A 72089-nucleotide genomic window follows, 5' to 3' on the forward strand; every position below is an offset into this window, starting at 1 on the left:
GATGTTAAAAATTTTGTTTCAGATATCTTTCCCAGGCGTAAAAATGTATGCGTTTCACATACTCCTTTGCTACATTTATTCCGACAAGATACCAACCGTCGAACCTACGAGATGTCTCGAGTTGTTGGAGCTGGCGAACAGACTATGTATGAATAGATTAGTCAACCTCGTCGAGGCTAGGGTTATAGATCAACTACAGCACCAGGATAGGTGAGAACTCCATTTGATTATTTAATTATAGTGGAAATTTGTATTGAATGACTTAATTTTTGTGTCCATCGCTTTTTCCAACCATTATTTAAAAGTAAACACTTTCTTACTGTTCGTTATTACAAAAGTTCACGCATCTTAGAGATATGCTTTAACATATGAATCTTGGCAAGCACCAGAGTTTTTAAGTGTTTTGGTTTATAATTAATCTCGCTCTTGAAGGTGAAGGAAACCTGCTGAGGGCGAAATTATAGCACATTAGTATTTACTAATTGAAAATTGTGTTGGAATGAGTTTGAATATAAATATTCTCCTCAAAATGTAATGAGGACTTTCCTCAGCATTAGGACATTTAGCGGCTGATACACTTGCCGTTTGGCGGTATATTAATTGGTACTGTTGAAAGTTATCTAATATTCTTAATCTATTTTAATCGGCTAACGGAATTTTTAGTACCTTGTTTATTTTTCATTTTGTTTTTTTTTTTAAATATGATTTTTGATTGTTTTTAGACTCGGAGAAGACGACCAGGTTGTGGAAATCGCACTTTCATTGCTTGAGTCTGTTAAGGTTAGTCTTTTTTTAAAGAGTCTACTCGTCAAATCTTTTGCGCAAAAGTAATCCGCAAGATTTCGCTTCGTATAAGTAAAATTATCCTTATACATACTGATGTAGTTGGTATGACAAAGAGTTATAGAGACTTATCCTTCATGGTCGCTCACAGTTGCACAACGCACACAACCTGTCGGAGTGGTGCACGTGGCGCCTGTGCGGCGCGTACGACCGCGTGTGCCGCGCCAGGCACCTCAGCGTGTCGTCCAGGGAGTACTTGGCCGACAATCGCTGGCCGCCTGTCTGGTGAGTCACTATTAATAACTTTATAGTCACATAAAATTAATGACAGCTTTGACCTTGAATTGACAAGATCTAATTGGTCGAGATTTAAAATAATCTATGGTATACTTTATGGATGCGTAAATGTTTTTTCGGAACTTTGGAAGTAAGATTAAAGGGGATCTAAGTAGTTAAGTATTATATATTTTATGTAAAAATATATTCTTGAAGAACTATTGTGTAGTCATTAATATAGCAGAGCAAATGGCATGAAATATAGTGTATCTATCATCTTTGCTTATGTATTAGTTAAGAAAAATCGTCCTTGAACATTTTATCTTTCTGATTTTAATGAACATAATTTTTAAATGTATAATTCAATACTTATAGGTATGTTAAAGAATTCGACTACTACCAGAAATGCGTTACGGAACAGTCAAAGGAACAAAAAGAAATCCGACCGACGACATCATTACAGGCCAATCAGCAGACTGGCTGTTTATGTTTTTCCAGTAAGTATTTGTTTTATACAAGTCATTTTCACCTTTACATACATAAACATAAGCTTTACTATAACTCTCTGGTGTCACAATGCCTTATGTTTTTGATGAGAAATAACGCCTTGAAGGCAACTGGTACCTATGACCATTATACCGTCATGCCCCTCTCGTGTGTGTGAAGCGTGTAGAATACTTCGTTGCTTTATATTATTAGATTAACGAAACTCTGTTTTAATAAAAAAATATATATTTATTGGTTTACTGTAATTATAAATTATTTCAATAATAATATCGATGTTTCGCATCCGCGTCCGTGACGGCTCCAAGTATTTTACGTAGACGCAAATGTTATATATACTCAGTATCTACTCAGTGATATAAAGAAATTGAAAAATAGATAGACATATTTGTTTTTAGGTAAAGTGCGTCGCGAGAGCGGTCCGGCGGACGCCACGACCGCACTGTGCCGTACCGACCCGCAGCAGCCGCCGCTCTGACACCTGCCTTACTGGAGGTGAGCTCACACACACTCTCATGAATATCGTGTCGTCCTGGTTTCAAATAAAAAGTTATTAAGTTTTGCCGTCAAGACAATCGATAGTCTGGAGTTTGTATGATTCTACCTTTACAATTTTAATGAAACTATAAGTACTTTGTTTCGCAGATCGCTCCGTGTCGCGGTTCTCCTACCAGTGTCCGTCTGCTTCATGAGCACGATATTGACGATTCTAATACTTTTCCACGTTTACACTTAAACATGTAACTTTACATATTATACGAACACAAACTTGGAATAACTAGTGCGAAAGGGTCACTAAATCACAACGCAAACTGTCAGATAAAAAAAATCGTCTATGCCCATTATATTACATAATCTGAAATCCCCCTTACTATGCTTCTATGACTATACCAACTACGATATTCTTATACTACGAGTACAATACTTCAATACATAATAAACATTCACAATACGAAATCGATTTATGAATTATGTGGAATTAATTTATGGTGTGACAAAAATTTTCTAAGGTTTGGAACACGACCCATAAATTTGTATTACAAAAAATTTTAACGAATAGATTCGTTTTGAAAATTATTTTTACTTTTTTCGTGTTTTTCTTTTATCTGTGGACCAGTGTTACCAGTGTACCGTATAATAAAGTTATTAATTTTTCATATTATTCAATATTAATTATTATTATCTACTTCGAAATTATTTTTCATAGTTTAATTTCATAACGTTTAAATAATAAATACATAAATGTATTTATTACTTGATAAGTAGTGTAAGTTAAGCTTAAAAAGATGTCAATCTTAGACTTATTGTATCGACGGCACATTTGCGATTAATATTTGTGTTATGCAACACATTCCTATAGATCTATTCACTCGCTCTCTTCTACATTAAACTACACGTAAAACTTAAAACCAAAAATTATCATATAATCTTATTTGTTTTTTTTTTTTGCTGTCTTTACTCATAAGATAAAGACTAGACTAGACTAGACTCACGCACTCGAATACATCTTGTAAGTGTAACATCGAGCGTCACTCAATACTAATAATTTAACGTGTACGGGCGCATCAGCGTTAGTGAATAGATCTATATTCATTCAAAAATCCAAAATTCGCTTTTGATATTTAAAAATACAATTTTAAATTTCGAATACATTCATGAAACCGTTTGAATTCGAGCCATTAGCTATGTCTAAGAAGAGATACGGTTAAAGAACTTTAAAATATTTCTCCCAACTCACAATGGTTATACAAAAACTCATTTAAAAATGTGATAACGATTATCAAGAAAGCATTCAAGACAGGTAAAGAATATTTTGTCGTAATGACACTGACTTTTTTAAATGTAAGTATTTGTTATTACAATTAATAATCTATTTTACAACCTTTAGTTGATAATATAACATTAAATAATATAGGTAAATGTAACGCTTGATAATTCTTATAATATAACTTCAAATCTTGAAAATTTCGTACAAGTAATGTGACCGAATTTTAAAATACAATAGAAACGCACTTTTCCGCAATAATTAAGACTTCGCATATATAAAAAGTATTTCTAAGAAAAAAAAAATTTAACTGTCACTTTTTTACCCCCCCTTTGTCTCTAGTAAGTAATACAATTATAAATATTACTGAAAAGGCTAAATAGTGTTACCATAATTGTCTCTTTAATAAATAAAAAATATTCTTAAAAACAACTTTAAGCCTACATTTTAAATATATATACATATATATTTAATTTATCATTAATAATAGTATTCATAGACAAGATATGTTTGATTTATAATTAAATAGTATTAATCTTAGCAATATTTACACGGCTCATATTTTTGTACATCATTTATTCATCATGTAGTTTAAGATTTTAATCGTATAAGTAAAATACATTAAAAGTAAAGCATGACTTCGTTTTATATATAAAGATCCGGCGGGCATAGACAAATCTACAAGTTGATTGGTTTAATTATAGTTAAGACCAAATGTATAAGCACATAACAATAATTTGTACGAAACCTAATCAATTGAAAATTGGGTGACTTATTGCCAAGTTGGCGGCTAATTTGTTCCAGGAATCGGGTAAAATAAAAACGAAAAAGTTCTTGGTTGTTAAACTAAATTTACATCGCACCTAACATTTTGTCTATGATCAATCTGTTCAATATTGTTCGTGAACTTTTGACAAGTTTCCAAAACAAATGACGACTTAAATATGCGTTTATATATTCTTATTTTCATTGTTAACAAAATAACGAATATTTCGTCGATTGTGGATGAGTCGCTTCTAAAATGATCTTTGAATGCTTTTTATCTAAGCCCGCAGGTCTTACTAGATACTGTTAGTTTAATTTTTAAAACACCTTAAAGTACGCGTTTTTAATAAGATTATTCAATTTTTTATGATAAGATTGTCTACTTTTGTATCGGCTTGTACGGTTGATTAGGCGTATATTTTGTAAATAAATTTATTATTTCCATTAAGTTGCTATAGGCCATAGGGTGATGTAGGTAGTCTGTGATAGGTATCAGAACTGTGATTAGAATGGTCAAACCATCGTTACCAATGAGTTCTATCTGTTGTCTATTGTAACTGACTTGGTTAACATTTGATTTGTTTACATGTGTTAAGATTAATTATAGGACTAGGTTTTCTGATTCGATTTCTATTAGTCATTAAAATATTATTTTTTATATTTATTTATGTTTAAATTTTCGCAAATAAATTAAAAGTTTAGTTACAAATGATTACAGATAGGTATAATGTTGCTTGAGAATTGATTGTTTATAATATTGCTTAGTGTATCGAATAGTTTTAAATTTATAATATTACATAAATTAATTATAATTATAAAATAATCCTTTGTACGACATTTATTATTTTCCCTATTAAAATATTTAGTGTATTTTAAACTATAAATGGTACATCAATTTAAATATGTATATTTTGTGTAAAGAAAAATGTCTGTACTGATTCTTAACACGATTTTATCTTTTTGTTCACGCACAACATGACTTCCTTAATTTCGTAATGAAATAAAATTTAAATTTCTTCAGTCACGGCTATTTACTCATCGAACATTATAGGATAAAAAAATTGAATAAAGAATAAAAAATTCACTTTAATATCATAATATAAAAAATATATAACTTTGGAAATTACGACATTATGGACTTCCCACACAGAGATAGCAAACTATTGATATTATTATGTATTTTAAAGTTATATAATTTTAAGGTTATTTTTGTATTTTTTTAGCACATAAAGAAAACGCTGTAAAAAATCCAATTCCGCTACATTTCTATAACTTAGACACTATTTTATAGATATTTATCACTTGGTAAGAATTCGGAGTACAAAAAGTCACAATTAATATTTTCGTTATAGTTTTTATAGCGTTGCACATTATTACTAAAAAAGAAGAGCTAATAGTTAAATACAAATTTTGGATGTAAACAACTTAAAATCTCAAAAAAGGTTAACTGTTTTTTTTATCTGTTAACCTATTTTGACTTTTGAGACAAGTCTATTATGGTAATTGGTAATATACTATAAAAATGTGCAATTGCTTCTTAAGGTAAATTAAATTTCATTAAAATTTGCGAATAATATAATAGCTGCGTATAAATAAAAGTCAGTTCTATTTTCCTACACTTTATTGAAAAAAAAAGTATGATCTCATTGACAGTGCACTAAAATCAGGGTTATTCTTTAGGTTCTCTCAGAGGAAACCATGTATTTCTATATGCTGGTGCTTTAAAATATATTCACTTATAATCAGGTATAAATTACAGTTGATCAACGTTTTATCACATTTATTTTACTTAGTGGACTGTAGCGTAATTAATTTTTTAACTTTTTTTGGCAGTTGAAGAGTACTGCGGAAATAAAAGTAATTTTTTAAAAAAAAATGACTATTAAATGGTATATGCTAAAGTAACTCGGTCTGTCTGTCTGTTAATCTTTTTAGTCGAAACTGCTGAACCAAGCTTTAATCCCAAGAAACGATTCAAACTACTTTATATACCTGATGACCAACCTCTACGAAGCAAACAAAGCATCTACCTGCCACATAACGAGTATTTAAATTATTATTAATTTTAAATTTAAAGCTTTTTTCCATCATGTTGTATAATGTCCGTAATCCAAGAAAACCATACTTTTGTAGAAGTTACTAGGAACTTCCTAATAGCAATATATGGTTTCATCCAGGAGATATCAAAAAATTGCTTCAATTACTAGCGTAGATTATTAACAGGTAGATTTCAGTAGAGACTAATTAGATCAAAATTGATCTGAAAATACATTAAGAATATACAGAGACAAGAACACTAGAATTTAGTCTAGTCATATACATATTATCTACTGAAATCTATTCTGAAGCTAATTTAGTATTCTAGCTTAGACGCCCTAGTATTCTAGTGCATAATTAAAGTACCTAAAGTATTTTGCCAATCTTCACTGTCGGTAAGACAATCTGCCATTTTTTACGTACCCTTAGATTTTAATAAGTGTAATAAATGTATGTGTAATGGGTATTTTTTTTTATTTTAATCCTTGTATACCTTTTACCTGCTACATTAAATTAATTCAATGAGAAACTACTTGAACTATAAAAAAAATGTATAATTTTGAAATATATGAACTTATGAAGTGACAGTGAAAATAAAAGTTAAAATAGTTGAAAAAGAATAATTACTGGAATTCTGGTCAAAGGAATGTTAATAAAAAAACAACTATGAAGTATATCATTATACCAAATTATATTTAAACTTACAAAAATACTCAATAACTAAAAGCTATTTCACATCATCTGTATAAAACTGGGCTGTTTACTTTTAACCATTTATATGCATAATAGATAATGTTTTTATATTTTTAAACAATAGTGTTGTTATTATTAACAGTATTATTTGCCTTACTCTTTACATGGAAAAATCACATCTTAAAACTAATAAAGAGTGTGTTCTTGTCTTATATTATTATTATTAACCCATCTGGTTGCACTTATTATATTTAATGTTATATTTCTGGAAGACTGGAGTAGAAGCTCCAGAAATATCACTGACGAGTAAGTTGGTCATAACGTTATGATCATGCAATTCTTACAATAGTAAAATCTGTCTTATATCTAAGCTATATTTATAATGGATGTCCAAGTAGTTTTATTTCACCTCGAACTTCATCAAACAAGTCTTTGTATTCATCGTGTTCCTTTACGAGTACCATGATACATCCTCTCATTGTTCCCATGGCTGAGCCAATGTCTTTACGGCTCGGTGTGTAGCAGTATGGGACATCTTTCTCCTCACACACTGCCGGTAAATGACACATGATCTCAATTGGAGATATGTCACCTGCGAACACTACTATCCTGAAAAAGATTTCATATATTTAATACAAAGTGTTCTATTAAGTTACATATAGCATGGACGAGTTTTAGTCTATTGGTTTATAGTCTAGAGGTTATTGTTTTGTACCAATCTGTATATCATATGAGTATATAATACATGAAAAAAAAGAAGTTTTTATTTAGATATAGAATCTTTTCCATTCTCCAACTGGGACACATACAGCATAAATTTAACAGTAAGAATAAACATTATAACCTAAAAACTTACCCCTTTTCTCCTAAGCGAAGCTGTTTTTGTACAATTTTCAAACCGTTTCTGATATAATTTTTATGTCCGCTCGATTTCTTGATTAGTTTGTAAATTTTCTTACTGAGTTTTTTTGACGCCATCGGTTTTGCAATAATACTACAGTGTTCTACTTTATCGTCATAACTTTGGGGCTCACTTTTAATACTAACATCACCTTGCTCTTCTTGGTCTACTGGCTCTTGTTTAACTTTACCCATTTTTAATTTATTTAATTGTTTTTGTTTAATAGGCTATAATAAGTATACTTTACTGTAACCACGTGCAGTTGCGGTATGCTATTTGACAATTGTCATTGATGACAGAATAAACAGATATAGAGTTGACAACTGACATAATCGTTTTACAATTTAAATAAGCTGGTGCACAACTAATAGCCATTAAATTAAGAATTGAATAAAATAGCAAGATTAAAATCAAAATATGTGCTAAATTAACAGAACTTAATAAAATTAATTATTATGGAATTAGGGTAGGTAGGAAATATGTAATACTCAATTTTTAGACTGATTTAGAATTGTTACACTGTTCTCAATCTATAAAACTTATTTCTTTCTATATATAATAATGTATATCTAAAATTAAATTGGATGTTTATAAAGTCCTCGTGTTTCTGTTTGTATTTCCTGATTCATTTTATTACTTGGCAAGGCTGTAACGTCTCGCCAAAACCAAAATGTCACATTCCGATTTCCGTTGCCATGGTAACGTTCATAGGACAACAAACTTATATTACGCAAATAAAATATAATAGTCTTTAATAAAACTTTAATTACAATGTTGGATTCGGTTTATTGAAGCGATTATAAGTCGATTAATTTTAAGATTTTCAATGATGGTAAGCATATATTATAATGTTGTTAATAATTTATAACCGATTTTTTTTAATTAATTTAATTTTTAAGGGACTTTTGAGTATATTAAAAAAGTTACGTTCTAACCCTGAGAAGGAGCTGCGTTTGTTGTTACTTGGCTTGGATAATGCTGGTAAAACTACGATTTTGAGACAGCTAGCGTCTGAGGATGTCTCGCATGTTACACCGACCGCTGGGTTTAATATAAAATCGGTTTTATCCAATGGTTTCAAATTAAATGTCTGGGATATAGGCGGACAAAGAAAGATAAGACCTTATTGGAGGAATTATTTCGAAAATACTGATATATTGGTGAGTATCGACATAAATTGTTATTCTCTATTTAAAATTATATCTAAATTTATATTTTTTTTATTTTTATTTATCTGTGTGGCAATAATGCAAATACTGAACGTATCGGTTCGTGATTATAGGCTATTAAATTTTGAAATAATGTTGATCCTTCCTCTTATTTTTATTTAATGCCTGCCAAAGAGGTCTTCTAACAGACATTATAATAATATAATAATAATTACCATACCATCAAATATTGTGATAAAATCTGGACTCAATGTAATAAATATTAAAAAAAGCAATTACTATTTACAAATTAAAAACTATATGATAAGATTAACTTTATGATAATGATTGTTTAAGAATAATGTCATTTTTTAAATTATTGCAGATATACGTTGTAGACTGTTCTGATCACCAGCGTCTTGAGGAGACTAGTCTAGAGCTGACTGAACTTTTGCAAGATGATAAATTAAGAGGTGTACCGTTGCTTGTGTATGCTAACAAGCAAGATTTAGCTTCAGGTAGGTTGAACTTAGTCCAAAGCTACAAATAAAAAATTAGTTTTATAATAAAAAGAATTTTTTTTAAGTGGTGGTGGTTTTTGGTGGAAAGTGGTCAGTCACCACAATAGACACTGGCACTGAAGAAATGTTCCCAATCCCATGGGGGAGAACCTCTCCCTTTTTTTAAGTCAATAATCGAAATGGCGCGATATCATCGGGCGAGAACTTGATTATTCAGTATGAATTTGTGAAAAACAAAGGAATAACTACATTAATTTTTACCAACTTGTTTTCCTACTTATGCCCGGGTATAATACCCACCTGGATATAATTATGTTTTTTCACATTTATCAGAGATTTTCACAGACCCTTTACAATATAATTTACGCTTCAATTATTTGACACAGCATTACTCTTTATTATTATTAACTAGTGGTTCACCCGCGACACTTCGCGTTCTTTCAAAAGATTTTTTAGTTATGTCGAAACCTACGACAGGTTTTGTTTTATTTTTAATTTCATTTCAATTCAATGATGAAACCTTATTTAAATGATATTTATAATGACAAATAGTATACATTATTTTAGTTAGAATAAGAGTTTGTCGATATTAATTTACTTTCATTTTTTTTTTCATATACAGCGGTGCTACCGCATACAGTAACTTTTTTCCGCTATATTTTTTGTTAAATTGTAACAATTTAGTAAATTGCAATCGAGAAACTTCTTTAATTTTCTGCACATCTACGGCTGAAGATCTTCAAAATGAGACCTTAATCGACTTTTTATGTGCAGCTATCGTCCTATTATCCTATAATATACATGGTGGTAGGGCTCTGTACAAGCCCGTCTGGGTAGGTACCACCATTACTCAGTATTGTTGTGTTCCGGTTTGAAGGGTGAGTGAGCCAGTGTAACTACAGGCATAAGGGACGTAACATCTTGGTTCCCAAGGTTGGTGGCGCATTGGTGATGTAAGGTATGGTTAATATTTCTTACAACACCATTGTCTATAGCAGTGGTGACCACTTACCATCAGGTGGCCCATTTGTTCGTGCCCCTACCGATATCATAAAAAATCACTGGGACGAAAATCGGCTTACGATATTAATATTTAAAATAGCATATGAATTTATTGTAATCAAATTTTCCTTTTATACTTTGCAATTTTATTTCGGTAATATGTCGCGTGGAGAAAGCTAAGATGCGTTGTTTGGATGACGCCGATTCTTTTAATATATTTGATATGGTAACATTATTGTTTTTTATCATACACATATCCGTACAATATAGGAGTTCAGACTTTTTTTGTAAATATTATAAAATTCAATTAAGTTATTCTGAACTTTCACAAAATAAACTAACTGATAAAGTATTTTCTTTTACTTACAAAGTCGGTTTACGCTTCGCAATTCGAACCGTTTTATTTAAAAACATTACGAGATAATTTAATAAAAGCGTGAAAAAACACTCAGTCGTGCTTTACTACGCATTATAACAGTACCGACGAAAAGATCGTTTGGCAAACGTATTATGGCGTAATATTTTTCCCGCGCTAAGTTCGGGCGGGTTGTAAATCAACGGACAATGAGTATCCACTAGATTATCCATGGTCTACATAATGCTATTAAAATGCCTTTGCTGCATACATTTTCTAATAAGTTTAAATTTATATACATTTATTTTATTTTATTACTGTGAAGCACTACCAGCGAGCGAAGTAGCCCAACTCCTCGGATTGCACTTAATCAGGGACCGCACTTGGCAGATTCAAGCATGTGTTGCCACTGATGGAACTGGCATTAAGGTACGTATTCTATAATATTTATTATATTTTCGTACTATATATTTCAATGTGTTAGGAAAATGACTAATTATTTAACAGAATTTGTAATTGTCTATGGGATTATTTTAATGTCTGATAAGATCTATGCTATTTGAAAGTACGCCTGAAGCGTATGTGTGAGAAGTATTAATTTTGAGTTCTTGTATCTTGTTTAGTTACTACCTATTTATACATACAGCTTTGTTACTATTACATATACCTCTGCCATAGAGTATTCTAACGTAGTCATTGTAGCCATAGTAAAATTAAATCAGAGACAATGAAATTTATACATAGACAATTTAATTACTTTTACTATTAGCCCTAAAAGAGACTTAGTACAGTAATAATATAGAACACGCTAAAAAAATAGACGCGTAATGCGTTATATAGTTCTGTACGTGAGGTTAGGTAAAATATAGTATAGAATATAATATTATTTTCTTACGTACGTCTTACTTTTTGTATTCTCTTTATGTAATATTTCTTTTTTATGTTTAATTTTAGTTATACCTTTAAAGCTAGCTAGATTAACAGGAGATTGATTTTAAATCTCCTAAAGTACAGTAAAAATGGACTATAGAGTCTCCGTTAATATTTTTTTGATATTCCGTATAGTTGTGAACTTACACAAAAATCGGTCAATATCCACAAGTATTATATATATGTATAGTTTAGGAGTGATATATTCTAATAAAATTATATTGATGTCAAGTCTGTTTAGACTTTGTACATAATATCTGAACGAATTTGAGATCACCTGGTAGGCTTAGACTCCTCCAAGCGATGCTGTGAAATTTAGAAAATTACCGTAATAAACGGAGTTACCGCGATGTTCGAGGAGATGAACAAATTTACGTTACGTTTGGTCGTTTGGTTACGACTATAAGAGCCCGTATAAAGCCACCGAATTCATACTTCACCCGCGCACCCCTCACCCGCCCCTCATAGATCGTGAATACGTGATCTAATTCGTATGCTAAATTCTACCTAAAACGACCGGTAATTGTGTATTTCAGTGTTTTTTTTTTCTATTTGAGTATAATTTAAAAAAAAATGTCTTTTCGTGATTTATCAATTTTTTGTTTTTGTTCGAAATCAACACTTGAAATTGTATTATAAGGTAGATATATATAATATAGAATATTTAATTTCTGACTTTGAGTCTGATTTACATGTAAAACCAAGTCAAAGATTAGCAGTTTGCTTTATGCGCGCTCTTAATCCATAATAAGCGAAATCCAAGGTTTTGCATAACATAGCATGTGTATTACTTACGAATATTAAAATAATATTAAATAGTATCGCAGTTCTGTGTGCTCAGTGCAATATTAATCGTATATTCACCGTAAATTTTAATTTTCGAATTGCCAAAATTGCCGCCCGCATATAACTGGAAACAACCAATCACGAGCGCTTTGGTTGTCACATTCGAAATTCGAATGCTTGTCGTTGTTCGGTGCTCGTTAACGGCGACGTAAAATACTCAAAATCACAGACTGTGTTTCAGATTTTTGTCACAAGGTTTTTGATTCCATGCAAATCGCATTGGACGTCAACGCTATCGAATAAGTAAAAAAAAACTCGCACTAAGCCAACTTAAATTGTATAACTTCTGTGTGACGTTTATACATATACAATTAATTTAATTAATATTTTGAATGTAACGGAGCCGAGATATTATGAAAATGGAAACTCGAGTCTGTGCAGAAAGAAATACATACTTACATAGAATAAGATGTAAATAATTTGAGAAATAAAAGATTCGTTCATTTCAACTGATCAAAGTGAAAGAGATTTATGTTTTATTTCTGTCATTTTTCTGTTTAGAGATTGCGTACAAACGAGCCGCCACCAATCTCTCTGACAAAAGCAAGCCAATTTGGTCAGCTTAAAACTTATTCCCACAATTTAATTATACAGTCTCGCAATCGGTGTTGCCATTTCAACTCGATTTTACGATTAATACGATTGTTTCGTAATTAACAGGTTCCCCGTACCTCATTTTTTTTTAAATTTAAGCTGGATGGATGTCTTTTAGACATAACCTTTCATTGTAACACAGTTACTTCGTATTAAATATTTCTTTTACCGAATAATTTAGAAACATAATACACGTGGAGGTAAATAAATGACCTGTCACTCACACACGTCGGTAAAGACGACGTACTCTATTCCAACCTCAGGAGGACAAAAGCAAAATAAACAATATTCGACATCGAAATGGCGCGATATCATCGGTCGAGAACTTGATTATTCAGTATGGATTTGTGAAAAAATAGCGTCTGGACGTCGACAAAGTATTTTTTTCGGAATTTTGGAAGTAAAATTAAAGTGGATATACTATAGACTAGCTGTGCCCACGACTTCGTGCGCGTGCGACTTCTAAAATAAAAGTAGCCTAAGTTACTTCTTATTACATCAGCTATCTTCCAGTGAAAGTCCCGTCAAAATCGGTCCAGCCGTTCCAGAGATTAGCCGGAACAAACAGACAGAAAGACAGACAAAAATTGTAAAAAATGTTATTTAGGTATATGTACCGTGTACACATACATATGCATTTAGTAAAACGCGGTGATTTTAATATTACACAATAGAAACTTCAATGTTACTATATGTATAAATGGTTACATTGTAATGTAGACGCGTCGACATACAAACATTTATCTAGTAAAATAAAACGAAATGTTTTCTTTTTTTTGCAGGAAGGTATGGAGTGGGTGTGTAAGAATATGCCGACTAAAAAATAACGATTTTATTTATAGCTGAATTGATCTTGATCTTCTATAATTTATTAATATAATAATTAAGATGTATATATACTGTTATTAATAAACGTGGAATAAACGAATTTTAATGACGTAATCGAAACATTCGCGGAAATATTGATATTTTCCATTTGTATATTTTTTTTATTTAATATACAACATCCACGGGTTCACAGTTGCCCGTGCCTTTTTTTACATTTTATTTTTATAAGTTGTGGCGTTAATTTATATTTTTACTAAACATCAGCAGATCTTCGTTGGACTTCGAGCTTGTTGTCTTCTTGGAAGATTTGTATATTTACACAACTATAGTTTGGATATCAAACGTAACTTTTTATTGTTATTATTGGATTGTCAGTTTTGTTATGTTTTTGGTATTAATTGATATAGTTAAAATTACTTCTAGGGTAAAATTACTAACGATTTTTTATTCGAACTCATTGGACTCATAATGCTGTGACCACTCATAACACGTTATGACACGTTTATTAATAATATGAGTATTATAAAATTATTTTAACTAGTCAATTAAATAATTACGAAGCAAAGAGCACAAAACACTGTATAGTATTTAAAATAGTCCGTCCAGGTTTTTGTATTATATAAGTAATTTTATGAAATTAATATTATTGTTTTGAAAATATTAGACATTATTAATAATAGATATTATACCTTCAAACATTTCTGTCAAAATTTTCATTTGAAATGTGAAATCTTATGAAATCATGTAAAGTGTTTTTTAAATTATAGGCTACTAAAATACTGTTTAATAAATTATTTTTCTGAGATGACTTGCAAGTCAAAGAAGCGCTACCGATAATGATTCCTTGGTAAGTGACTTGTACGCGCTCAGTATGATAGTTAATGGTATTCATTTTGAGAATTAGTTATGCAGAAATATCGCTCTGTTCAACTGTTAACAATTTCTCATTCTTGATTCAGTATTCCTTCGGCAAGTAAATTAAATAAATCACTAAATATCAAGCAAGCGTGATTATCAGCTATGTTTCAGTTTAAGAGTTATTTCATGAACGTCGATGTAAAAGTGATTTTATGTCCTGTAAAGTTTGTCACATGGCCCGCACTGTCCGAGTGAGCACGCGATATGCTCTGCTATACTCATACAAATTGTGCCTAGTAAGATAAAAATAGCAATATGTTTAGTACGCGTTCATTGTAATTGTAATCCAAAAAGTTATTTCTGCAAGAACGTCAAGCACAATTTAAAGTTTTAAATAAAATGTACTTATACAAATTTTATTGTAAGTCCTTAGCACGATATTTTAGATTTAATTTATCAAACTAGATTTTTCTTCCAATTTAAAAAATAATAAAAATAAAACATTTACAAATAGATAATTCGTCTTTTATTTAAGCTCTAATCTCTCCATCGACACTAAAAACTATTTATTTACATTATAATAGTATAAATGTCAATTACATTTATAAAAATATTTAATACTAATATTTAATGGATAATTCACATTTTTATATTTAGAATTATAAATAATTACATTATATAGAAAGCGTATAATCATATTTGTGACGGTTATGTTACGGACGCTTCATTGGTATAGCTCGAAGATGCAAATGGCGGCGTGGAACGCAATGTTACCAACCGTACGATATTTGAAAATAAACGTCAAAACAATCACAGCTTTATTCAAATTCTCATAATGATTTTCGCGCCAATAATGATACTAAGCAAACAAATCCACTTCAATTAAAAAAAAAAAACTGTATTGTAAGATAAATTCAACTGTGACATAATTTTGATTCAGATACGATAAACGTCCCTTATGAGATCGTATAGATTGGTTTGCTAACAATAAAGCGACGTTTACTTAACATTTAGGCGTCATCATATGCGATACGCTTTCTTCGTTAGGATATTGAGAAAAATAGCAAGTTAAAGTAAGCAAAAGACATTAAATGCACATATTAACACATGTCTATTAATATGACGAAGAGTCTTCTTCGTGTATATATCAATTTTAGCACCATGTCCAGCAAAATTATAATAAAATTAAGTCAAATTATCAGTCGACTTGCTTAAATTAATTTTAAATATAAATTCGAAATTAAACTATCACCAAAATAATGTATAAATAGAGAATTATTTTAATCTACACTCAATTAGGAATATGAACATCTTTTAAAATTATTTAATATTAATCTAATAAATGCCATTTCAAATAAAGTAAATATTTTAAATTAAGAATATTTTTTTTTTTAAAAATATTAAGTACTTTTTATTTATTATGATTTTTAACTTAAATTTATTAGTTTACTCAACAAGATTTCATATTCGCTACTTAATAAATAAAATTTTGATTTGAAAAATTAAATAATATTTTTCAAGTACAAGCTTTTATTAATAATTAACCTATGTAATAAAACATATAAAATTTAGTATAAGAGGCAGTATTTTCAACAGCACCAAGTGTTCCCACAATTTTAGCTAAATCAATCAAAAATTTGAATTAAGAACTGGTATACTAACAGGTTAAGTTCAATAAAAGCTTGTGAAAACGTAACTTAAATCCTAACTAATTTAATAAAATAAATTTAAATAATTTTAAAGAAAAATAAAATGTAAAAATATATATAATATTAAATTCTTCCTAATTTATTTAGTTGATGTATATTTAAGTAAATTATAATTGTGCATATTAATTAACTATTAATTTATAATTCACTATGGTATACTTCAGTAGTGACTTTCAGCTCATGTTCGTGGAACGCAGCGCAATCCGCTGGATACTTGGCCTGAAAAAAAAGTTATTCAAAATTAATATAAGAGGCAACGCACACGGGTAATACGAGTAAGGTGCCATTCATTTATTACGTAAGACTATTTTCGCTTATTTTTTACCCCCTCCCACCCATATAAGACAAAATAAGAATAGGCTGACCCCTTCCCCCCTCCTTAATATTTATTACGTAAGAATCTAAAGGAAAAACGAATACGCGTTTGGTTGATTTTAATGTTTATGTTTCAAAGAATAAATTTTTTGAAATATTTATTTGTAATTTCAAAGGTACTAATAATCTTTATTTTTTTCGTAACAAATGAATGGCCCCTAAGATTACATAATGGTTGATATATTGTATATTTAATATGATTTTATTAACGCAGTAAAACAGGTGGAGGTGTCTTTTGCCCCTGTCAAGGAAGTTTATAGCTTTTTACTCCATAGTGTATCAGCCCGAATCATGGTCACGGTGACTATCTTAAAGAACTAGCCTACAGTATATGTATGTGTTCGTTAACGTTCGTTGGTAACATTAATTGGTGAGACGCGAGCAGTGATCAGAATCTGCTTAACGCACTGAGTATGGGAAAGTAACTTTTGTTGAATTTCTTAGTACGAAAAAGTTTTTAACTATTTAGTGACGTCATAAGATACTCTAGTATAATATTTATTAAAGATTTTCATGTACAGACACACCATAAATATAACTTACATTTTTCCTAAATATGTTTAGGAAAAAAATGCCGTATTGCGTATTTCATATATATTAATAAACATGAAAAAAAAAGTGGGTTTACCTCACAGTTGACATCGCTCTGTATTGCGTTGTAAAGATCCCAAAATCCTTTGCCGTTTTGGAAGCTGAGTGCTGCTGATGCGGCCAGACTGCTCAGCTTAGTTAGCCCAGCCTTGAACCCAGGAAGCCCTGAAAGCGACAAGTATTACAATTTAAATATTTAATTTTAATTTATATCTATATTAAGATTCTGCAGTCGAACATGAATTTGTTTGGTTTTATTATATTATGAGGACAAAGATTATTTGTATTCTTACAAAGTCAGGACTGGTAGCCAGAAACCGGGTAGAATAAATCATCTTAAAAATCAACTCAATTTTTTAAGTACAACTTGTATGTTAATGTACCGTGTTACCCTCTACCATATAACAGTCTAAATGACTCGCTGCTAAGCATTGAGCTCTTTCTCCTTACGAAGGGAGGTTGTGAAGCTAATCTGTGAATAGACCGTGAATATGGATTGGTGAATACATATATGGTATTTCATCCGAAGCATGCAGGTGTCCTCACGATGTATTCCTTTGACGCCAAGCACGAGATTGATTATAAATACTAAATAAGCAAATAAAAATTCGGATATGCTTGCCCAGGATTGAAGATCGCAATTTTCAATTGAACTTAAATGGTTCAAGACTATCGAGCGGGAAATATCTTACATTTAATTTTGGTAAATAATTCACAACACGTTACGCAGACGGGTAGGTACCACCCACTCTTCATATATCCTACCACCAGGCAGCAAAAGTCACAGCAATACTAACCTTGTTTGTCTTGGTCGTGGTGACTGTTCACAACACACATGAGATGTTCCTGGCAATGTGGCGCTGCCTTGGAGTGCTTGTAAGCTCTGTATACTCTTAGGACGGGTTCTATAACTTCCAAATTCAATGTATCCGTCAATCTGTCTGCGATTGCGTGGTAATCCGCTCGATTGGCGAGGTTTTGAGATGCGGTCTGTGCTAATTTTAAGATTTGCTGAAACACAAGAAAGGTTATTACAAATAACGATACGAAGTTATTAATATTCTCATCTCTCATCTTTCAGCCGAAGGACATCCACTGCTGGACATAGGCATGCCCCAAAGATCGCCAAAACGACCGGACTTGTGCAGCCCGCAACCAGCGGCTTCACGCGACCTTTACCAGGTCGTCGGACCATCTTGTAGGGGGCCTACCCACGCCATCTGCGTCTTCTGGTCCGTGGTCGTCACTCGAGAACTCGTCGACCCCAAAGTTATTAATAATATATACCCTAACTCTTGTTCCTAGCGACAATATTTTGTCTATGAAGCTTCTTATTTAAATGACAAGGTTATCTAAATTTCAGCCTATCTCTTGTCAAATTCCATTACGATCGGTTCGATGACATTGATTCAGTCGTGATACTAGTAGTTAAAACACAGATAGAGTTACATTTTCATTTAAAATATTAATCCGATTACATATGGATGGTCAATATAAACGTCCTCCAGGCGGAATATTGACAATAGTGGCCAATCTCTAAGGCTGGCCTACAGCAAAGAAGACATTAAGACATCAAGACATACACAGGATCAGGTGTACTCGCTATATTAATGTACTATAAATAATAACTGACTATGAATACATTTTCATACAACATAAATAAGGCACCGTCCTGACGGTAAATAAATTTAGAAAAAGTTTATAAAATGTAACGAACCTAGAATAAAAAGCATAAATCTAGTCTGTTTCAAAATGGCGACGCAGCTTTAACCTTATTTATTATTATTATGACACTAATGTATTCATATCGGTCCTTTGCATTTCTTTGTGAGAAATTTTATAGTGAAAAATGTTTATACACTATGCAAATTACGTGTAAAACAGAAGACGAATTTCATGTCTTTTACGTCAAGCTTAAAGAGTGTGAAAACGAAAAGCGTAGCTACTTAAATAATTATACTATACACAAGAATTTCTCCGAAACGAGCTTCAGGTATAATTTGTTGGATTGAAGTCGTAATGTGCAATGAATGATTCCGAATTATTTGTTAAAGTTGAACCTACAGTTAGATTTTTTTACGATATTAAACTGTTAGTAAGTAACTCAGAAGCCACTTCCATATAGTTATGGCAGCTGTGTTTTTGATACCATAATAATAAATAATTAAAATAATTTCCATGACATCGTATGTCTTTTTGTAATTAAACTTACATTTTTAACAAACAGAATTATTAACATTTTATTTATTAAAAACTAGCTGTGCCTGCGACTTCGTGCGCGTTGTTTTAATTTAAGTTATTTGGATATTGTAGCGTGATTTTATTTTTATTCTATATATATTTTTCTAAAATAAAAGCCTAAGTTACTCCTTATTACATCCGCTATTAACCGGAACAAACAGAAAGACAGACAGACAAAAATTGTAAAAAATGTTATTTTGGTATATGTACCGTGTATACATACATATGCATTTAGTAAAAATGGGTTATTTTAATATTACAGACAGACAAACGAACACTCGAATTTTATTATATGTATAGATAATCTTATAACCATATGTTGTATTATTTAATACCTACATTTAAATACCTTATCTTAGAAAAAAAAATATCTAGAACATAATTCTAGTATGTATTTTATATTATTGTATTATAATGTTTTCTTGGCGAACTTACCTTCATATATTCTAGCGCGGACTTAACATATCCAGAAACATCTGTATCCATGTCCAAGTATTTCCTTAGAACGTAATTCGTCAAAGCCGTTATAGATTTCTCCGGCTTGTTCATATTGAAGTGGGTGGTCTTCGGTAAACCTTGAGTGTCTAGGAAGCTGTTTATAATGTACTGTCCAGACGATAAGTATCTGAAAAACGGAGTTGTTTTTTTTTTTTTTAAAGGCAATGGTATTTATTTTTGATGCCAAGGTGGAAGAGTTTAATATTTTATAATGCGTTTTGCTACAGTAGTTATCAATCAAAATATAACAATTGGACTATAAGCCTTTTGAATAGTGCCTTATTGAACTTACATAATATATAGTTTTAATTAAACGTTGAAGTCCCAGTTCGGAATGACTAATGTGGACTATTCCGAGAAAAACGGACAAGAACCTCTTTTATACGGACTAATGTGAACTTTATTTTATTGCTTACAATTACATTTTATGTATCCTACAAAATTAACGAATACTTCAACATTTTATTATTTGATATTATGATAATGCTTTGTTTTTCACGGTTTTAATATAATTATTTAATTTAAAATATGTGTAGGTATAATTTATTGAATTTAGAAAATTCGCAGTGGTTTTATTATATAGTATTTATATATTTTTTCTTACTTTACATTTGTTTTAAATCACATTTCATAGATTATATTTCAAGAACATTAAATTCACGCTTGTCACGTTAATAATAACATATATAAACCTTATTAGAAGCGCGTTTCGTCTTCTGGTATAACTTAATTGGCTTATAAGTATTGATAGTAAGGCAAAAATAACGTACCTTCATTTATAAGTACGGATAGAAAAAAAAAAAACATTTAAAACGAATTTAAAACACGATTGTTCATTTTGTGTCATTTTGTTTCATTTTTATGTAAGAATCATATACAGATGTAGTGTATAATCCTTTCCTATCGGCAAAACTCGGAACAACGATAACACCCGAATGGTGCCGATGTGTCTATGAATTACTGTATTATTAAATTACGTGTAGGTATCAAATAAATCGCATACTTTATTTATCAATGTCAAATGTCAAAGTGCCCGTTTGACGTATATTACAATGAGATGTTAAAACCACCACGATTCTATCATATAAAGAATTCGTTAGGTAAACAAAAATATAACTAGTTACCGAGGACGTTTTATTTCAATAAAATGCACTGATAAAAACCAAATTCCGGTTGAGATGATCTAATGATTCTATAAGGATTGGAACCCCAAAAGTCTAACTATAAGTCAAAACTACAGTAGGATTTTGCAGATCTTTTTATAACAATAAATTTTTGTAATTAATTAAAAATACTATGACATAACAAAAAAGACACCTCAACATAAAACAAAACATACCAGCAGAGAAATTAATATAAATAAATATGATTTGTTAATGTGGATCGAATAAAATCAATGTTTATTATTTACAAAAATGACAGACAAGAGTGAAATGTAAAAAGTATATCAAAATATAGGTGGCCTGCATTAATACAAGAGTCCATGAAGTTCATCACAAAATCTAACATAAATATCAACAAAATATTTCTGTGGTATTAACTACTCTATATAGATACTTCCTCTTGCAATGCGACCGTTCCCTACGTTGTCTCGATGGGTACTGAGTGCGAGTGAAGTAGTAAGACAAAAACGAACATTTCCGAGAAAATACGAAAGGAAAGGATTATTCACTACATCTATACCTAGTTTTGAATGTCAAATAATATCACCATAATATGTCTATTTCATTCTATTTGGCAACAAATTTACTAAACGTGGAATTTTCATTTGAACATCAAAGATTTGTTATTGTATTTAAATTATTCTGAATAATAAGAAAATATAAAAAAAAAGAAGAAAGAAGAAGAATAATAATGAATGAATGAATATGAATGTTCAGTTTTAAGAATTACAAAATTTAAAAATTGTTCTACTATAAATAAGAAAAATAAAAATTTTCAAGCACACTAAGTCCGTATAGGTAATTGGGTATAAATATTCTCTTACCTCTGATATACTTCTGGCTTAGCGACATGAACGACCATATCTGTTAGATACTTCGCGACAGCCTTAATCCAATGTCTCCTGAACGAATGGTTTTCGAAACTCTTGAACATCAATTCGAAACTGACATTTCCATCAGGACCAATAAAAGACTTCATCGCCCGTTTGATTCCCGACTTCTCCCAAACTGTTTTCCCCAATTCAGAATTTATGAACACGTCCCAGTATAAATGCGCCTTTTCCAAGAACGGTGGAAGAAAAGATGAATGATCTTTGTGACTATCAGCCCGTTGATTTGCCTGTTCATCCGAAAATGCACTTAAACTATTCATGACTAAGGGTAAAATTCCCGCGATGTTCTTATTGCCTAAAAATCCCGATGCCATGTTCAGAATGCTTTCCATATTGATGTCATTTGATTCTGATTCTCGTTTTTGGCGTTGATTCGGCTGATTATTTGAAGATACTTGCTGTGCGAGCATTGATACCATGGATCCTACTAGTGTTGGATCTATTTTGCCGTCTTGTCCACCCAACAAGCTTCCCAAACCTGGAGAGTAAGAATAATGTGTTTTATGTAATGATATTTTCATTTTATTACTTAAAAACTTCTAATCAAGATATAACAAGAGTATTCTAAGGTCGCCTAAATTTATCATTATTAATGATTTTAAGCATGCTTGTTTTATAGTTCTGTAATATAAATAGTTAGTAAACATAATATAGTGATTAAACATTAAGAAAATCACAGTTGTCCAAAAATATTTCATGTATTTTCAGATTTCGAACATTCGATTTTCTACTTTTATTTCTATTTTTTTATGTCACCCATACACATACATATACTTAGTTTTTATATATATATATATATATATATATATATATATATATATATATATATATATATTAAAACTTTATGATATATATATATATATATATCATAAATAAATAAATTAAAGCCTGGTATATTACGATATATTTCTGTGACGTCACCATTTTATACCGTAACATATTATTACATATTATATTTTGAAATCAGAACACTTTTATTACAAGGATCCAGCACACGCCAGGGCTATATCAATTAAATGAAGTTTCGTTGTCGTTTCTGCGTTCGTTGGCGTCATCGTCTATTGGTGGTGACCACTTACCATCAGGTGGCCCATTTGCCCGTTCGCCTACCTTTATCACAAAAAACACATCTGAAATTGTAAGGATTTGTATGCATGCCTGTGTCGTATCGACGCTTGCAGCATTATTCCGTTGATTATTTTATAATAATTTGTAAATAATTAGAGAAATTCTTAATGTATGTAATTATTATGTAAATTAATGTAATGTACTAGTACTACATTAAGACTCACGATGTACATATAATATATTAATACTTATAGTTTAACAGAGTACTTAATTACCCGCAACGTTCATAATATTACTATTGATAGTATATTATGAGTGCTCAGACTTCCTCTCACGCGTATTACGACGTTTTGATATTGACGTATCTTGTCTGCCTTATATTAATGGGAAGTAGACATCTTCTCAACGTGTCGAGTAATGGCGTAAGAGAAATAGATAACATTATATGATAATGGAACGCTGTTTTATCTTAATGTCACATATTTGAATGCTTCCTTGGTCTCGTGAGTGTCATACAGATCCCAAGGAATTGGGTTTAAATTCCGCTTTGAAAAATTAAAAAGGTATTTCTATCGAGTGTCCCGTGCCTGTAGAAGCTCGTAAAGGTTTTGCGAACTGAACTGAACTATTTCCAGTCATGTCAAATTTGCCGTCCTATAAATTATGGTAAGAGAATAGAGAGAGCACTTTTGTTTAGCACAGACTTGTCCATAACATGTCCTTCACAAATGGGCAGGGAGTCTCGCCGCAGTGAGGATGTCCACATTGATTACCTCATCATGTGTAGATAGAACAATATTTGTGATACCAATATATTCTTACCAGATAAAACATCGCCAGCGCTTCCATTGTCTTGTCCTAGCAATGATCCCAAGTTCTTAGCATTATCTCCTTGTAATAAGCTACCGACGATATTGCCGATAGCAGCCATCCCATTCAAGTTGTTCCCACCATCGCCCATATTTTGCAAGAATGATGATGCAAGATCCAAGAATGGATTGTCATCATTACTCTGCGTGAGAATAGGAAAACTTAAAATTTGGCATATCATTAAAACTATCACGACACGCGCCATTTTGTTCTGAAACAAAATAAATGGAATAAGTTCGATAACAGTTTTTATTGGTTAGTGGAAATAGTTTTATGATTAAAAGCCGTGAACATGTTTCAAACATTTATTCAGCTACAACAAATTATTTATATGTAAAACAGTTTTAAAATGAAAACGGTTTTATTGTTGTTTGTTAAATTATTTTATTTTTAAAAATTGGATACAATGGGGTTAAGCAAAATATTAGAGTGGTTAAAATTATTGTTATTTATTATGTAAATGGATATAAATAAATAAAATAAGTTTTTTTTTCAAAGGTTTATATATAGCGTCAAACATATAAAAAAAAAATATAAAATTCTTAAAAAGGGTGTATGTCAAACAATGATCATTGAAAAATCGCACCTTTTACGATATCAGGTGATTGTTTTGAATTTGATGAGAAAAAAAAAGAGCTAAAGAACGTTGCTAATCGCTTAAATTTAAAGAAATACATTACCAATGTAATAATCATTACGGATCAGGTAATTTTTATGTTTAAAATTACTTATACACTAATAAATTCCCACTCGATTTGCTAACATAAATAAATATCCAATGAATTTGTAAATGGATTATTTTATAAGCGTTGGATATTTTTTTCACTTTATTTATAAGGATGATCATGTTATTTCAATCTATCAATTACTGTCAAATAAATCGTTACGAAGTATTCCGTGGAAAGGAGAATAGGTTTCCGAAGGCGATTAGTTACGAATAAATAATGAAATAATGAACAATTAATTTTATATCCGGAGAGTAATTATATTTAGCTATTTCTTACTGTGTGACAGAGTATATTTTAGTTGAAGTTTCAGTTAATATTATTGACAAAAGAACCTCATTCCTCAAAAAAAAAACTTTATCTTTAAAAGATTCCTTTAATTTTTTAAGTCGTCATCAGAACGGTAGTTGTATTGATATTATTCTATACTACTTGTCGCACACGGCTTAACTCGCGTTTTAGATTTTTCGTCAGATGTTAGGTATATAAAAATACTTCATGACCTTCCTTGGGGTTCAAAGGTTCTTACCCAATTTCATCAAATTCGTTTCAGTGGTTTTGCCGCGAAAGCATAACAGACAGACTAAAGATACTTTCGCATCTGTAATATTAGTATAGATGAATAAAATCATTGTTGGTATGTTTGTCCTCTTTGCGTCCCTAAACCATTCAAAGTCAAAGTCAAAAATCTTTATTCAATATAGAAGTGTTTTGTTTTGTAGAAGCAGATACAGGTAACTAGGATTGTATAGTATACTATATTATACCGTTAAGAACCAATATGAATGTACTCGTAACACGAATTGGCAATAAAACGAAGGAATAAGGAAATCTTGATCTGGTCGTTTAAGCTAGTCGCTGGACACAAGAGTCACTATAGATCTGTTCACTCATAAAGACATCCCACACCCCTCACCCCTCGCCCTCTTTCACAACATGCGAGTACCTACAATTGTAAACATATCTCTATATTATGTTTATTTTTAGAACATATTCTATTTGTTTTCTACACCTACCTAATGTTATTAAAAATAAGGAATTATCTTGAAAGGACGAGCGTCATGCACGCCGGTAGTTTAAAGTGAGGGGGCGTGACTTCGTGAGTGAATAGATCTATAAAAGTACTTGCTTGGTATACCCGATTTGGCAGAAATAAATGTCCGCACATTTTGCACCACAAACAATATTTCTGCGATCTTGACGTGACTGAGCGACGCTCATTCGAATCGATTTGTTCAGAAATACCAGAAAATATCGTCGTTTAGATAGATGCGGGAAAATAATAACTCTCATAAAATGTACTATATTTTATCAGGATCTTATATTATCCCAGATGGCACAGTAGATATTTATGATGGCAAATTTAAATCCGGTCAAGTATCGTCTTAGAATGTGCTTAATTTGTGTTTACACTTCATGTTGCGCGTTTCGCATCGGCATGGAAGTAAAAATAATAGAATACTTTTTGAAAAAAAAAAACAGTGACAATTGTACACATAATTAATGTACATATTGCAGCTTTTGATTACTAGATGGCGTTATGTCAAAGTGTAGAAATTTCTACATCGCGATGGCAAGATTCACGAACTCTTTTATATAGTACTATTTTTTTTTAAATAAACATTATTATGGCACCTATTAATTTTATGATTAAACTATAGTGTCGTGCAGCATCCTTAGGATCGAGTGAGTTATGTGTTCAATAATCATAAGTTTACAACAATTATTATTGTATAGATACGAGGAGGAAAGATAAACTAAAAACACCTTTCCGACTTCGCTAAGTCAATGTCACGTCGAGGTCAAGTCAAAGTTAAAAATCTTCCACCGGTTCGGAAATTAACACCTGAGAAGAACCGGCGAAAGATACTTAGCGGGATTTATTTTTTGGGTTATTTTTTACAATTATTGCTTACATACAATAACAATAAATATGTTTTATTTTATTTTCATTAGGACAACCAACAGTAGATACAATATCACATCAAAAATAAAAAATAAAAATTTCAAAAATTTCCTACCTAATTGCTTACCTAATATATATAATCTGGTATAAAAGAAATGGCTCATATGACGGGAATTATTGTGAGGGACGTTTAAATAGAATTTTGATAAAAGTTCCGGACAGTCAATATTATTATTAAATAGATTAAATAAAAAGTATGTTTTCGTTAATTTAAACAGCCTGGAGGCGGAGGAATGAGATGACTCTCATTCCTAATCAGCTAAGAAGTCATTTTAGCCTTAAACGCTCTTTAAAGATTCTTTTAAATTTTACAATTGAATATTTTTGAACGTTTTCTGGGATCCTGCATTGCCCTACAAAAGATTTACTAACCCTGTGTACCGAGTACTTGGAGTAACAAGTTTATGCCTGTTCCTAGTATTAATATGTACGTCACAATATCTGAAAAAATCATTTATTTTTTATAGACTATCGTTATTTGGGATTCGTTTCTATAATAAGATGGCACAGATATTTTTATCTTGATCTATTAAAAAATTTAAAGCTCATGTCAAAAAACATTGAAAAATAAGGATCATTACTCAATACAAAATTATATTAATAATGAAAAGCGTGGACTTAGTATTCTTTTATTTCTAAGTATTATTAATAGTATTGACATACCCTGTAATTAGAATGGTGTAAAAGAACTATTTTCTGAAACGATGATAGCTTTACATTTCGTTTATAAGTGTAACATCACGATTCAAAAGTGCGTTTATGAACGTACTTTAATAAAGAATATTTTGATAATAATTTGTATAACATTTTGTATTGAAGAAACTGTGTGGAAGCGTAGTTCTTCTCAAGTTTTCAGACTTATTCAAGTTGAATTATTTTGCAAAAAAACCTGATCAAAATACGTATATAACACGCTTAAAGCTATTCAAAGTCGACAATTTAATTAAGAAACAAAATTGGACATGATAAAGTGGCCCCTTAAATGAAATGTCACATTCGTTGACACATGGATCCGTCATCTGTCAGGGGAAAGGCGTTATGGGGAGCCGCGGAGGAAAATGCTGAATCGGGCAAAGGCGCAAATTCCAACTCTTTTTTATTCCCCACTCTAAGAAAACTATATACTATATTTTTTCATTTAATCTCTGGTATTGCTGTAGACTTTGTATTTAAGAATAAATTTTGAATAAATAATAGTATGATAGATTTTACAGGTATGTTTTTTTAATTGATTATTATATAATAAATATCATGGAGACCACCCGTGCGGTGTCTGGACGCTTCGTTTCACTAGAATTATTTAATTTTTAAAAGTAAAAAAATAAGAGTTGCTTCTGGAATATTCTAAAAATTTAATATCCTGTCTATGAATTTCTTACAGCGATGAATAAAAGATAGGTAAGATCGCTTCACGCTTCACTTCTGGCGTCAGATTTCGCTACTACATTAAGTGGGAAATCGCATTTTAATGCATGTTTCGAAATAAGAAAATTAAACTTAAGCCGTTCTTCCTTCGATATCAATCTTGATTGCATTACTTAAATAAAAAAAAATTGACAGATTATTTTGTACCAGCTGTTACTTAATTCCAGCAATTCCTTAATTAAACAATATTTTCTTTTAACATATTACATCGATATTAATCTATACTAATATTTTAAATAAGTAATGAGTCAGTATGTTTGCCATGCTATTTCACGGGCAAAACCACTAAACCGAATTTGATGTAATTTCGTATGAAATAAGCTGAAAAGAAGAACATAAGTTTCAAGCCACATTTGAAGACCAACTACTAAAACAAGGACGTTTGGTGCAAATAAAACTACATATTACATGGCCTAGGTATTAAAGATACTTTTTTTTTTAATAAAAGTTAACTCATCAGATTGGCACGCGGTGTATTGCACTTTGGTAGTCTTCTTTAAATTCTAATAACTACAAATAAACTTTGTCATTTGACATAATTGATCGGACATTAACATAATCTATGCCATAGTTTATTTTACAGATTAGATAGAGATAGATTATATTTTACTGTATTATATAGACATAAAAATAGTAAGGATGATTGTTTGCCGGAAAAATATTTGATAAGTGGGTGGTATATACCGAGACGAGCTTGCCCACAGCCCTACCATCAAATAAAATTCCTATTAGGCAACATTTTGTTCCGTTTAGTGATGATGGGATAATCTTGAAGATGACAAATCTAATGATAATACATAAATGTACAGGTTATTTTTTTTATTCCTACTTAGATTGGAACAGGCTAGGCATATACCAGAAACATTCGCAGGTTTCGCAAAACAATACTCCAAAATTTATTCACCATCGGTTGAATGGTACACGCTATACTGAACATTGTTATTTGATTTATCAAAGTTCGAGTATCAGAGTTGATTTGAGAAGAATCGATTCATAAAACTCAATGTATTTATTTGTATTTAAAATAAACTGAAGGCGATCGTTTCATCTCTAAGTTGTCCTCATAAAAAGGGAAAAACTATTCCAGCATATGAACCCACATAAATATACAGCAGCGAAATTCTGATAAGAAATTTCTTGTACGTAATATAACCCCGCTTGTATGGCTTCAAGCCACATTTATCTTCAACGTATCAGATTTTCTATCGTAGTTTAACCGACCTCAAAAGAGGATCTCGATTGAAATGTCTTTATATTATATTTGTTTTGTGTATGGGCATAACTCCGTCAAAAGTAGAAGGCTCTCTTGCAAGTTCTTTTAGTACGAAAGAGGGTTAATCCGAAAAGTTCCTATTTAAATTTCGTAAAGATCTGATGTTGAGTTTCGCAAACAGATTACGGAAGTCTTCCATAAATTCCAGCATATCAACGCGATGGCTATTTTATTGCTGTATGCTATTGAAGTCAGTTTTTTTTTGGTAAAAAAAAACTTTTGCCTATATATACAATTCCATTGATTTGGTATTTATATATAATAAAAGAACTAACAGTGATAGTTCAATGTTTGTTCAGAGTGTTTACACTAGAATTGTGTGATTTTTGTATTTAAAATATTGCAAAGGATATATTTTCCTTTTTTCATTCGTTTGATCGTATATCTGCGTTAGGTAGTAAAATATTCTGCCAACGTCACGTATGATTGAGAAGACACGTAGGAGACCGATCACTTACATGCAGGTTTCTTTGCGATGTTTTCATTTATTCAGCACGAGGTAAAGTATAAATAAAAAAAAACTGTATCGTTTATCTGGAGCAAAATATATTACATTTAAAAAGTAATTGAGTTTATCTGTCCAAAAATTCTGAGTAGCATCCTGATGTCTGGAAGTTGGATGAGTGTGCACGTCCATGCTTTGGACGTGTAAACGTGTGAAGCCGTTCAGTTCCGTTCAATCGGGGATACGCACGTACTTGTGTACTAAAATATGTTCTGCGTAGTTGGCTACTCTCCCTTATTATTGGCCGCCGTATCCGAAATAAGATATAACAATAAGATAACTTAGTGGCGCTTGTCCTGATTTAAACCTCCTACTTTCAATTACGATTTATCACTATCACGAGCTGAGTTGGCCCAGTGGTTAGAACGCGTGCATCTTAACCGATGATTACGGGTTCAAACCCAGGCAAGCACCACTGAATTTTCATGTTCGTAATTTTTGTTTATAATTCATCTCGTGCTCGGCGGTGAAGTAAAATATCGTGAGGAAACCTGCATGTGTCTAATTTCAACGAAATTCTGCCACATGTGCTATGTCATTAAATCTCATAAATATTTATAATACTGGTACACATATATAACACTGGTATACTTTCATCGGAACAATGGAAATTTAGCAAATGCTTGATATCTATCACGAAAAAATAATAATTATAAAACGCGTCTTCATAGTTTGAGTACGTCATACTTTCTAGAAAACTCTTGTTAAAAATAAAAAAGCGCTAAGGTTACTTTCGAGTAAACATGTATAAGGTCTGATTACTACTGTAACGACTAGCAATAGAAATTTCTCCTGTGTTTATTTTGTTTTTGGATACTAAAACTAATATGTTTATATATTGAGTACTTTATTGAACAACACCAAAGATTGAATGTAAATTGAAATTAATGTTTGTTTTCAAGAACGGATCTGAATGAAATGGTCTTGAGATAGATTATAGTTTGGAATAGCACATAGGTTACTTTTTATGTAAAAATGTACCCTAAACCTTGTAATACAGGGTTCAATTCTAAAAAAACAATCAGATAACCCAGGAAGTGCAAGAACGATAGTAGTAAGCAAAATAAAAATAGGTAAATTATAGATGTTTGTTAAATGTTTTTTAATATTTATCTTAATTGATAAAAATTAATGTGTCGAATGTTTATCCTTTCCTATCTGCGTTCCTAAGCCACACGTCCGATTGTATGTAACTTTGTTGGGTTTGATGATTTATGACCTTAGTTATAAACGTTTTACGTCTACCTTAATTCTACGCATGTGAAACCGGGACGCGCAGCTAGCATTTATTAAAAATAAATGCATGATATCCCTAATGATTATTTGAACTACTTTTGATTTACGCCTTGTAGACGAGTTCTGTTAAATACAAATTGTCTAAACTATTTTGACAGTACACATATTGTAATCCTTTTAACTCAACGCGTTAGAAAGAGATAGCAATATATTTCATTCAGTCTGTCATACAGTAACATCGTTTTATATACTCGATGTAATGAAACAGCAATAAATTGTAAGTAATTTAATAAAAGATTTCGTTTCCCGCTAACGGTGTCGTTAAAATCAAAACTTATTGCATATATTCGTTTCTTCATAATAAGAGAATGATGTTTTATTCGAAGCACGACTTTCATAAAATCGTTTAGTGTCATTAATTATTGAGTATCTGTAATAGCCGTTTGGGGAGGGCCGAAACTATCTAAGTACATGTAGGAAAATATTCTAAAACGTAAGATTAACGTGATTTAAATTTTAATTATCTGACTGATAAATTTTCGTTATCATTCAGATAATTAGTAATAATAATAATTGAAATCGATTCGGCCTCGTACACCGACAGAGAAATTGACAAAAAATTTTTTTTTTTACGTCATAATTTTCATGTGTCAATTTGTGTTTATGTGTCTCGAATTGCGCGTTGGAGGAAAAAATGTGATTATATACGTATGTGTTAGATAAAATCTATCATAAATGTATACGCTCACTGCAATGCAGTATCGTAGTGGCTTCATACCTTCTTAAATGCATAAACGGAGATAATTTAGGCCCAACTGTGTGCTGTGTCACTTACTTCAGGGATGTTACGGAGCTCCGTAACCGAAATTATCGGATATCCGAAATAAAAATCTATCCGTAAATGTAATCAAATCCGATATATTTTTTTATTGTATAGTGTTATACTTAAAGAGAATAACTTGTTGTATTTTAAAGCATTTTTTTTCTATGACTATATAAATAGCCTACAAATGAAGTTAAATTAATATCTTGTAATTTATCTTTTACGATTTCTAAATTATGTCATGTCCGTACCCGAAATTATCCGAAACAATCGGATAACGCGGAATAATTTCGTATCCGTAAGCATGTCTGAAACCGATAAAATACATTTCACATATCCGTATACACATTCATATCCTAAATGACATATCCATAAAACCCTGGTTTAGTTTAGGCTCGTTTATGTCCGAAAGTAAGATTAATGTTTAGAATGTGTAGGAAGAACATTACGCACTTCTTACATATTATTTTAATCACATATTAATCTTAACCTCAAGTTACAATGACTTCAGTATTGATATTTAATGAGATTTTCTTTGAATTATTATACCATTCATTACAAACAAAAAGTTGAATATCTGACACTGACATTACGTAGAATGCCTTCTTACTGAGACGCAGAGAAATCAACGTTGATTGTCCATGAATTTACCGCTTTCAGTTCCATGGGGCCACGACTGTCTCATGTACCGTTACGTGTGTAACTACCATTACTTTTTTATTTACATTGTTATGTAGATTGTAATTATTTAATGATGATAACATGTGATTAGAACATAATGGACTTAACCTTGATATAATAAATCACGATTTAAAAAGTTATTTTTGAGTTAATATAAATATACATTTTGATACGTTTCTAATAAATGTTTTATCGTGGACTTCTAGATGTACCGCGTGGCTAGGTTTGGGGCGTGTTTACATAACAACATAACATTATTTTTTTTTGCTGTCGTTGCGTTAATACTTAAGTTCTTATAACTTTTAAACATACTTAATTGTATAAATGTATTATTTATTCATTGATTAATCAGTAGTTGGTATCAGTTTAATAAGATAAGTAACATAAAAAAAATCCAAAAAGATATTACGTTCTGGCCTAACAAATTTAAATTTTATGCTAAAAAATGTTATGCGCTAATATGATATGACTGGGTACGATGTTGAATGAACGAAGCCATAAAAATCATCCTTATTGTAGGCTCGTTGGTAGACGCGATACTAAGCAATTACCTAAATTAGTATTTTTATAGATTATTTTCAAACTAATTTTAATTAGAATGCAACTCATTTATTGTTTTTATTATAATTTATTTTCTTTAAGTAGTAAATAAGAATTACTGCGCTACATATGCTGTCGTACAAATACGATGACGTGTAGATTTTGTTGAGATAATAACTTCAGAAACACATTCTTGTGTCTAAGTGAAGTCAATGCAAATTCAATTGTTTATATTCAAATGAAAGCGACATAGAACAAAAAAAAGAACAAGTTTGAAGTCAAAATTTTGTTCGATTTCCGTTTCGAAGAATTTTTTGGCATATATTGACACAGATAACATTCAAAACGAAGGTAGTGACTAAGATACCAAGAATTTGTGGTGATTATTTTTTTAATCTTTTAAATGAATGTCTTTTCAAACAATAAACTTTGATAACGAATATTTTTTAATCTGTTCCATGTTTTATCTGTTTAAATAACGTGTATCATGTCATACAGTTAAAAATAAAAAATATATTGTATTTCAAATTTCTACCATACTATGCCTTTTAAATGATATTATAACTTATTTTAAAAATACGTTATAAAATCAGTTCCCTTCAAATATGAACACATCCTAACTTTCTAGCGGTACGCGCGTGACGTCACTACAAAGAGGTCATTAGCCTCTCCACCTGACCGGTATCCGAGATTATGTATCATTTGTTATTTTTGATACATTTGAATAAAATATATTCCTAATTACCTGTAGTGAACTTTTGGTATGTCTATGTTTTCGTCTAATAAACGTTTTTTTTTCATTTAAATAAAATTATGTCATAATTTTAATTTTTTTTTTTAAAATCCAACTGATAGTTCCAAAAATTAGCGCGTTCAACGAAATCAAATTATTAGTAGGTACAGATTATTATATTGACAGTCAAAATGATCAATATTATTGTTATATTATTTTCACCGTTATTTATTTATGAATAAAAACAATGTATGTTTTTGTCAACAAAGAGAATTGGCATAGAATCAATTGATAAATATTTATTTTTTAATAGCTTCGATTGTCAAAGGATTTTTATTATGAATATTCTTTGTGAAACATAATATGTATACGGAAATCGAAATAAAAAACAGTTGTGTTTTGAAAAATAACATTCATACTTCAATTATGTTTATTTTATTAGTTGAAAAGTGAACTAGATACTTCAGAGTGTTGCCAGTTTATAATTTTATTTCTTTTGTCCTAATGTTTTACAAAGCCTAATAATTATTCTAAATCCAATCTCAGGAATTTAATACAAAAAAAAAATGGTTATATAAAGGTCGTAACAAATGTAAGCCTTTTCACTGATTTTATGTAAATATATTAAAATTTATTCCGTATATTGGTTACAATAATAATTCGATAGCTCAATTTAGAATTAATATTTATTTCAATTTAATTTAAAAAGTAACGAGAATTTGAGTACGTTTTCGTTACTGTAAAAATAGGTACTCGTTATTAATAACGTTATACTATTGTTACTTTTGTTATTAGCATGAAGCAACGCATTTACTTGCGTGCAATATGATGTTTTATCAAAAAGTTTGAAAGGCAAAACTGTCTCGTCAAACTGTTACTCCTTTTTTGAAAGCGATTAAAATATTTAAGGGATTTGTTAAGATTTACATACACATATTATTATATACACACAGTATTAGATACATATACCACTTGGTTTAGTACTGTTTGTTTCATATTTATTTACTAGACGAACCTTCTTAATCGCGAGAAATTTATAAATCTTTACCTGTAGGCACACAAATTGGCCCTTTTACCCCTTTGAAAGGGAATAAAAAAAGTAGGCTATGTCCTTTCCCAGAACTCAGACTTTTCTGACGAAATTTCTTCTCAATCGGCTTAACAGTTTAAGCGTGAAGAGGTAACAGACAGAGCTACTTTTGCATTTTAATTTTAGAACAGATACGAGTATATCATTATTTATAAAAATGTCACTGGGATGTATCGTTAGTTATAGCAATACAGAATCGACTGAGTTACCAGCCGGTTCTTCTCCGGTAGAATCTACATTTCAAGTCGATTTCCAAAGACCGTAGCGTGGTGCTGCAGTCTGACCTTTCTCAATAAATATCATAATAATATTTTTTTGCCGTAAACGAAAATAGAGATTTATATTTTTAATATGAATAAAAGTCTGTATAAAAAATATCGATATAAAGATATTTGTAAATATATTTATATCGATATTTTTAGAATTGTTTAAACAATACATTTAAGATTTAATATTCTACAATTAACCGTCAACATTTCTTTACACCTATAAAACCTTAAGAAGGACGTTTAGACAAAATGAAAGTGAATAATCCCGAGGGTGATTATATTAAGGGAAGTAAAAAGATTGTCAAGACTTCAATAAAAAACCAGACACTTAATAAAATAAAGAAAATTATTTGTCGTTGTTTTTAACGTAAAACTTCGTTACGTTATTTTTGAAACATAATAATCTACTATTCTACCGTCATACAATTCAGTCGCCATACATAGCAATTAAAACGCTAAAAATTTTCAAAAACTGAACTCAGCTCAACGGAAAACCTTTGTCCAACTCAACACATATACAGATTAATACGAAGCACAATTAACCTTAAAGGCATTTTTATTTGTTAGTAGGCTTTGTGCAAATCTGGCTGAGTGGTTATCCCCCTACTCACCACAATTTCTTCCACCAAATAACAAAACTCGGTATTGTTATGTTCCGGTTTCAAACTTGTGCCTGATAAGATCCATAATATCTTAGTTCCCAAGGTTGGTTTCGCATTGGTGTCGAAAGAGAATGATTATTATTACTTAGCGCGTCAATGTCTATGGGTGATGGTGAACACTAACCATCAGGTGGCCTACATTCACGCACGCAAACCAATTTAAAAAAAAAAAACGGCTCTCGCCTTTTAGTGTACGACCCGTTAGTTACGACCTTTTTGTTTCAGAACGCACTAACATTTAAATAATGTAATCGAGTTTACTATTCAATGTTTCTTAATATTTTCTAATTATTATCTCGTTTTATTAAGTAAACTGTTTGATCAATCTTTATTATTTCAAGAAAGCATAATGGAGTGAAATTTTTTCAATTAATTCCTCGTCTGTACACTATAAAAACAAATATCTCGATAAGTAAACAATTACACATAATTCCAATCAAATTATCGAATTCCTACACGACATTGGCGAAGTTATATTTTTTTTTTTTTATTGGCTTGTTGCTAAATCATCTTTGCCTATTAAAATAAACTAAACGCAGATTATTCGACGATGTTTGATGGTTGTGTATGTAAATTCCATAATTAAAATTGTATATATTAATTATTAGAACTTTCAATTTTTAAACAGTGCAATGAAATAATTTATTTCATGTAAGGGTCTAGAAAAATGACACAGGATAATTGACGTCACCAAATAAAATATGGTGGAATGGAAGTCACCGTCGACGTGCAGGCATCGTTGGAATGTAGGTACTGTTTTTAATATTAATACAAGTCGATAAGGCAATGTTCGTGACCTAATTCGTCGAAAGTTCGATTATTAAATTGAAGTTTTCGATACCTATCTGTTATTTGCCGAGATAAAATAATTCTAGTAGCCGCAGAACTTACTCAAAATATAAATTAACCAATTGTGTCCACATAAATTGATTCATACATCCAAAAAAAAAAAGTTATTATATAATATCTCGTATTGTTCGAGGAATGGGATTAATTTGTAAAGGCACGTATTTTGGACGTGATGAGACTGATCTTCTGTAACAGATGGTCTGCCCCTTCGGTAAGTTATACAGTTGATTAATAGATAGATTAGTGTTATACGAATGGAATAAGAACGAGTATTGAATGGAATCTTCAAACGGTTTTCAAGTAATTTTGGTTTACAAATTATATTAATACTAGCTGAACCTGCGGTTTTACCGCAAGCGAAATTTATAAAACACAAACTTCCAAGCCCTTTTTTACAACCTTAGTTGTGGAGTTTCTTAAAATCCGTTCTTAGCTGATGTCTACTATAAACCTACCTGTCAAAATTTAAATTTTGTAGGTGTTATGGTTTCTGAGATTGCGTGATTATTAAGTTAGTGGTATTTCGCTTTAATATACCTATATGGATTTTAAATATGTTTCACTAGATGGAGGCAATAAAAACTCTTTTGAATTAAAATGGAATTAATAGGTACTCTAGTCGCGTTAGATAAAATAATCGAGATTCGCGAAATTGTTCTAAAATTTTCTCGCTTTTTGCTACTTGGTTAGGTTGCCGACCGTGTTTATTTCACCGTTATGGTTTTATGTAAAAAGTAGAGCTATGGTAAGATATTTTTTATTTTTCATTTATTTCAGAATTTTATTAGGCAAAGTCAATTTGGTTACAGCTTAAAACATACTTTAATTTCTAAAATGATTATGATTTAATAATGAAAGAGTCGCTGTTAAAAAAAATAACACAATACAAAGACCTTCTCAAAGCAATATCATCAATAAAATATTTATAAACTTACCCGTTACAGTTCTGTATTATTGTCCAAACACAAATGTATTAACTTTTATAAATAAATGCAAACTTCAAAGATTTATTGTCACGTATTGACAATTTCTAAGCAATGTTCATGATTCATGCACCGGTAAATGTTTACCACGTAATCATTTTTTACTGGTTTAAATATATGTTTTTATAATTTTTATATAAAAATATATATATACTATTAATCAATAATTTTAAAAGAGCACTGGCTTGAAGGACAACTTTAAAAATACGAACGTTCCGAAAAGTAAATACGTTTAAAAATCGAATATTCTTTCGCGGCGTTAGCGCAACGTCGGCACGCGTCGGTATTCTTTTTTCATCTGAACTGAGTCAGTATCGTCGTCTTTGTCGCTCGTATAGCGTTTGTTCATTCGTGCCATGGAAATTCGAAAACAATTTTGTGTCCTTGACGTGTTCACTGCTTCGACAAGAAATTAAAAGTCCCGTTGTAATCATGCATCTCTTTCACGCCCTACAATTGATAGATATGAGAAAAGGAGTATGATATGTAATTATCAGTTAGGCGTCATCTGACTGTCAATGACCGAAGGCTCGAAGGATGAAAATGAGAAATATTTTATGATGAGTATTTTGTTAATGTTATCTTAAGTCATTTGACCTACTGTTTTAGTTATAAAGAAATATTATTTTCAAAATAATTATTATAAAAGAGGTAAAAGATGTTTATGAGGTGGGTATTACCTGTGTAGAAATAAAGGAATTGCGTATGAATTCATTTATTTTCTTGCAAAAGGCTTTCGATCTTCAAGTAAATATTAATTTGAATAAGAATTGACGGCCTCGTTGGTCTAACGGCTACCTTATAATGTCGGAGGTGAGATATTTAGAGGTCCGAGGTTGTAATATCAAGTCTTAAGAAAATGTTGGGTTTTCTGTCAAGAAATGCTCAGTATAGGGGCCTACAGTTTAACATTTTGTTGGATTTGCCGGATGTAGCTTGGTATTTTTTAATTTAACTTTATTATCCACAGTTAATATAATTATTCTGCAATGACGTCATTATTATTTTTTAATTATCATTTAAAAAAAAAACAGGTCGCAATTTTCTATGAAACGTTCATACTTACATGTAATATTACTTCTCTTTAGTATAATTAAAATTACAATGTAAATAAACAGCATGTGAATTATTAAAATATATCGGTATATTATTTTTAATTACGTATATTATCTCATACAATTCTTTGTTTTATTATTTATTTAAAATAGACCTACTGATGGCAAGTGGATCCCCTCCAACCCATCCTCCATTCCGGTACCAACCCTGGAAACCAAGATGCTTATCTCCTGTGAGTATTAGTTTATTTCTTTTTGTTATCCTTTTAACTAAGAGATAATTAACAAGTTTTTACTTTAACTTTACTTTACGATTAAACCTTGTTGCTGAATTTCAAACAAGTTCTTCTCATGGGTTTAAGCTGTAGTTCTGTACACTAAGTGTAGCTGTGCTTTTCAACTAACGTATCTCGCTCGTGCAATGTTGATGCGTGCAGTGCCGTCTCAAGCTATGCTGGGGCCCTTGGGCACCCATGAATTTGGGGTCCTTTTGCTAGATATTTTTTGGTTTAATTTTGTAAATTGTTGGTTCTTCGGGGCCCTCTCAGGATGGGGGCCCTAAGCACGTGCCCCATGTGTCCTATGGTAAAGAGGGTAATGGATGCGTGTATATTTAAAATAATGTTATAATTTTTGTATTTAAAACTAAATAGCTATATGAGATTTCATGATTGTGTTCTACGATGAATTGTGAGTATCGACTTTGTTCTTACACTAGCTTTAGTAGAGCTACATCAAATTAGCGTACCTCCAATACCTAAGCGATTTAAATTAAAGTTTGTTTTTTAATATTTCTTTATACGTGTTATATTATATTTAAATTTCAAGATTGATCGATAAATGTGTTTTTTTTTTGCAGTAGTAAGATGACCGCGTGTGTTTGAGGAGAACCGGATTTCGTGGGATTACCCACAAAAAACCCATGTAGCAGCCGCCGACACGGAGAGGCTACGAGATCATTCCATTAAGCGTTCGCTATCCCTCCCGTGCCTCTGTGCTCTGTGTGAATTGCGAGAACCACACTTTATATAGTATGGCCCTATCGATTGCCGTCCTCATTCAGGGTGACTGAAACAGTTCGTGCCCTGTTACGAGACCTCACACACACATGCTCTAGGACCTCATGCTATTCATTGCGCCCCTTGATGATGTCTTCGCCTCCTTCTGTACCATAACGTACTCTCACACTCTATCAATATAACCATTCCTTAAATATGGATAATAATTGGACCAAATTATGTACTTTACGAATACCTATAATAATAAAAAAAATCAAATTTCTAGTATCTTATTCGATCGTGAAACAGTTACATAGATTTGCACACGTTTGCTAAAACGATGTAAGGTACTTTAAAACGTGCGGCGTAACCATAAATAGAATACCGTTGGTTTCGATGCCCGACAGTTTAATATACGCGTCAAATGGAATATTGGACGAGTCTTATTAGTACAAGTAATATAATGTAACTGGATTTTTTTGTATAACAATGATATTAGGAACAAGTTGAGCTGTTCCGCGAAATGTGGTGAAGGGGTACAGTTTTTTGACATTCGAAATATTGTACAATTCTTTAACTTAAAAAAAAAAAAACAAAATATCCATCGATTTTCAATCCTACGCATATTTAAATTTTTATTTTTTTAATTTTAATTTTTGTTAGGTAAGAGCCGTTCCGTTTGAGCTGATCAATCTGTTAGATCAAGTATAGTGCTAGTAGTTTGTGTCAGGGTAATTCTACTAACTTAGAACAATTTTGATACCTTCTCGATTCTATTTCGTTCCAACTTCGACCGAACTTCAACCGGACTTGTGTTAGTAAAATAGCGACACAGCTAAACGATAACGACAACGCTTCGATTTAGATAAGGAGAAAATTTGTTAGTGGAATTGATCCAGTCATACGTAAGTGTTCATGTCCATAGTAAAAATATTCATTAATAAAGATTCATGTTTTTGCTTTTAAAACGTATGAGGCGCTTTTATTCGTATAGTTATTTTGTCTTTTTTATTACAGTACTAACTACCCATTCCGGCTTCGCTCAGAATAATGGTCTACATAAAACGTTAATATTAAAGAACAGTGAATATTTTCCATGGTCACAGGATATCTCAACAAATTTCCATCACAATCGCATCAAAAGCTTAGGAATGCAAAGAGGAAAGATTTACAAGTGTATTTTTATTTATAGATAAACAACATTGGACATCGAATTGTCGCAATATGATTGGTCGAGAGCTTGAATAATCTATGATATGACTTTGGCAGTAAAAGTCAATATAAGTAGTTAAGTGATGTATTATAAATAAACACATATTATACAAAAACTCTTAGTAGTGAACAATATAACTTATATATTAATATAACAATATAACAATGTAACTTGCATGAAATACGTAATCTATCATAATTCCTTCTTCGACTGCAGTAGGCTATAGTTAAATCATTAGCTTTGATTCCACAAAATTGTAGCGACAAAATTTTGGGTGCGCTTCTGACCTTTCGGATCTAAAGTCGTCTATGTCGTCTTAAAAGTGATCCATGTGTGATGATGCAAGAACACGCCAAAGAATATGATATGAAATATCATATTCTTTTTATATATATGATTTATATATTTCAATAAATTTATCGGTTGGTCGTCTGGTGTGAGGCAAAAGAAGAAGCCTATGTCTTGAGAGTTTATTCGTACCGAATTTAAACAGATTTTGTTCAGTGGTTTGACCGTGGAAAAGTAACAAACAGGCAGATTGAGTTATTTTCACATTACGAAATTAAATGACAAAATTAAAAAAATTAATGTAAGTATGTTATGTAACCTTTTTGCAGTAATAAATTGTTTATACCATTTAAATGTTAAACAGAATATAAATCTATTCATCTTTTTCTTTTCTTAAAAGTGATTCATTATTACAAAAAGCAAAAGCAAATAGAATATTCAAACCAGTTTCTTGTATTTAAAATTTTAATCTTGGCTTCTCATCGCATCTTACAAAAATGTCGTTAAATGCTTAAGGACGAAAGGTCGTTCAGTTTTTATAGGAGCCTTGAAGCCGTCTAATTGATTAAATTGAATAAACAAGATTGCTTAATGTAAAGATTTCATATTCATTTGTTTTTTTTTACCAGTTGTTTCCATTACGTAAAGTAAAATTAAGTCATTTAATGGCTCATAGGCTGCTGGACTAAGGCTTCGTCTCCTTTTTGACGAGGCTTGAAGCACATTTCACCACGCTGCTCCAATACGGTTCGGTAGATACAAACGTTTGGTAGATTTTCAGCCGATACATGTTGGTTGAACAATGCCGAGGTTCCGATTCCGCAAATTCATTCAACCTTCCTGGAACAAGGTATTCTTTTCTATAGTAAAATTCCGAAGATATTTTTAACTATGCCGGATTCTTAAATTCAAATCTTTTGTTAAAATAAAATTAATATAAGCGCGGACTTGGTATTTGTTGATTTCCAGGCAGGATATATTAATTAGAATGGCCAAACAGAGTGAATACTGAGCATCCTGCCGGTTCTTCTCGGTGAAATCTACATTCTGAACCCGTGGTAGTGGTGGTACATTTAATTCAATTCTGTAGCATGACGGTTCAAAAGTGATCTTATAAACCTACTTGAATTAAGAATATTTTGATTTTTTTATCTGAGTATGCAGACTAAGAGATGCAATTTTAAATAAGCTAAGCTCGTATCTCCTACTCACGTAATACTTTTATATAAATGAAAGGGCTTCGATCGGATACTCGCAAGAGAATATATTCTTTGACGTGACTATATACTTAGTTAAATTTATAAATAGTATACAAATGACATAATTAACGACTTTAACCTTTCAATAAATTTTTATGATTTCTATAAATAAATAAGTCCATAAATATACAAGACAATTTTATAAGCTACAAAAAAATTGTCAAAATGGCAACACAAGTCAGAGGTCCGATCGTAAGGAATTTTTGCGTTTTCATTTCCATAAAGAACGTTTGACTCGTCATTTTACATAACCCAAAAAAAAGTTTATATTAGGCCGCAGATTCTGCGTCCTGGGTTCAAACCACAGGTCAAGAAAATAAAAAGTTTTTCCGTCGAAAAATTCTCAGTAACAGCCCGGAGCCTTGAATTTAATAGCGCGTCCCGTGTCTCGATAAATACGTAAAGCCATTTCAGATCGTGTCTGACTTACCATCGGACAATAAGTACACTGTAATGTATTCTGCGCAGTTAATTTGTTTCTATTAAGATTAGCAGCCGTGGCAGAAATCGATCAGGAATACATTAATTTGGCTAAGGCCTCCTCCCCCTTTGAGGAGAAGATTTGGAGCATATTCAACCATACTGCTCCAATGCGTATTGGTGGATCCACATGTGGCAGAATTTCGTTGAAATTAGACACATGCCCGTTTCTCATGATGTTTTCCTTCACCGCCGAGCATTATAAGCACAAATTGAGCACATGAGCCTGGGTTTGAACCGTTCTAATCATATGGTTTATTTTAATTATTATTATTTATTATATAATAGTTTAAAAAAATATTATATTTCTTATTTTTAATTATTATGCTTATGTTTAATTCACATTTTCAATAATTCCATTGTGTTATATGATAATGCATGGTGAGACTACCTGTAACTAGTAGAACTTTTGCGTGGACAATTTTGAAATGTAATTTTTAATTATTTTTTTTGGATGTGATATTGTATGTGATATTGTATCTACTGTTGGTTGTCCTAATGAAAATAAAATAAAATAAAACTCGTAATCATCGGTTAAGATGCACGCATTCTAACCACTGGGCCATCTCAGCTCTCATACAGTAATACATCATCATAGAATTATATGGTATGGATATCAACGAATACAAACACCAGGCATTTTTGTCATATATAATTGCATCAATTATCATTAATATGGACATTGTAAGCGGTCCTCTACATTTTATCTCTGGAAGCAAAACAATTGTGTTTTGCTATACAGAATCCAGGTGACGCCATGCGGTCTATGTGGCGAGTGAAGGCTTCAGTTCAGTCGCTTAGTGAGCGTTGGCCGTCAAACTACCTGGTCTAGTAACTGATCAGTGCTTAAAATGGATTGATTTTGTTGAAACATTGTCTCATTTTGCACAATACCCGCCCCACGTATGCACATACTACGTTGTCCGACTTTAATACATCTTTGAACAAATGTTTTATTGTATTATGTAAGTGTTATTCATTGACGTTTGTTAATATAACATTTGAATTTATTGATAGGCAAAGTTAAAATTGCCGGTACAATAGAAGTTTTTTTGTAAAATGTGTATTGTAAAGATTCAGCAAAATTTTTAGTGTAACTCGTTGTTCGCTTTGAACATGTTTTGAATACGAAATAACGGATAAAAATGCATCTCGAATGTACGATAAAGGAAAGTCATATATCTTGCAATTCTTGTGGGATTTTATTTCATGTATGTATGTTAATATTATGTTGGAAACTAAAAATTCATCCTGACTTTACACAAGAGATTTCGATATTTGATCTAACAATTAACTTTTTTTTATGATATCGATAGGCGGACGAGCAAATGGGCCACCTGATGGTAAGTGGTCACCACCGCCCATAGACAATGGTGGTGTAAGAAATATTAACTATACCTTACATAACTAATGCGCCACCAACCTTGGGAACTAAGTTATGGCTGTAGTTACACTGGGTCACTCACTCTTTAAACCAAAACACAACCTTAATGAGTACTGTTGTTTGGCGGTAAAATATCTGATGAGTGGATGGTACCTACCCAAACGGGCTTGCACAAAGCCCTACCACCAATTAAACTTATGCTATACTTGCCGTATGCTTTAAAATATTACCAGTTTACCATTATACGATTTCTTAACTGCAATGTAACAATTGTATTTGTGTTTGATCGAACCGCTATACAAGTTGATGAGCTGATGATGCCATAACAATACATATATGCAAACTTTCTTATTGATTTAACGGAGTCGAAGTTCTTTCGATGAGGTCTTGTAGCCACCACGCTGCACTTGATTATGGACACAAATTAAGCACTACCACCAGTTAAGATTTATGTTATAGCCATTCGTTCATTCATTCATATTACCATATGAAATTGCCAATGAATGAAATACTAAATAGGAATAGTTCAGTAATTCAAGCGGAGATAGTAAGTATTTTAAAAGATAGTACGTCAGGTGCTTTTAGATTTAAGACGTCGGATGTACGATATATGTTGTAATGTGTATTGATCGAAATCAATAACTCTTATCAGAAGCCAGAGAAGCTTATAGCTTTATTCATCTTACAGATATGAAAAATATACTACAGAATAATGGCAGTAATTTTTTTTTTCGTTCTTTTTCGACGGGATTTTTTAAAGAATGTTGTGATAATGCTGGTTTTACGAAATAAGTGAGTGAATCTATAAGATTGGGTTTAAATATTATTTATTAATATAGATTACGTTTATGTTAACTGTATTGTCCTTTTCAGATTCCTTTATCATAATTTTCGCCTGTGACTTCACTCGTTTGCGGCGGGTTCGTAAGTTCTAGATATAAAAAAGTAGATTATGTCCTTCCTTGGGGTTCAAGCTCAAGTCTCCTTACTCAATTTCATAAAATTCGGTTTATTAGTATAGCCGTGAATGTGTTACAGACAGACATACTTATATATAATTTGAAGTATAATTTAACAAATAAAACAAATCCACCAATGATTCGTCGTCAATCTTTGACTACATAATTAACTTAAATAAAGTTCTATATTTCTAAAACAAAAATATTATAAAAAAATGTTCCTTTATATTGTTACAAGAACTTGGAATGTTTATCACTTATCATGATGCTTCTGGTATAAGATTATTTTTAAAGATATCGTTTCAGTTAGACTTTACAACAAAATCCTTCGATTTGTTCTTAAAATTAAAAAAAAAAAATCTAAGACTTGGGACGTGTTTAATCATGTTTACGTTTCTACTTACAAAGCTTTGTTTTCTTTTGTAAACATATTTCACGTTAAACGAATGTTATCGCTGAAACAGTTCTCTAAAGACATTTTTACGGTGTTATGTGAGCGACTGAGCGCGTATAATTGTAGATTTTCAATTTAATATTTTGATTATTACTATAGATAAATCTAATGAGTCAGTCAACTGGCGTAGTTTGTTTTGTATCTAAAAATAATTGTTGCAATGCAACTAATTAAAGAGGTAATTATTTTTTGTTTGTTTTATGGATCTACGCGTTAGTTTGTGGCGTTTAGTTACGCTAAGGTTTCTGCTTTGCTTTAGCGACGTGATGTGACGGCGTGAAACGGTACAAGTGCAAACGCGTCGTTGGAGCTATCTTGTCGGCTTTTGACGCAGGCGATTTTGATTCGATCAACCTCGATAGATAGCGATTTTTGATTCTTAAAGAAACGACAAGAGAGACCAGGCAACTATGCAGGACATATTATAGAGCACAAATGTATGCAAACACAGGTGCACTCTCTATTTACTCGCACTCATGAATCGGATCATGAGTGTGAGTGGGAAGGCAAATGCGATCAAAAAGAATTCAGGCACAGGACCAACGGCTTTACGTACCTTCGGAGGCACGGGAGTGTACACACTTCTGACTTCCAGACTCAGGACTGTTATTGAGATTTTTTTCCTAGATAAACCCAATAACTGTTTATCTGCCCGACCTGGGGCTTGAACCCGGGACCTCAGGATCTGCGGCTTTATACCCACTAGACCAACAAGGCAGTCAATACATCTACCACTGATTGAAAATTATGTTTTAGGTCCGTAACTTCTAAGGGAAATTACCAATTATATATTTTGTTTAACTTTAGAAATGTCAGCCGAGATTCCTAATATAGCTTCTTTATATGTACCTCTGAAGTAATAAACACTCATTCGATGATCCATTCACTCATCTAAATCTATCCAACTTTTTTTACAGATTGATAATTTATATTTGACATAATTATTTTAATAAAAAAAAGCTGTATACATGTTATTATGCTTCCTAAAAAAGTAACAAATGAACGAGCGACGGAAAATGATTGATGAATGATGACGTTCAATTGGGTATGTACTTTTATTTCAACACTAGCCAACGGGCCCGGAGTCGCACGAGTACAAATTATTAATAAAGAAAATGATATGATATAACTATAATTCGTATCCTATAACGCTCAGGAATATATACTTTTCTACCAGTGGTAATATTTTTGGAATTGGATCATTACCGCCTACATGCAAACAAACAAACAAACAAATTTTACCTCTCTACAATATGAGTATAGATTAAATAAATAATAAAACAAATTTCAAATTGAAACAAACAATAATTTTCAGATTAATATATTTATATTCACAAACATAATAACTTCAGAGTGTTCACAAGTCATTGACAAGCACAGTCAAAAGGGCTTTCATATAACCGACTACTGTCCCAGAGTGGGGACCTGTGAGGAAGGATCACACGTCATGTGCCTTTATTATAACCCTGTGAGTTATTTCAATATTTATAATCTGTAATATGTTATCATTCAGAGATACTATTTTTATAAAATATTAATATGTTTAATTAAATATAAAAGGGTCGTCTGAGAGTCGTCTGGGAATGTACCACCCACTCACCAGATATTAGATTTTTTTTTAAAGAAATATTCGAAGGGTTACTCGTGATGGCCCAGAGGTTAAAAGACTTGAATTTGATTTAAAAATTGTGGGTGACATACCCACAATTCTTAAATGTACTTAATTTGTAATATAAATCACATTGCAAATTATTTATACATAAGTTATTAAATAGAAAATTCGCATGTTGACGTGCTCTTTTGACGAAAAACAAATTAAAATAATATATTCAAATATATTTTACAAGTAATTTTGACATTGTAATCATGGAAACTATGCTCTTATGACATACATATTTTAATAGATTTAGAGTTCCTGTGCTATAAAGGATATTTATATTTATCTTGAAGTAATAACTTCTTATGGGAGGGTAAAGCGTTACGTAACGCGTTACGGCGCTAGTCTGTCTGGCCTCCCTTTCTATTACGCATACGGCAGCGGTAGGTAGTCTCCTCCTCTCTCACACTAATCCACATCGCTAGCCGTATTTCGGTCAGTTTCAGTTATTTTTTCATAGGTAGACGAAATAGCAAAGCTATCACTTTATGGTAAGTGGTCAATGCTCATATGTAATTAAAGTATACCTTGCATCGTAATTTTTATTATTTTGTTATATTATATTATAGTACCTTGTGCTTGAATAAATGATGAGTGGGTGTCCTATCCAGACGGGCTCGCACAACGCCCTACCAAGTAAAAGATTTTAAGAAAAAACTATTTAATTTATTTTAATTAGACAGATTTGATAGATAGCTGATAAGTCAATATGACTCTTATTAGCAAGCGTTTTTTGAACCCTCTAAGTTACCCTTGCCTGTATTTGTGCTAGTTCACCCACACTTCGAACCAGAATATAAATAAAGATTCAAGAAATGGTGATTGGGTGCCACATCCAGAAAGCTTGTAAAGACACCGGTGACATGATAATAGAGTAACCGGTTGATAAGTAGGAAAGGTACATCTAACAATTGTGATATGAGATTCAATGGTTTTAGTTATATGAATCAGTCATATATGTATGCGGACTTGCTAAAATACCACGTAATATAAATTGGTCATCAACCTTGAGAACTAAGTTGTAATGTACCGTGTGCCTATAATTACACTGGCCCACTTACTGGCCTGGCTACTGCTTTAAATCGGAATAAAAATGTTCTAAGCATTGCTGTTTGGTAGCCTAAGATAGGCTTTTTTATGATATCGGTAGGCCGACGAGCAAATGGGCCAATGGTAAGTGGTCACTACCGCCCATAGACAATAACGTTGTAAGAAATATTAACCATTCCTTACATCACCAATGCGCCACCGACCTTGGGAACTAAGATGGTACGTCCCTTGTGCATATAGTTACACTGGCTCATTCACCCTTCAAACCGGAACACAACAATACTGACTACTGCTGTTTGGCGGTAGAATATCTGATGAGTGGGTGGTACCTTACCAGACGGGCTTACACGAAGCCCTAACACCAAGTAAGGTTAGTTTTATTGTAAAATCAGGACTTTAAATATTAGGTACTAGAATAGTACTATTCCTTTATTATTCAGTAGAAGGAGGTTTTAGTAGGACCCTATAAAGCTTATTAACGTGTATATCCAAACTGGATTTAATGATGTAATCAAATCGAGCTATGTATATTTTTTCATAGTTAAAAAAAATGGGACCTACTTGTAGCGGTGCAGCTGATGTCTCGGTAACTCCAGATTTTGCTCAAATGATACTCGATATCATTAACAGGTGACTTATTATTTACTTTTAACTATTTTAAATTTACTTGTGGTAACTTTTGTCTGTTTTGATAAAACGTGATTCGATTAAGTGTGACATAATCATCCTTCATTTCCAAGTTTGAGGACTATTCGTGATGTATTACCTCAAATTAAAAATGATTCTGCATTCGAACAAACAATCGTGTGTCTTTCTTGTGAGATAGAACATTTCTATCATCCAAGTAATTAGCAATTTAATTTATAGTATGGTGCGATACATATAATGGGTGTGACAATTTTAATGATATTCCAGATATAATCGACAGGTAATTGGCACTGCTTTGATATATTATAGCAATATAAACCGAAATCTTTACTTTGTAACATAAGCTTATGTTTGGCTCAGAGAAAGAGAGATAGAGAGAGACTTCTCTATTCATTTTGGTTGTAGGTTTTGTTTACTAAAGTAAAATAAAATCTTGTTGTAATCAATATCTGTACCAAATGTAGCTTCTTGTATTACGCATATAATATTACCTTAATTTTTTTAAATATGATTCTGACGTATACGATATAGATGATACTTTTGTTCCATGTTAATATTTTTCACAGAATACGGAGTAAGGTAACCGCAGGTACTGCCAAAGGGAAAGACGGTATCAATTTACCTAAAGGCTACGGGATTTATAGATTGGTACGTAATTTCCTTTCAAAATCAAAATATTTACACTTTATTTAGTCGTCGTTAGTCGTCTTTAAAAAGTATTCTAAACTAGTTTTCAACTGCGATGTCACTTGCGTTTTAGGGGATTGTCGTCAGGTGTTATATAGGCATACAAAATGCTTATATTAGCCGTGAAAGAGAAACGGACAGAGTTACTTTCGCATTTATAATGTTAGTATAGATTAGGATAGATGTAGATTCTTCAGAGTAAACCCGACTTAACTATTGACTATTGCTTTGAGCTAGAAAATCTTGCATGAAAATCAAACTTTTCTTGATTTTAATGCAATATTTGTGAAATATGTGTGAATTCAGATCCACACTTTTAAAAGATTGATGACATAAAATTGACTTCCCATGATTAAAAACTTAATGCAAATGAAATGTTTAAGTCTTAATTAAAACTGAAAGACAATGGAATTTAATTAGCAGATTTTGAGTTAATTCAACAGGCGATTTTCAGCTGTTTATTTTTTTCTGAATGTCTATCATTAATCAGAACTTCAAGCTAAACTTATTCACTCTAGTGGTCTTGTATATAAAAGAATCCAGGGGTATTACCAGTTTTCTCATTAAAATAATACTTCCTTCTATCGCTTTGCGTTTCACGATGCGATGACAATTTGTTTATACCGTTTTCTCCGTTGCATTGTTGCGACAGAATCTTACTAAATTCCTACTACGTTATTGACATGGAGATTCTTAAAAACCGGATAAATCTGGCTAAATCCGGTTTTCATATATTTGATGCGTTCCAAAAGGTTCCAATGTCTTCCGGGAAGGGTCTGGTGTAAGTATAAGCTATCTCTATTCCAAATTTTATAGTTTTTCCGTGAAATGTAACAAAGGTCCATCCTCACAAACTTTCACGTTTCTAGTATTATTGGTAGGATTGGTACCTGTTTCCAATAAGATGACAAGACTGTCATGCACTTGTTAGATTTTTTATAGAGACTTAATACATAATGTCAGGATATTTTAAGAATAATTTCTATTTCTTTATTATTTTATTATATTTTAAGGTTGTAAGACAATAAAATATTATATATGAAACACAAATATTTATTTAGCCATTAAATGGCTGAAGTAATCGTAATATTGTATCAATTAATAATTACAATAAAACTAATTACCTTAATCAAAATCAAAATCAAAATATACTTTATTCAAGTAGGCTTTTACAAGTACTTTAGAATCGTCATTTAACAAACTATTTAAAGTAAAGCTACCACCGGTTCGGAATGTAGATTCTACCGAGAAGAACCGGTAAGAAACTCAGTATTTACTCTTTTTCAATATCTAAAAATACAGTCATGTTAGTTAAATACAATTATACTAACTTTGTATATTGATAATTGCCAAAACACAATTTATATATTCATCAATAATTTAACAAGCAATAACAATTATACTATATCACAAAATGATATCGTACCTTAAATGTTAGCAGCAACTTGCTGGTCCAGGATCAAAGTGAAAAGTAAAAGTCGTATGTACCGAGCTTCTATCACTTATATAAACCTCACTACAAATCACGTCACTAACAATAATGAACAGAAAAGTCAAAGTACCCTCTTATTTAATATCAATGTTATCAACACAATTCACAAAATAACTTAAATTATTATTATGACAGAATTGATTAAAACATACAATACATAGTGTAAACCTTGTTTATAATTGTCTGATTATTAACTTATTTCTTACTTAATCTGACACACTCGATCAGTAAGAAATATTGGTATAGGAATTGATTATCAAACGTTTGATTAAAAAATTTAAATACTTGTTAAAGAATACCTCAAATTCTTAGGTCAGAATCTTAATCTCTCTCAGTACAGTATTTCAAATTCGTTAAGAACATAAATTCTTCAGTTTCTTTGAAATTAGTTCTGTGGGGAAATGTAGGCGCAATCAAATGTAAACAGTCGATGAGGAATTTCGTTTATTAAACATTTTAGTAATAAGAAAAAAACGACTCTTAGTATCCCATTTATTTATTGGTAAGAGCTTGGTTTCTAAGGTAGATGTTAATTTCAAGTTTTTTGTATGCATTAGCTAATTTCGACTAGGGTTATTCGTAAAAAATAGTTTTCTTCGATATTTTGAAGACATCATTGCCGGAGGGACGTAATAGAAAGAGTCGTCTAGCATGGAAATGAATATTTTAAAACTATATGTTTTTAGAATTGGGACGAAGAACTGGCGACTTTTGCACAAGTTTGGGCAAACCAATGTATTTTGAAGAGTGATTTATGCCGAGATACAAGTAAGTGAGAAAGTTAAATTAAATTAATACTAAAAACATCAGTAGTTTTTTGAAACTTTAATATTGAAACGTAGGTCCTAATGATGAATAATTACCACCAAGTAGTATTGTTCCGGTACCAGGAGTGAGTAAGCCAGTGTACCTACAAGCATAAGGGACATAAAGTCTTTGTTTTTGTGTTTGGTGGCCCATCGAATATGTTATGGTTAAAATTTCTTATAGCGACTAATGACGTGAAAAAAAGTGATGATATCCTTTTGACCACTAACGGTTACCGCGTTCATTCTCAATACAGATTAGATAATTGCGTGGAACATATTACAGTCCACAAATGCACTATTTACTTTAAAAATCCGATAGTCATTTGATATGAACGGAAAGAAAACAGGAGCTGAACCAATGGGAGTGTCAACAAATTTTCAAGACACAGTTATTTAGTACTTCTGTCAACGCACTCTTGACAGAAATATCAAATAACTTTTTAATAGTCCTACCCAGGGTTAGAACCTATCCTCGTTATCCCAGATACATAATCTAGGATAACAAGGTCATGGACAAAGATATTTCTATGCAGTATTCCTATTTTATTTTTCTTTTTTTTAATTAGAAAGATTTCCAAAAGTCGGCCAGACATTAGGTATGAGTCGATTCACAATTGACGATTGGCAGCCGTTGCATTCGTCGAATTATTTGAATTCATCAACACTGACTCAGGATAAAGTTAAATACGCTATAACGGCAGTTTTGAAAGCCTGGTATGGTATGAGGGCAGACATTACGCCTGAAGATATAATACTGAAGGGTGATCGGTAAATATTCACATATTACTTTATCTAAAGATGTTCTTGATAATTTAATCTAGACCTGACAGTTATAGTTAGACGTAAATACCAATTTATTGGGTTCAGTAATATTAAAAATTTTATATGCGACTACAATTTATTTCTTTATTAGAAATGGAACAAGAACAGAATGGTCAACACTTCAAACATTGAGACAAATAATACCAATTCCATAAAAATACTCGATCTTGGATTTGTTACGGAAAATGTGTGTTCTATTGCAATTGGGCCAAAGACATTATTTCTGACATTACAGTCAGTACTACAGACATTTTAAATTATATGAATATCAATAAAGTGATAGTATCTTTGTTTCTAAAAAATAGTAACGGTGCAATGTCTGTAGAAACAAATAAAATAACCTAATATAAAAAGGTTTATTATTATTATTAAAACATTATAAACTATCACTGAACAAATAGCTCAGTCGATCCTAAGGCTGCTCCACAACACTAAAGTTTTACTAATAAAACTATTAGATGCCACTGGTAACCATATTTATTCAAAAAATTCCTAAATGCTATATGCAAACAATTAGCGAATCTTGCCATCGCGATTTAGAATTATCTACAATTTGACATAACGCCTTCTAGTATTTATAGGTTGAAATTTATATGTACATTAATTACGTATACAATCATTAATGCGTTTCTTTGTATATTTATTATAAAATGTTATATTACAGATCACCAAAGAAGCTAGGCAATCAGTTTATTTATTTGATATACGGAAATGTTACCCATATAGGCTGCGGTTTATCCGCTTATAGAGAATACGCCTATCACGATAATAATGCAGCATTGAACTACAACGTAATTATTATTATTCCTATATAATATATTGTTATGTAACATCTTTCTTCTCGCTATGCCGTCCGTATGGATTTCGTGAATAGGGATTGTCTAACAGGAAACAGGGATAAGCTTGCTTTTAGGTTTCACTGTTCGGTGGTAGAGTTGGAAGTGAGATGTTACCAACTCATTATCCGAGAGGATATAATGTTTAAATCAAGGTGAGGAATAGATGTTAGACATCGTATCCTGTGAGACTCGTTCGACATGTTTAATTTCTCCTGAACAAGTTATTAATATAATGAGTTGGTTTTTGGTAGCATTTCAATTCTTTGTCTCTTAATATTTATAATATAATATTTATATATATAATAGAGTTGATGATCTTTAAATAGCCGAAAAGATTTTAATTATAGTTGAAACACTCAAGTGAAGTCAGTTGTCTCACGGAATTAAACAAAATCAAAATCAGTTTATTCTTTAAGAACCACAAAGCAACAGATAGACACATGAAAATTAAAACACCCCTTTTGCGTTGGTTGAAAGCGTTTTTAAGTATTTTTTATTGGAATATTTTGTTAAGCAAATGAAACGATGGATGGATTGTGTGAAATACGATATGGTTAGAAAAAATGTTACTTGTGAGATGACGTCCGACAGAAAAATATGGAAAGAGACGACATGCTGCGTCGACCCCAAGTAAAATTGGGATAAGAGCAGGAGGAGGATGATTTTGTTAAGCAAAAATGTATCTTAGATGTAGATGTATAAAGTATATAATTAGCAATTCAAACAGTATCTAAAATTCCCTTTAAAATATCTCTTAATTGAAAACAAATTCAATTATTTCCATTAAGTAGTTAATATACCAATAAATTGAATTAATTTAAAAAGTTGACTAAACTAAGAGTAATATATGAAATTAGTTTTGACGTACTTCATCAAACTTTCAGTCGATTCAAATAGTTTGCAACTATTCAGCGCGTCTCCAATCTGGAGATCAAGTTTATACCACTGATCCACCGACGAAACCAGGCTATACTATGAAATGTGGTTGTCCTGTAGGTTATGATGAAGATGACGATTGTCTTTGCTATGAAAGTGCAAGAAAACTGCGTAAGTATAAATAAAATGCCACGTCCCAAAAATGCTATCAAGTATTACTTAACAATTACTTATTTGAACAATTATCTTCATCCACGTGTTTGTACGCAGCTAAACTGTACATGATGAAAAAAAGTTATAGTTTGTCAGATCTATTGGGTTTTGTTATTTTTAAATTAAGTTTAATTTTAAATTTAGAATGCTTATGTCATAAAGTTATAGATCATTAGTATTATGAATAAACTTTTATTTTGTGAACCATAAGAACAATGTCGTTAAGTTTAATTTACACTTTATTTATTAAGATATTAAATGATAAAGTATTTTGTTTTTATACGACCGGTCGATGTTATACCTTATTTGATAAAAAGGTCATGGAGTACCATCGCTTTGAACGATCTTTTTAACTGTCTTTCATAAAGCCGCTGGTCTACTATCGAAGTAAGTCTCATTATTTATTTTATATTGAACAGCCTATACATGCAAGGAAAGTAGTCGTTGCAAGCCATCTGTAGTGGTTTTACCAATATTCACAGTAGACGACGCCCCAAAAGCCTATCAAGATCTTGGGTATGTATTAGCGTATTTTGACATTATAAATGATAGTCAACATATGTGACATTTAATTTCCTTAAATGATGATTGATATTTGGATGAACAAGTAACCCTTGTTTCTGGCGCTATGGTGCTTTTGATTTGTGTTTATAATTAATTTTAGTCGCTATAGTGATAGAATGTTAGACGAAATACCACAAGTATCAATCATCATTGTAGCAATGCGTTGGAATAAACTTGGAGTTTATTCCAAGATGCTATTTTCAACATTTAGAAATGTTCCTTATTTGAAAAATTACGTTTATCATTCAATTGGACCGCCCGTTGACCTTCTGCAGCAGTTATTTCATTGTTGTTAGTGTACTAGTTTTGAATGAAATAATTTTTAGGACAACTCCCAAAAAGGTCTCTAATTTAATGTTAGTTTTGGTGCCGCAAATTTTAAAGCTTATTGATATAGTCGAGGTATGTAAGCAAACCTTTTCTTTTATATTAACGGTGCTTTATGGGGAATATTTATATAGCCTCTTATTTTCATCGTAGACATAACAACGCTACACTCCAGATGAATACGAATGAAGTGTTCGATCGTTACGACGCCTTGAAAAGGGTAAGTTCAGCTTTTTACATAATAAAACTGTAACTGTGCCGTTTACGTTAAATATTTTTTGATCCTAAAGAGAAAAAATAAAATAAAGAAAGAAATTTTATTCTAGTATTATTTTTTACCGAAACATATGTCAAATATACTATTTTGAGTATTTTTTTAACCTGTCTTCCTCTTGTCGTTTGACGATGGTTTTTTAATGAATTTAATTTGATTATATCAGACGTCAAATTACAGTATTATTATACACATTTATTATGAGCGAAAAAGCGGCAAACATCACATAACACTTACTTAGTGGTATGGCTTTGTACAAGCTCGTCTGGTCGGGGTACTCCCCACTCATCAGATATTCTACCGTCAAAGAGCAATACGTAGTTTTCTTGAGGCCCCGTTTGAAGTGTGAGTGAGTGAAACTGTACGCACAAGGGACATGACATGTAGCTCTCAAGGTTGGTGGTGCATTGGTTTGATGTAAGGAATGTTTAATAATTCTTACCAATATCAAGTATTGGAGGAGACCTAGGACAAGTATTTAACTTTTCCTTTTTTTAATTACAGCAAAGATCAAACAACAAAAACAGAATTTCGTTAGATCAAAGACAAAGGTATATTTTTTAATTAAAGCCGACCATATATATATATATTTTAGATATATGTATTTAAATAATTAATTACAGCGGCATGCCTGTACAAAGATATCCCGGTGATGTTCAAAGTCGATATTTTGATGTAAACAGTGAATCGAGAAAACAATACCATCGAACTGAAATTCATTCACATCAATTGCCAAGGGTTGGGTCAAATCGTGTAAGTGCTATTAATAAATAAATTACTCTGGTATAATTGTATAGTGTCCCAACGTTGAGCTAATACCCACATTTAAAAAAAAATGTTAGCAGCGTAATCCTCAAAGCTGCTCTACCGGTAGTCGAGCTTGATGGATCAAATATAAACAAGTATTAATCACGTGTACCTATGTAGTCTTTTGATTATTGAAAATTATAAGTTTTCGACTCCTTTTTCATTATTTGTCAGACCATATTTATTTAAACATTTGTTCGCTTATATTACAAAAAAATAATAATGATTTATATTTTAGAAGTCAAAACAGAGTGTATTTTCAAAAGCTCCAACTTTCGAATTAGCTATTCGAAAAACTAATCCCATAACACATCAAAAACTTATAAATAATATGAATAAGAAAGATGTAGCACCAAGAAAAGATTTTACTGAAGTACAGAAATTAGTATCTAAATATTTAGACATGAAAAGAGATAGCAATACATTCGTTGATACAGAATCTGGTAGATATATTTCTCACGATCCCATAAATTTCAGTTCTTATAATAATCCTTTAGCATTTAAAAATCAAAATGTAATTCGAAATTATTTCAATGCTGATCAAAAATATATCAAGAGTGATTTTAATTTAACCAACAACTTAAATTTGTTCGACGATGCAAAATCGGTAAATGTGGATGCTGACCGTAAACTAATGTCACTGTTAGATTCATTAGAACACGAAATCAAAGAAATAGAATTGAATACAAATGAAAGAGAAATGTTTGATGAAAAAATTCGTAAAATATACGTTACGCTAATTGGTAAATCTGACTTTAAAGATAAATATAAATTGAGTGCACTATGGAATAATCAATCTAAAGCCAAAGGAATAAATAACTATAATATAAAGGAAGATGGTATGTTAAGAGATGATTATTTCGATACAATGACACCTGAAGAGTTTAGTTATCGAGGTATAAAGGATAATCTAAGTTTTGACAGTAATTCAAATAAAAACTTCAGCAGAAACAATTGGAGTAAAGATGGAATAAAATATCCAATGTTTAATTTAAATCTTGATGATGTCGAAGATAGAGGATTGCATAACGTTTATAACGTCAGAAAAAAATCTCAAAGAAATTTAGGAAATGATGACTATTACTTTAATAATAAAGATGAAAAGATAATGGAATCAGATAGACGAAGATACTACGATAACAAACTCGCAGCTTTGCGTAGAAAAATTGATTTGATGAAAAGGAACGCATATCAAAATAAAGTAAGTAAGGATGGTGAAAGTATAGTAACATATATCTTAATTTTAGGTTTTTATTTCGTCATACAAAATATAAGCCAAAAAAGTTAGTCCCCAAGCTACTGATGTAGTTTGTAGGCTGAGCTTAGCTTTGTCTTACAATTTAATCGACTATACCGTGCATGTATTGGGTGGTTGGGCTTTGTGCAAGCCCTTCTGGTTAGGTACCACCCACTCATCAGATATTCTACCGCCAAACAGCAGTACTCACTAATGTTGTGTTCCAGTTTGAAGGCTGAGTGAGCCAGTGTATTTACAGGCACAAGAGACTTAACGTCTTAGTTCTAAAGGTGTGTGGCGCATTGGCGCCGTAAGGAATGGTTTGTATTTCTTACAGTGCATTGTCTATGGGCAAAGTTGACCACTTACAGTCAGGTGGCTCGTCTGCCAATCAATATCATGAAAAAAGAAAAATTAAAGTTGTACTTTGCAGTGCTTGTACTTAAATGCTATTACCTTCTCACCAGATTATAAGGTTGAATCAATAGAGAGTCACTTGTGTTTGATATGTCTTACGTAGTTGGTTATTTTCTCTGTCTTGAGAATGGCCTTGGTCGAAATCGATCTGGAGATCAGTTTTATTAGATATCCTTAATTAAAAAAAAATGTCATTCATTTTAGATTCGCCAAAATCGTAAACTCAGACCAGTCCGTCCAACGAAACCTGCCGAAGAACAGAAAACATATTTAAAATCTAAAGAATTAATGAATACTTTGTACATGCCGGATAGGGCGAGATTTTTACACGGATTTTAAATCAAACTGTAATTTGAGCAATGTACATCGCGTCTGATTAAATATATAGATATAATTTTATTGTACCCACACATATAAAATAAACGCAAAATTTCAAATCATCCTAACTTTTAAATAGATGCGGAGTTTGTTTTTTTTTTACGCAACTCATCATCATGAATTTTTGCATAGATGTCATCAGGAGTATTATTAAAAATATGAAAATTTAGGTAAATGGATGTTTGCTATTCAATCACAGCAAAACGGCTGAACGTTTCTGAACGAAATTTTGCTATGGGATAGATTATAAAGTCTGAAATAACATATAGGATTCCCGAACATGTAACCCCGCGTGCGACAAACGACAAAAGTGGTCCAAGCCGCGGGCGGAAAATATGATACAATAAGGCGGATTAATCGCTTGATAGTAATTTTTGCTAGAATTTTGCGATGAAAGAAATAGAAGTTGGTAGTGAAATAAAAATTATGAATATTTATTTATAGAGAGAATTGTACCCATAATTGTATTAAAGAAAAAATAAAGCTACTCATAAAATTAACATTTAATTTTAATGATTTTTTAACTTTCTTTTGTTTAATATTATTTGGTATTCTATTAGGTAGATGTAATTGCAAATGTCTTCGTAGTAGTAATCGCTTGATTGTAAATAGTCCATTTACGATAGATTTCAATTTCTTTTCTGTATATAATTAAACTGACCTTTAGCCAAGAATAATGCTGTACAGGAAAGCCAGCAATAGATGTGAAGGAGCTTTTACTTAGATTTATTGAAAAAATTAAAGTCATTTAATTCGATGCTACGTTAAATTAAGGTCAAGGACTAATTTAGATCTGTCTTCTTGTTCGTGTAATTAGACAGGTTCTAGTTAAAAGTCTTTTTGAGTTATTAACGTGAATGTTATTTACACAAGTCTCGCTTAAAAATATCTAAAACGCTGAGTTATTTTCTTCAAATTAATCTACGATCAATCTTATCATCTAAATATATTAATTTTACTAAAACTACAATTTTCGTAAAAGTTATATTTTGTTCTTAGATAAATTTTGCATAATTTTACGTCTAATTATTGGTTTATTGCTTTATATTTTAAGAGGAAATACAATTGTTGTAGATGATGTTGTATTTGGTATTGATCACATTAAAACTGAGGATAGATTTCAATTTACTTGTGGTAGGGCTTTGTGCAAGCCCGTCTGGGTAGGTATCGCCCACGCATCAGACATTCTACCACCAAACAGTAGTACTCAGTATTGTTATGTTCCGGTTTGAAGGGTGAGTGAGCCAATGTAACTACAGGCACAAGTGACGTAACATCTTAGTTTCCAAGGTTCACGACGACCTCCATGGTCGAGTAGTGTGTACACCGGTTTTCATGGGTACGCCACTCCGAAGTCCTGGGTTCGATTCCCGGCCGAGTCGATGTAGAAAAAGTTCATTAGTTTTCTACGTTGTCTTGGGTCTGGGTGTTTGTGGTACCGTCGTTACTTCTGATTTCCATAACACAAGTGCTTTAGCTACTTACATTGGGATCAGAGTAATGTATGTGATGTTGTCCAATATTTATTATTATTATTTATTATTAAGGTTGGTGGCACATTGGTAATGTAAGGAATGGTTAATATTTCTTACAACGCCATTGTCTATGGGCGGTGGTGACCACTTACCATGAGGTGGCCCATTTGCTAGTCCGCCTACAGATATCATAACAAAAAATATAGAAAACTTGCTTATTTCGATGAAGTAGATATGTAGTATGCCGAGAAAAAAACGAGCAAGCGAGAGTGAAATCTGGAGCGCTTTGTATTCGCATTTATAGAGATTCACACTATGTCAATAGAAATTAAGAAGAGAAAAAATATTGTAGCCCTTAGTAGAGAAATGTCAGCTAAATCGATTGGGTGCAGTAATAAAAATCAGATGTAAGATTTATTCCAAATATATTAAACAATTGAAGTTAAATAGTTTGTTAACTTAGAGAATAAGAAAACAAAACAAAACCAATGACTTATCTTAATTTGGACTCTATTTTATTGCTTCTTGCTATACTTTGTGTTCTTCATAGTTATTCCTAACCTTTGTTACGCTATATTAGCTTAAATATGTATTTATATTTTGCATTGAATATAAATTATTTCTTTATATTGTACACCAGAAGTCACCTTAAACTTTGTTTCAACAGTTTTCGTTTAGTACGTTCGGAGAAAATTGGCTTCGAGATGTACAGGCGGATAAGAGAGTGTTTCTTTAAAAGTTTGTTTTTTTTGTCAGGTGTACGAAATACTAAAAATAACATAAAACCTCATTCCTTACATCGTAGTCATTCGCCTATAACCAGTAATCAGCAATTATCTTAGTGATAAGCTGAATAAGATGATAAACAGTAAAGATAACATCAACTGTTACTTGTTTCCAGTTTTATCTTAAAATATTTATAATTAATTTATTGACTAATAAGAGTTACTTTTGACGACTACTTTTGCCGTTTTTTTTTATTTAACATTTATTTACCCGCAGCAATTTAGTTCAAATATATACCAAAGAGTTGAAAGTTTTCTAAAAAATTACACTAGATGGCGTTGACTATTTTTTTAATGTTTCCAAATCACGCAGGCATAATTTTTTTTTAATAATATATGTATATGCTTTTGTTAAAGTTAGTGACCCCACCGACTACGTTCTGAGCCGAGATGCTATCTCATAGGAGACACCCTCAGGACGAACGTCACTCTGGGGGTTCAATTCAAGGCTGAGTCTTGTACTCGCCCCAACGTCCGAACAGCACTACATCAATCAGAAAAAAAAGTTAGTGCATTAGTCACAATTATCAATATAGTTAAGTGGAGAGGAAAATATATTTCTTACTTTAATCATCTACTGGCTGCCCCCGATTAAAGGTTATGTAGGGCGTTAAAATTGGGCTTTGGAACTGGATTATTAAAGAATTATAGAAGTTTAAAACCCAAAAGTCAGGCACCTCTCAAGTTTACAAAAAAAAGTGGTCCCAAACAGTCTTGTATATCATTGTGATTTTAATCGCGAATACATTCACTTTTCATTAATAAAACACACACACACACACACACACACAAATATTCAACATTTTCATTATATTTTACTTTCGTACGTCAAAAAAGTAGGTGATCTCGTAGGAAATAACAAATGAAAAATATGAGATAAGGAATTAGATTACGTTACTATTAAAGTGAAAAGAACGAAAATAGAAATCTCTGATCAAATTAAGCTACGTACGACGTACATATATATACCAATTTATATATTTTATTTTTACAAGGTTCATCGTGAGCAGTTTGTAATGTGTTTAGAAAAAGGCATTACGAGGACTTGGAGGTAGGGCTTTGTGCCGGCCCGTCTACTTCTTCTACTAGGTACTCCACTCATCAGATATTCTTCCATCAAACAGGAATAATTCTTACTTTTGTGTTCTGGTTTGATAGGTGAGTGAGCCAGTGTAATAACAGGCATATGAGACATAACATCTTAGCTAACAAGGTTGGTGGCAGATTGGTAGTAAGGAAAGGTTATTATTTCTTGCAGCGCTAATGTTAATGACACATACTATCAGTTTGACCATGTGCCCATCTATCAACATATATCATAAAAAAATCATTATGTCCTGAATTTTATGCATAAACTCCTGATTGTTGTCATAGCTTCAGTGGTTAATAAATAAAAAAAATACCCTTAGATCGGAATTGAATAATAATAAGATTATATGATGCATTTTTTTATATTAAGTTAGAAAATAAAATCCGAGCATTGAGTTCATGACGTGACATGCTCATGACATCTAGATGATCATGGGTTGACGATGATTATAAACGCATATGCAGTTTATCTATTTTTTAAATAGATCTTTATCACGTGAACCGTTTTGAATGGCTAGTTTTCAATATCCTTATGCCTACTAATACAATAATCCACTCGACATAAAAAGTACATTTTCCGTGTGCCTATTTCTTGTTTATAATGCGTCTCATACTCTCTAGTAAACAAATACATGAATTTAACCGCATTGGAGTAGCGTGGTGGAATCAGCTCCACGCCTTCAGCCATTCAGTCACAAAATTATACAATCTCCTCGGACTATATTTTTATTTATTCGATAGTAAATAATAATGAAAGAACAACTATGACATTCACAATTACATCATGTATTATAAAGCGTTTTCTTCGGAGCTCTTCAGTTTCCATGACGTCATTTAAATTTTCATAATATTTGGACTGCAATAATTAACAAGTCACCGATGACTCGTCTTGTCTTGTCGTCGAGATTGTCTTTAGATTAAGACACTTAGTAAACAATAACACTTCAACTTTACTGCGTTTTATAATTTAGTTTTAGGAAATATGAGTCGCTGATAAGAATTACTAGACGTAATCATTAAAATTATGTTCATGTAAAATCTGTATATTATTTTTTCAGTCGAATGGTCTTGCAGTAAAAAAAACTACGTGATAAAATTTAGGTGAATTTTATTTGTAGGTTAATGTACAAACAGAGAAAACAGCCTCTTTTATCTTGATTAAACAAAAACCGTTAGCAAAAATAATTATGACGTATAGATTAACTTATCAAAGGATTTCTTCACAAGTGATACATTTGTGACGTATCAAAACACTCGACTAATTAAATTCAATTAATCATTCAATATAAGGTATTTGCAGTTATGTAAAATTTGTGAGAAAAGTTCCAGTTCTCATTATAAACTCACGATAGTGAAGTATAAAACAAAATACTTTAAATTTTTTCTTACTAGGCACATCAGCAGAACCAACAGCTTGACATGCTTCGTAAAATCAACGATTGGACCTGCGTTCGTGCACACATTTGTGCACAATAATATTTCCTGTGGCCCAATTATATATATATTATCACGTTTACCACATTCATTCTAAATTATTATACTATCGAAATCGAATCGAATCGTAATCGTCGTCGTTTATCCGTATTCCTAGTCTACTAACACAACGGTCGAAATTGAATCTTGAAGTATTATGACTGTTATAAATTAGTAGACTGAGCTGGGTCAGTTATGATTAAGCTGAAGTCGAAGGAGTTTTGAACCTCCATAAAAAGAGAGGAGGCATGAGGAGGAGGCAGAGCTGTCGGATATGTATAAATTAATGACAAAACTCGGGATGTAATTCCCTTGTAATACTAGTTTCTGTTCTGTTTGAATATGCCAATGAAACATGTAAAATTCCATCACGATTTCTTCATTAGATTTTTGTTCCAAAATAAAATTGCCATAGACAATGAGATTGTATGTATGTGCCATCTTTAGTATATAAACTGCAAAGGCGTCATGAATTATGGAATCTTAGACATCTCGTCCCTTGTGCTTGTTGTTGCACAAGCTTGATCACCCATTAACCCGAAATACAGAAATATAAATTAAGAAGGATACATCGCTTCTTGGTCTTTGTACAACCTCGGTGGTAAATACCACCCAATTATCATATATTCTACAGCTAAGCAGCAACATTTAATGTTGATATGTTTTGGGATGAGTGAGCCAATGTAACTATAGGCATATTTGACATAACACCTCAATTTCCAAGGTTTCCATTTTCTTTGCATTGGCGATGAAAGGTATGGTTAATTATTTTTACGGCGCTAATGTCTACGGATAGGCGTGACTACATACCACCAGGTGACCTATTTAACAGTCAGCCTACCTGCGCCACAAAAAAGACCAAGTGCCATAACGCATTATCTCTTCAAACGATTTTGTGTAAAACTTAACCAAAATCAGTAACAATAGTTACTTAATCTCGAGTCTCAAGATTAATTTATTCGAGGTCTATGATGATATTAATTCTGAGTATTAGTCTGAGTACATTACGCCGGGTCCTTATCTGCCTCGCGCACAACCCTCAAGACAGAATTCGCACTATAAATAAATTCTAATGAATAATCTATTGACAAGTTTCATTTCATTGTAACCAGGGAGTTCCCTATTAAGCTTTACGTACAACATAATCAGAAATAGTTCATATTTTCATAGCCATAAAGGTGAAAATAAACACGGTTATATTAAGCCTTTAAATCGTCTCGTTCTGTTTAAACGTATGTATATAAACAACACGGCGCTTAGTTTTATCATATTAGATTGAGTTCTGACCGAGTTATCATAACGAGTTTTGAAGGAAATCTTAATTGTAATATAAAGATGAATTTTTCAAGGATTTTATTCTTTGTTTTCGCTGTTATTGTGATGACGTGTACTGTATCAGCGTCACCGAGTCCAAGATGGAAAGGTTTCAAGAAAATTGTAAGTTAATAAATTAATTTATTTAATAAGTTCAGTTGATAATTGAATTAGGTACAATTGTATTTTTTATTTATGTAATAAGTCCCGTCCCGGCTTTACACGGTTACAGTAAGGGTCTATGTATAAGTTATAGATTGGAGATTAAAGTAATAATTTTTTTTCGGCTCTGGTTATTGATGAAAACAGTAGCGGCTTTCTGTAAGAAAAAAATCACCGCAGGACTAGAGTGTCGAATGTCAAAATGTGATATGCGACTTTGACTATAATAATTATACAATGTATGCGATACACGTATCAAAATGGTGTATCATTGTAAGTCGGTTGTCAAAATTTCACGACTGGGATCGGTAATGAGTTCTTACAGAATCATAATGCAGCATTTAAAACGGCTGTGTTTTAAAGATCTAAGCATACAGACGGTGCGAAGCGAATTTGTATACTACGTAGATATATAATAATGTTAGTCGGGTATGAACTAGTAGTATATTAAATTTAAGGATTCGTTAAATATATATAATAAACGGAGAAACGGTAAATGTCCCACAGTTGGGCAAAGGATCTATTTCAACACGCTCAAATTTTGATTAGTAGATCACATATTAAAGATTTTATTCCGACACATTCAGTTTTCCTTACGACGTCTTCAGTGGTCCATGTGCTTGTTTGAAACCGCAATCGTAGACAATTCAATGACGCTTCGTAGACAATTCTAATATCCGTAATTAATTTACTCATTTCTGAAATGTAGTAAACGGAAAATGTGAATTTATCGATAATAAACAAAGCTTTCTCTTAAAATTATGGTTTTTGTTTACAGGAGAAAATGGGCCGTAAGATCCGAGATGGTATTATAAAGGCCGGACCAGCCGTTGCAGTGGTGGGCCAAGCTAGTAGCATTTATCCGGGCAAATAATTTATGTTATTTAAAACAAGTTTAAATTAAAATTTATATGTTTTTATTGAATTGTAATTGTTAATATTATATTGAAAATTAAATATATGCATAATATTTTGGTGACACAATAAATATTTTTATTTGTTTATTTTATTCGTTTCTATTTTTTATTATTATATTATTTATATTAGAGTGGAGTAATTAATACATAAAAATAAATACAAGTTTAAAATGTATCTAATTCATTTTTAATTTAATAAATTTTCTTTTGTTATTGGCATTAAAGCCATACATTTAAGTGAACAACAACAGTGAGTCTTTTATTGTAATAAAAACTGTATATAATTTAAAAAAAAAAAACCTTAAATATTCATAAAAATATGAATGTTTTGACTGCGTTTAAAAAGGTTCACTGTTATAATAACTCCTTTTCAAACAAGCCATTATTGGCACAAAGGACTGTTAAAACAAAGAGAGTTTTTTTTTTAATCGTAAATTAATGCAAACGACGAACGGTCGCGGACTTCAATGCCTCATTGGAAACAGTTGGAAGTCATTTGTTACAATATTATTGGCAATTTCATTTACAAGTACTATTTTTTTAAAAGGATTGTGCGTATCGTTTTTTTTTAATAAAATATGTTATCGAAAAGTTTGTTTTACTGGGACTTTATATTACTAGTACTTTTAACAAAGGTTTTATATGTACACGGCGATAATAAGCAAATAGTAAGTACAATTTTAATACTTAATCTGTCTGTTTGTCTGCTACGCTTCCTAAGCTAAACCACTGAATAGTTTTTATGATTTTTTTAACGAAGCAAGCTCGATTCACAACGGAAGAAAAAGACTTTTTGAACCTTCAATGGAGTAATATTAGGATGAATGACTGTATACAAGTTCTTGAAGGATCTTCGTCATAATGGTGGAAGTGTAGATTCCTCTATACATAGATATCCTCTATACATACTGTAGTATATAGTTATTTTATATATATAGATAACAAATAAACATTGTGATTCCTTGCCCTATACTCGAACATAAGGCGTCGTAGTAACTGACTCTCTGTGTTTGAGAATTAATTCGACAGTGTTTTAATAAGTAATAGGACCTTTTATAGGCCTGTACTCGGGTACCAGTCATCCTACCAGCAAAAAAAGACAAAGCAGACAGGGGGTAATAAAGTAGGTAATATTTTTATAATACCAAAATCTACGAGCAAAGCGTGGCTCTTGCTATTACATGGCAGATATTACTCATCTGCCTGTCTTAAATATTTGAAATTTATTAGTTTTTCATACAAGTCGAAATATGCCAATGTTTATTGACAGATGTCGGGATTATCTTACCATAGGTTGGTAATATGCAAGTTTTTTTATTTCCAAATAAATGATAGTAGCCTTTACATGTGGGGACTGGTGGGGACTGGTGTGTTGAATATTGTGTGTTAGACATCTTGGCATATTTTCTTACAACATATGCACGTTTCTTTACAATGCTTTCATTCGCCACAGCACGATAAACACAAAATATACACGTGAAAATTCAGTTCCACTTGCCTGAATTGAAACACCCAACCTTGGAAGATAATAGATAGATAATAGATAGATATAAGATATATAATATATACTAAATGAATAGTTTCAAATTTAAATAATCTTAAGTTACAGAAATATGACATGATCCCAAATGAAGACAAAATTAATTTAAAAGAATTAAACAGAGTAAGTATTTCCGCATGTGTTTTTTTATTAAAAAATCTAAAATATTGACCAAGGTCTTCCTCTGTAAATTGTGTTTGCAATCAATTTCGTGTTTAAAGAATTGAAGACCAGAAATTTTATGAAACAAAGAAAATAATTCGTGCAGTATTAACTCATAATTAATTTTCTTCCATATAAGTAAAAATACACTTCCATTGAAATAACTGGCAATTTTTGTGTCTGTTACTGTTTGGAATTTTTCTATTTCGTCAAAAGCGAATTAAATTTGAGATGGTCCAGTGGTTAGAACGCGTGCATCTTAACCGATGATTTCGGGTTCAAACCCAAGCACCACTGATGTTTCATGTGCTTAATTTGTGTTTATAATTCATCTCGTGCTCGGCGGTGAAGGAAAACATCGTGAGGAAACCTGCATGTGGCCAATTTCAACGAAATTCTGCCACATATGTATTCCACCAACCCGCATTGAAGCAGCGTAGTGAAATATGCTCCATGCCTTCTTCTCAAAGGGAGAGGAGGCCTTAGCCCAGCAGTGGGAAATTTACAGGCTGTTAATGTAATGTTAATGAATTAAATTAATTGGCTCTTAATTATGCAAATCTTTATGATTAGTCCTTTAATGTTTTGGGTTATCGGTTGAAACGGAAACTTAATTAACGTCTTGCTTACAAATTTTAATCACAATTTCAGTTAATGACTGAAATGTTGCCACAATAACGTATTGAAAACACAAAATATTGTCTTATGTATTAATGTATTAATATGTTTATGCCTATATATCTTGTGCCTTTAGTTGCACTGGCTGAGTCATTCTTCAAACTAGAACACAATAATACTGTAACCGAAACCATAACATAATTATATTATTGTTTGGCGTTAGAAAATGTGACCGTCTTGTACAAAGCCCTCCCACATAATTCTGATAACTCTGATCTCATAACACTGAATTCCTAAACTCTCATAATCTGATCTCAATTAAACACGTCTGGGTACCATCGAGATTGTCAAGACAATGAACTTGTAGTATTATCGAATTTTTATAATTTCAGGTAGTTCATAATTTAGACATATCAGAATTTCTTAACATTAACTAAATACGTATTTAGGCTAAAAAATTGTTTGCAGAAAGTACGCCATGTTGAGGCGATGACTGAGAATTCTTCGATGCACATCCTCAAAGTTATAGAACGCAATTATCCGAATTTAAAGAAGCAAACTAAAACAAAAGGTTTTAGAAAATTAATGAATAAGTTAAAAGTAGAACTGCAACAGTATTTGAAGACAAGATCACGGTTACAGAGAAGAACTGGGAAGAATTAGTTTTTAAGGAGATTGAATTATTTCATAACTTTTTTTTCAATTATCTATGATTGCGTCCTGATCGATTTTGCAGCCAATCTCAAAGTTGACCAGCAGACCTACGCAGGAAAGGATATTATAGAACACAAATGTGAGCGCAAATACAGGTGTACTATCTATTCTTACATTCTCATAAACAGATGGGACGGCAAATCCAGCACGACCGGAAAGAGTTCAGATGCAGATATACAAACATATGTACGTGTATTCCGAGGTTCGAGACACTACACAATTCCAACTTCCAAACTCTGGGCTGTGTCTGAGAATATTTCAACAGAAAAAGCCAATACATTTTTATATACGAGTATTTTTATTATATTATAAATTGCGAATTCTATGAAGTTTGGCAAATCAAGTGGTAAAGATCTAATTACTATTCGATTAGTTTTAAAACGAACTGATTAGCATTTAGTAGGATGAAGAAGTTTGGGATACAAGGAAAACCACACACAAATTTTTGCTTAATGTGCAGTATGGTGTAAATATTGTTTAAAAGGTCACGCAATGTCTATGACATCGATATATTTCTTAATAAGGAACTTGAGTGTTTACCTATATGTCCTGCAGCTAAAGAAGTGTATCTTAAGGATTTCTACTGCAAGCTAGAGATTCATATGCCACATTCATATGTGGCAGAATTATATGCGGTTTCCATGTAAATTTACTTCACGCTAACAACGATGATGATGAATAATATGATGTAAGTATATGAAAACTCAGCAGTTCCCATCCGAATTGGTGTTCTTCGGTTAATCTAAACGTATTTTATCTATACTAGTGTTAACCTATTGGTTGAAATAATTATTATAAAATAAACATGTATGGATCTCCTTGTTTCGTATATTTTTCCTACTTTCATTTCGATTTTTACAAATAGCGGTAGATAACATATAAAAATAATCAAATGAAATATTTTTCTCGGTATCTTTTTTCCTTTGGTTAGATATTTAGTTAGATATTTTATTTAGTTAATTTTATTATGAAAGTTTGTAATAGCCTGTTAACGTCCCACAGCTGGGCAAATATATCTTCTCCCTTTTGAGAATCTCATCTACCACGTGCAGGTTTCCTCACGATGTTCTTTTGAACACGAGATGAATTTACTTGTGTAATTTATTTTACTTGGTGGTAGGGCTTTGTGCAAGCCCGTCTGGGTAGGTACCGCCTGCTCATCAGACATTCTAACGACAAATAACAATACTTAGTATTGTTGTGTTCCGGTTTGAAGGGTGAGTGAAATATTAGGCTATTTAAATTAGTTTCGCCTGGCTTTTTTAATTATTCATAGAAAAGAAAAAAATACGTCTGAGATGTCTTCTATAATTGTAAGCTAGCTATTGTCTAGGGTCATACCCTTGGTGCTAATGAGAATCTATATATAAGTAGGCAATGGTAAATAGAAAATGGTAAATAGGTGTTTCGGTTTGAAGGGTGAGTGAGCCAGTGTAACTACAGGCACAAGGGACGTAACATCTTAGCTCCCGAGATTGGTGGCGCATTGGTGTGATGTAAGGAATGGTTAGTATTTTTACAGCGTCAATATATATGGGCGGTGGTGACCACTTACAATCAGGTGGTCCATTTTCCCGTCCACCTACGTATTACATAAAAAAAAAATTATAAATACAACTTAAGCACATGAATTTCAGTTGCGCTTGTCCCGGGCTTAAAGAATCATCGGCTAAGATTCTCGTCTGGAAACCGTTGGGCTTAAATGATTAAATACAAAGTTGAAGTTACTTAAGTATCTAGTAAGTAAACTAGTTACAGCAATTGAGATGACTTAATGATAATTAAAACGCCGTAAATATTTACAACCAATTAAACACAATTAAAACATTTCGACTCGCTGTAACGACACCGGGATTTCATTAGGAGCTACTTGAAACTTTTAATTTGATTATTTGGTAATGTTTTGAGAAATCAAATTATTTATTATTATTAAATATACATCTTAGGCTACATTCACATTCGTTTTATAGGTTCGTTTTATCATATGCGTTTTTATTTCGATGTATGTAGATGTCACAATGTGTTCAGACGCACGATATTATTTCAAATCCAGTAAAAAAACCGTTCCGACAAAATTGAATGCGTTATATTTTATTGGATATGTTTTTTTAAATTTCCATCGATGGCGTAGATGTGTGTAGAAGAAAATTCACTCTTACGATAGTTTTCCGGATCCAAATAAACAACTTCAGTATCGACGGATCCGTTACGGTCCTGATAATACGAACCTTCTGTGTGAGCACTTATTCCTTCATTTTGATATGAACTATAATATCAACAGGACTTTTATTTTTATCATTATCATCTGAATCGGATAGATTTGAATCTTTGTCTATATTTTTTAAAGTTGTCTTGATAAATCTCTTGCTGCCTCGCTTCTTCCCTTTGTGTTTGAATCTTTGCTTCTCATCATCTTCTGAATGTTGCAGCGAGTTTTTGTTTTTAATTACTTTGTGTTTTTTCTTTGCCTTTCGTTTTCGAAATTGAGGGAATTCCGCTTTGTCGTAGTCATAATTATGCCGATCTATATGAGAATCCTATTGAAAAGATTATTATTGTTAATTGAAGGCTGACTTATATTTATTATAACGGTTAATTTGGTAGTATTGCTTTGTGCAAGCCCGTCTAGATCATGCACATCAGCACATATTTTATCACCAATTAGTAATACTAAGTATT

At 31.6% G+C, this 72089-nt stretch overlaps 5 protein-coding genes across 6 annotated transcripts in view; 3 read left to right on the forward strand and 2 right to left on the reverse strand.

Annotated features, from left to right (window-relative positions):
- The window catches only part of LOC125073091 (rho-related BTB domain-containing protein 1), a 16912-nt gene extending 14336 nt beyond the window's left edge, over positions 1-2576 (forward strand). For both annotated transcript variants that reach the window (XM_047683785.1, XM_047683784.1), the window contains exons 14-19: positions 23-210; positions 723-780; positions 935-1068; positions 1435-1556; positions 1962-2058; positions 2209-2576. In XM_047683785.1, the coding sequence (XP_047539741.1) occupies positions 23-210; positions 723-780; positions 935-1068; positions 1435-1556; positions 1962-2041 (582 nt within the window). In that variant the 3' untranslated portion in view covers positions 2042-2058; positions 2209-2576. The remainder of the gene's footprint in view (positions 1-22; positions 211-722; positions 781-934; positions 1069-1434; positions 1557-1961; positions 2059-2208) is intronic.
- A 4226-nt stretch (positions 2577-6802) lies between these two features.
- LOC125073081 (H/ACA ribonucleoprotein complex subunit 2-like protein) lies at positions 6803-8015 on the reverse strand. The gene is made up of 2 exons (XM_047683771.1): positions 7680-8015; positions 6803-7432 (listed from the first exon to the last, which is right to left on the reverse strand). The coding sequence occupies exons 1-2, from the start codon at positions 7916-7918 to the stop codon at positions 7201-7203; spliced, it is 471 nt and encodes a 156-aa protein (XP_047539727.1). The 5' UTR covers positions 7919-8015; the 3' UTR covers positions 6803-7200.
- Positions 8016-8473: 458 nt separating this feature from the next.
- Positions 8474-13956, forward strand: LOC125073166 (ADP-ribosylation factor-like protein 3). The gene is made up of 5 exons (XM_047683885.1): positions 8474-8556; positions 8624-8884; positions 9258-9390; positions 11076-11179; positions 13903-13956. Exons 1-5 carry the CDS (start codon positions 8551-8553, stop codon positions 13945-13947), a joined length of 549 nt encoding a protein of 182 aa, XP_047539841.1. The 5' UTR covers positions 8474-8550; the 3' UTR covers positions 13948-13956.
- Positions 13957-16329: 2373 nt separating this feature from the next.
- LOC125073061 lies at positions 16330-38256 on the reverse strand. Its single transcript, XM_047683745.1, has 7 exons — positions 37927-38256; positions 24167-24425; positions 22208-22754; positions 20158-20347; positions 18279-18492; positions 17519-17646; positions 16330-16734 (listed from the first exon to the last, which is right to left on the reverse strand). Exons 2-7 carry the CDS (start codon positions 24417-24419, stop codon positions 16654-16656), a joined length of 1413 nt encoding a protein of 470 aa, XP_047539701.1. The 5' UTR covers positions 24420-24425; positions 37927-38256; the 3' UTR covers positions 16330-16653.
- An 8838-nt stretch (positions 38257-47094) lies between these two features.
- LOC125072961 lies at positions 47095-59122 on the forward strand. The gene is made up of 13 exons (XM_047683597.1): positions 47095-47109; positions 47380-47532; positions 49313-49401; positions 49986-50067; positions 52285-52366; positions 52974-53175; positions 53894-54020; positions 54953-55115; positions 55577-55673; positions 56202-56268; positions 57368-57643; positions 57686-58330; positions 58988-59122. Exons 1-13 carry the CDS (start codon positions 47095-47097, stop codon positions 59120-59122), a joined length of 2133 nt encoding a protein of 710 aa, XP_047539553.1.
- Positions 59123-72089: the final 12967 nt, after the last annotated feature.

The sequence above is a fragment of the Vanessa atalanta genome, chromosome 23 (assembly GCF_905147765.1).
Source record: "Vanessa atalanta chromosome 23, ilVanAtal1.2, whole genome shotgun sequence".
In the NCBI taxonomy this organism is placed as follows: Eukaryota; Metazoa; Arthropoda; class Insecta; order Lepidoptera; family Nymphalidae; genus Vanessa; species Vanessa atalanta.

Bases quoted from the DNA above. Each gene is read 5' to 3' on its own strand.
- LOC125073081 (XM_047683771.1), bottom strand. From the start codon at position 7,918: ATGGGTAAAGTTAAACAAGAGCCAGTAGACCAAGAAGAGCAAGGTGAT. The intron at 7,433-7,679 runs GTAAGTTTTTAG...AATCTTTTTCAG, and splicing joins CTTCGCTTAGGAGAAAAGGG to GATAGTAGTGTTCGCAGGTG.
- LOC125073166 (XM_047683885.1), top strand. The intron at 9,391-11,075 runs GTAGGTTGAACT...ATTACTGTGAAG, and splicing joins CAAGCAAGATTTAGCTTCAG to CACTACCAGCGAGCGAAGTA. The intron at 11,180-13,902 runs GTACGTATTCTA...TTTTTTTTGCAG, and splicing joins CTGATGGAACTGGCATTAAG to GAAGGTATGGAGTGGGTGTG.
- LOC125073061 (XM_047683745.1), bottom strand. From the start codon at position 24,419: ATGGCGCGTGTCGTGATAGTTTTAATGATATGCCAAATTTTAAGTTTT. The intron at 22,755-24,166 runs GTAAGAATATAT...CTTACTCTCCAG, and splicing joins CGCTGGCGATGTTTTATCTG to GTTTGGGAAGCTTGTTGGGT. The intron at 20,348-22,207 runs GTAAGAGAATAT...TCCGTTTTTCAG, and splicing joins AAGCCAGAAGTATATCAGAG to ATACTTATCGTCTGGACAGT.
- LOC125072961 (XM_047683597.1), top strand. The intron at 55,116-55,576 runs GTAAGTATAAAT...TATATTGAACAG, and splicing joins TGAAAGTGCAAGAAAACTGC to CCTATACATGCAAGGAAAGT. The intron at 56,269-57,367 runs GTAAGTTCAGCT...TTTATATTTTAG, and splicing joins GTTACGACGCCTTGAAAAGG to AAGTCAAAACAGAGTGTATT.